Raw genomic sequence first — 72,089 nt, forward strand, 5'->3', positions numbered from 1 at the left:
TCTAAAAAATGTTCAAGACTCGAGTTGTGATCCAATAGATATAGATCTTATTAAATCTTGTCAAGGTTTTCATGGACTCCCTTTAATTAGTACCGACGAGGCAATGAGCAGCTTAACGGGTGTGACATTAGCAATTTTTTCATGGCTTTTAACTATGTTGCCAGACTGTAAAGCCTCAAAAGTAGACAAAAAAACAAGTTTCCTGATAACATTAGTCAAATTGAAGACGGGTTTATCATTTACTGCATTGGCAGTACTTTTCAATATTCATCGAACTTCTGCACATAGGATATTTGTGAAACACATACAGCAGTTAAATATTTTGCTACAAAGTTTTATAGTTTGGCCATCAAAATCAACAATACGTGCATCTCTACCAGAATCTTTTAAGCGGCATTACCCAGACACGCGTGTGATAATTGATTGTACTGAAGTTTACACTGAAGTACCACCAGAAGTTAGACAAAAAGTATTAATGTATTCTGAATATAAACATCATCATACTGTCAAGTTTATGGTGGGTTGTGCGCCAGATGGATTTATAAGTTATGTCTCCAAATGTTATGGTGGCCGTGCTGGTGATTGCTTCATTACAAACGATTGTGGTTTAATTGATTCAATTGAGCCCGGTGACGTTGTTCTTGCCGACAAAGGATTTCCCCAGATTAAAACTCAAGTCGAAAATAAAAATGCTATTTTTATCATGCCTCTTTTTGGCCACAAAAATCAATTCACTCCTGAAGAAGTTGACGAAACATACAACATTGCTTCTGTGAGGATACATATAGAACGAGTAAATCAACGAATTAAGGACTTTAGAATTCTATCAAAAGTACCTAATTCATTATTTCCTCATATTGATGAAATTGTTTTTGTTATTTGTGCTTTGGTAAATGTACAGAAGCCATTGTTTAAAGAAAAATACGTTGACAAATAAAACTTTTTCAAACAATTGTAAAAACTGAATTAAATTTCTAATTGTATTAAATAAAAATGATTTAATTGTTTCTAAAAAGCAAAGGTTTTATTTCCTTAATTAATTTCACATTTAATGTTTATAATTTCTTTGTTTTATAATAACTCTGACAAGGTAAGTACAAGCTGATAAAAGATAAATATTTTTATATTATATTATTTGCTAGTAATTTTAAATATTTTTAACGAAGATAACATTTATAAAACTATTCGTAATGAATTCGTACAAAAAATAATTTCTTTAAAAGATTTCTATAAATTTAAGATAATAATAAAAATAATTTTACGTAATTTGAAAATCTCAACAGTTTTAGAAATAACAACTACTATATAATTTTTTCAATATTGCCAAATTTATACTTATCTTTGATAATTAATCTTGCAATTTATAATTAACTATTCTTAAGATCAATTTAGTATCACATTTGGTCGATTGCAAAATTATTCTTTGGTCATTTTATTATTTATAGCTAAAAAGTAATGTACTAATGATAATCATAAATGTATTGTTACTCTGTAGAGTATTTGGAGTATAATTTTTGTATGTATTGGGTAAAATAAAACTGCTCGAGATGAGCTACTAAGTTCATCAACAATTGATTGTTACGTTGAATGGTAAGTAACATACTACCTTTTGGCGAGTACACGTACAAATCACAAAACATTATATTAGTCACATACATCTGAAGTTGGACCTGAATGTTAATCGAATGCGTTGTACTTAAATGTAATCCATTCTCATCGACTTTTAGATATGGAACATTTGACTGGCTTGAATCAGCATCCCAAACAGGAATATTGCGACAAGTATATGGACATTTAATTTCTATAAGTCGCTTTTGCCATACTTCATTCCCATAAACGAGGATTGCATCCGGAGAACAGCTTAGCCACGGTTGTTGCAGACTAATTATTACACCAACTTTAACAATCTGCCACTTTGGATCAACTACCTGTTGATACTCTTTTAGTGCTAAATCCTCATTGTTTTTTCCGTATGTCATCGCTGCATTTTTAATCATTTTTGGGTATAACATATCTGTCACAACTTTTTCAACATTAAAACGTTGACCTTTCAACCTGTATCCATTACTAGCAGTTATTCGTAGTGCTCGTTGTGCAAACCATTCACTGCTATTGGATTGTTGAATAGTTAAAATACTTAAATTTAATGCTGTCCTAGCATCACAACATATCTTTTTTTGATACAATGTGTATATTTCCTTGGTAACCATAACTTCCTGACTAAATATTACATTCAAATTTTGCAATGTAAATATATCATTTACTACTTTTTTTGCTTTCTTCTCGAGGTCTTCTTTAGCTTTAATTTGTATCATTTCTAACATTGATCCTGCTGGTGTTATTACAATATCTTCTTTCTCTTCAAGCTCCAAGATTTTTCGAAGCGGTGTATTTTTCAAAGATTCAGGCATACTTGCTACTGTAAGTTTGATAGGTTTTAACTGAGTCATTTCAGCAGACAAAACTGGGGGAGGAAAGAGTTTAGACATCCTTTCACCTTTGTCGTACCCTAGTAATTGCTTTTGAGTAGGCTTACCCCATTGCTGAGAATGACTCGTTTTCGATGACGATGTTTCGGGAGAATTAACGTAATGAATTAACGCACATATATGTTTACACTTGCCCCCAAGACCAGCTTTACAGGTGCAAACCGCGTTACTAACGTGTCGGTTTGTATCAACCTGAAAATAATGATTCTATAATTATTCTTATAAATAAATAAAAAAATTTTCTAGCTTTCTAATTTTTATGTAATAAATATTTATTTATTTTACTTTTATACGTACAGAAATTGTCACATCATAAAGATTTGATACACTTGTCTGTGGCACAACTTTACCGGTTATGACAGTTCTAATGTTATTCGTTTTTTCAACAACACCGTACACACGCTTTGCTTCGAATAATTTTTTGCCTTTTTCATCGTTCTGGCCATGTACAATATTATTAACTACAGGTTGAAATCCATATTTTATTATTTTCTCCATAGTTATAACTTTTTTTTAATGTTATTAAATGTTTGTTTTGATCCCACTATGTTCACCAATCAAACACCAGAGAGCGCTCGCTCCGACAGTCGTGCTGCCTCTATATTTCACGCACGATCCCTATAGCTCTTCAGATACGACCTCGAGTAGCCCGAGACGCGAGGTTATACACACGAGCGTGCCCACCTCGGGTAGAGCTGCAAAGAAAACAATTGCTGGCAATCAGGAGGCATCGACAAGTCGTCAAGGTATTTTCTTCTGTTTTTCTTTCGTTATTTCCGTAGACCGGGCGGCTTTGCCGTACGGAGACAAGTTCACAGAAATTGTCTCGGGTCGAACAAAACCTAAAAAGGTTTGAGCGGGTGTCGCTCGCGGAAATAGCGGGCCACAGACTCGGCGGTTTTGTCCGTACGAAGGCAGACTCTCAGAGTTCTGCCTTGAGTCGATTGTGAATGTAATTCGCAAAAATGAATGATTATTGCATATTCCGCATTTATCATGGCCACATGACTTGGCGGCCCAGGCCGTACGAAGGAAATCTCTCAGAGTATTTTCTTAGAGTCGAACTGTACGATTCCCCTGTATGGAGGAATCGGCAGATGGCCCAAGGTTACGGTCGCGTAACTCGATGGCATTAGCCGAACAAAGATAGAGTAATTTTGTCAATCACGAGGCTGTTGCGAAATGAGACTCGTTTGCGTAACAAATACGAGAGGCTGTCTTTATCGCAGGTTAATCCATTGCAGGCTTGTCACCAACGAACGACAACAATAACGGAAATATTCTCCCCGTCGCATCGGTTGATCCATCGCGAGATACCGAAGGACAAACTCCAGCGGATGCTGAGAGTCAGGCTACAGAGGACGCAGCACAGGCTTTCGACGAAGAGACCCTGCGTATCCTGGGTACCCTTGAAAAATCTGGTGCGCCAGAATTACAGCTAAACTCAACTTTGGCACAAAATTGGGAAAAATGGATAGCCGAAGGACTCAAGAAAGACGACCTAGAGGAGTTGTTGTCAAAGTATGCGCGAACAGGCAATTGTCGCTTGGAAGCGCCAGTGTTAAACGCAGAAGTAGCGTCATCGCTCTTCGAGTCGGCCACAAAACGAGACAAATACTTGAGAAATGCGCAAAATATTCGCGGTTCAGCTATGGCCGCATTGGGTGCTGGAATTTCGTTGCTGTTGACCCCCAAGGAAGACGGCATTGACGAGTATCAATTGTTGGAGTATCTTGCCGACGCGGGTCGACTGCTGGCACACGCTTCTCGTCTGGACTCGATTACACGAAGATCGTGCATTACGCCGTCTATCGACAAGAAGATCAAGGGAATTCTGGACGAAACTAAGCCCGACGCTTTTTTATTCGGCGAGGATTTGCCCGGAAAAATAAAAACGGCAAAGTCGATCGAAAAGGTGGGCTTGGAGTTGAAGGCTCAATCATCGGTGCCCAAGGCGCCTCTTCGTAACTCGAATTCGGGAAACTGGAAAGGCCCGTCGTCCAACTCGTATCGAGGGGGATCTCGGGCGGGCGCGAACCAGAGAGGATCGAGGAAGACTGTCAAATTTGTCCCGAAGTCGAATCAGTCGTATCAACAGCGAGATCAACAACGAGCTTGGAGCCAGAGTCGCAAGCAGAGCTCGTACCAACGCTCGCGGGACAGGCCTTAGAGGTAAATAAAGCAGCGGGGCGGCTGCAAAAGTTTCTCCCCCAATGGGAAAAGATCACGCGGGATCGATTCATTTTAAACTGTGTAAAAGGGTACAAAATTGAATTTGACCAGTCAGTACACCAATCTCTTCCGCCTCCTCAGCAAAAATTCAATTCTGGGATTGAGCTTGAACATATGAAACTGGCGATCGCCAAATTGTTAGATCTGGGCGCAGTCAGACCCTGCTTGCCATGCCCGGGCCAATTTATTTCGTCGTATTTCTTAGTACCAAAATCAAACGGAAAAATGAGATTCGTGTTAAACTTGAAAAAGCTCAATAACTTTATAGTCACGCAGCATTTCAAGTTAGAGGACATTAGAAGTGCGACGAAACTAATCTCGCGAGGTGATTTTATGTGTAACATAGATTTACAAGATGCGTATTTTTTGGTATCTATGCACGTGGAAAGCCGGAAATATTTGAGATTCATTTTCGGGGATATAATGTACGAATTTGCATGCCTCCCGTTCGGTCTATGCACAGCGCCGTATATTTTTACAAAAATCCTAAAACCGGTAGTGAATTATTTACGAGGGAAAGGATTCATCTCGACAATTTACTTAGACGATATCCTCTGCATCGGCTCTAATCTTAACGCGTGTCGCACAAACGTGGAAGTCACTATTAAAGAACTGCAGTCACTAGGGTTTATAGTGAATTATCAAAAAAGTAGCTTGATTCCCAAGAAAGATTGCACTTTTTTAGGATTCGTTATTAACTCTTGAAAAATGAGATTGGAGCTACCGGAAGTCAAGAGAATGAAAATGGTAGCCGTGATCGACGACTTTAGCCATCGCAAGTTTTGTACAATTCGGGAATTCGCTCACCTCATCGGGAAGTTAGTCGACTGTTGTCGCGCAATTGAGTATGGATGGTTATACACCAAGAGATTCGAACGAGAAAAGTTCTTCGCCCTGTTAGTCAGCGGGGGGGATTACGATGCACAGCTCGAATTATCCGCAGATTTGCAGATCGAATTCGATTGGTGGAAACAAAATATTACAACGTCATTTGGTCCGATAAGAAGTTTTCGATTTATTAAGGAGATTTACTCGGACGCGTCAAAAACGGGCTGGGGCGCGTATTGTTGTAATGAAGGCACACACGGTTTTTGGAGTGACACCGAAAGGGGCCGCACATTAACCAACTCGAACTAATTGCCGTCTTTATGGCCCTTAAATGTTTTGCAAGCGAATTGTACGATTGCGAAATTTTACTAAGAATCGATAATACGACAGCTATTGCATATGTGAATCGAATGGGAGGAGTTCAATATGCCGCACTTTACGGGATAGCAAAAGAGATTTGGCAATGGTGCGAGTGTAGGAAAATTTGGATTTTCGCATCTTACATAGCGTCCAAGGAAAACGTCGAGGCCGATAGAGAGTCGAGGATAAAGAATATAGACACGGAATGGGAACTGTCGAGTTGGGCATACGAGAAAGTAATTTCGGAATTTGGCAAACCAAAATTGAACCTGTTTGCATCCAGGATTAACGCGAAATGTCAAGCTTATTGTTCGTGGCACAGAGATCCTGATGCCTTAGCTATTGACGCGTTCACGATCAACTGGAAATCGGAGTATTTTTATGCATTTCCACCGTTCGCATTGGTACTCAGGTTCCTTCGAAAAGTTATCGCAGATCGCGCCTGTGGGATTGCGATAGTGCCGAATTGGCCTTCGCAACCATGGTTCCCTATATCTATGGACCTTCTCGTAGAGAAACCGATGATCTTCGCTCCCGCTAAATGGCTTTTATTGTCTCCTTGTAGGTCTCTCCAGCATCCATTACAGAAATCACCGGCTTTGATTGCCGGGAAATTGTCGGCGAATCTTACCGCCGCAAGAAATTCTCGGACTCAGTGATCGAGACGTTGTTGGCTTCTCTCGCCGAGAGTACATGGAAGCAGTACTCAGGACCTATTAAGCTATGGGCGAATTTCTGTCGAGAGACGGAAACAGACATTTACAAAGCGAGCGCGAACCGCATTCTCGAATTTCTGCAAATGAGATACGGTTCAGGAGCCTCCTATGGCACATTAAACGCGACGCGATCGGCGATCTCGTTAATATCGACGAACGACATGACTAACGATCGGATTATCAGTAGATTTTTTTAAAGGGATTTTTCGGCTTAGACCAACGAAACCTCGATACGACGAAACATGGGACGTCGGCATCGTACTTACGTACATTGCGAACTTATACCCTCTCGAATCATTAAACAATCAACAATTGTCAGAGAGATTAGTTACGCTGTTAGCTTTAGGTACGGCTCATCGAGTGCAAACTTTCTCGCTCAAGAGACTTGACAATATTTCTCACTCGGCACAGGGCTTCGAGATAAGGATCTCGGACATCATTAAAACGTCGAGACCAGGGACTTTCCAGCCACTTTTGTTATTGCCGTACTTTCGCGAACAGCCTAGACTGTGCATAGCGAGCACGTTGAAGAGATATTTGGAAATAACAAAACCACTCAGAGGTGATTGCAGTAACGTACTGATCACTTCGAGAAAACCCTTCAAATCGGCGAGTACCCAGACAATAAGTCGTTGGATCCGGTCAGTGTTGGCAAAGAGCGGCATAGGACCTGAGTTCACGGCGCACAGTACAAGGTACGCGTCTACGTCGGCTGCCTTGGCAAAGGGGTTGGATATTAGCGCGATAAGAAATACCGCGGGCTGGTCAAAGGACTTGCAGGTATTTGCAGAGTATTATAATCGGCCGATTAAATCGGGCAGAAAAGACTTTGCAGCAACCGTGTTCTCATAATATTTATAAGTTAATGCATAAGATATCATTAATTACATTTTGTTAGAATCGAAGTAAGCGAATAAAAAACCGCTGATTCTTGTTCTCGAGAGACCACTGGTCTCGATAAAAGTTACGTTTTTTGTTGCCTGAGGCTGTTTAGAAAATAATAAAATAATTTTTTCTCTGAACATCTACGATGTAATCTCGAAAACGAGACTCGTAATATAATTAAACGATCAAACGAACTTACCTGTTGTGAAGTTCGATCGTAATTATATGTAGAGTCTCGTTTGAGATGATTACATCCCACCTATTGAACGTTTTATTTCCGTTCGTTTCTATCATTCCCTCCCCCTTTATTTATTGAAATGTGTTTGTTTTATTATTTTCAATCCTTATGGAGTACTTTAAACAATATGACTTGGAGAAGGAACAACCGCAGCGCCAAGGGGCCAGGCGCTCTCTTTTTTTTTTTTTTATAAGCTCTGAATATTCGTGACACTAACGTGAAGTAGACGGTACTACGATGTAATCATCTCAAACGAGACTCTACATATAATTACGATCGAACTTCACAACAGGTAAGTTCGTTTGATCGTTTAAAAAAATATAAACAGATTATCGCGCATACCCGAGTGGATATATTGCCGGTGTCCAACCTCTCGGTGACGACGGCTATAGAGAAAAAATCGGCAACTGTATTGTCAATGCCACGACAATGCGTGACTGAGAACGAATACTGCTGCAGTAGTAAGGACCATCGATGCATCCGTGCATTTCGGAAAGCGGCTGATTGCAAGAAAGTAAAGCAGTGATGATCAGTAATTACTTCAAAATCGACAGCGGTTAAACGCCAAATAAGACTCGTTATAGAATTAGACGGTAGAATTATCGATAGTGTGTTTTACGTGATACCCCATTTAACATCTGAAATAATTCTGGGACACGATTGGATGGTGAAGAATAATGTAATAATTGATTATAGTCGAATGAAGATAATAGTTGAAGGAGTTGCTCTCTCTCCCTCGAATGTGGTGTTCGAGCGGGGTTCGACGGAGATGTTGATTTGTTCGCAAAAGAATAACGAAATGCAAATTTTCATTGTCAATATCGCCGAGTTAAGACAAATTGTCGGTTTTGAGAAAAAGAATACAACCCCAGAACCGACGGCTGAAGTGAAAAATGATTCAGGATCTATGGAATATAATCACGATGTTGAAGATAAAAATGGAGGCAAAATAACGAAAATCACCGACGATCCCGAATGTGGACGCGGTTTCCTGAATGAAAATAATCGTATATTGGATTCAAAAAGAATCGCCGTAGAAAATAGAGTGGTCAATATCATTAATGATATGAATGAAAATAAGTTCACGCAAATTTGCGAAATAAGTGTCGCGAACAAGAGTAGCGCCCCCGTCGATCCCCGAGCGGTCGCGAGTAATCTTTCACTATTAGGAGAGGAAGAGAGACGATCCTTTGCGAGTTTATTGCAGGAGTTTAGTAAGCTTTTTTCAAACAAACCCGGTTGTGCCATAGGGTATGAACACAATATTAATTTAACAACAAAAAATCCATCGATAAAACACACGTATCCAGTTCCGTTCCATCTCCGTCCAGCAACGTCTCAAGCTATTAAAGAAATGCTGAATAATGGCGTTATCGAGAGAACCGCGAGTAATTTTTGCAATCCCCTACGAATCGTCAAAAAGGACGATAGATCGGTACGCATTTGTTTAGACGCAAGATTTTTGAATAAGGTCATCGAGGATGATCATGAATCTCCACCCTTAATCAGTGAACTTCTACGAAAATTCGACAAAGCTGCTTGGTTCTCGAAATTAGATTTGACACACGGTTATTGGCAGGTTCCGCTAAACCGGGAATCGAGGCCTTACACCGCATTTCTTTATGACTCAAATATGTATCATTTTTGTCGCATCCCTTTTGGCTTGAAGACCGCTGGTAGCGGATTTATTCGCTCATTAAGTTTCGCGTTAAGAAAAGATTTTGACAAGTACACTGCCTGTTATATTGACGATGTGCTCATTGCTACAGAGACGATCGAGCAACATTTCGATATATTGCGTCAAATCTTCGAAAGACTGACGTCCTATAATTTTACCCTCAAGTTATCTAAATGCGTTTTTTTCGAAAAAAACGTTTCGTTTCTGGGATTCTCGGTATCGCGGCACGGAATCAGTCCAGCCTCTTATAAATTACAAGTTATTAGTCAATTCGCGGCACCGAAAAATAAAAGGGAATTGCAGCAGTTCCTCGGTGTCTGCAACTATTATCGACAATTCAATGTTAACCATAGCAAATCGGTGGATTCGCTCCGGGAATTATTACAAAAAGACGCCATTTGGGCATGGGAGGCTAGGTACAGCCAGGCATTTGAACAATTAAAGAAAGATTTTCAAAATTGCATTCAATTGAAGCACATTTTGCCCGGAAAACCATATAGGGTTCAAACGGATGCCAGCGACAACGGTATCAGCGGGATATTGTACCAGGTCGATGGTGACGGGGTTGTCGGAGTGGTCAGTATCGTTTCTCGATGTTTAACTACATGCGAGAAGCGTTATACTACCACGGAGAAGGAGCTTCTCGCTATCGTCTACGCTATCACGAAATTCCGAGTCTATTTAATTGGGGTTAGTTTTGAAGTAATTACTGATCATCACTGCCTTACTTTCTTGCAATCAGCCGCTTTCCGAAATGCACGGATGCATCGATGGTTCTTACTACTGTAGCAGTATTCGTTTTCAGTCACGCATTGTCGTGGTATTGACAATACAGTTGCCGATTTTTTCAGTCGGAACCCTGATGGTCATTTTCACGATGAAAAAAGTAAAAGCCTTATTGTTTCGGCCATGCTCCAATATTTTTTACCAAATGATTGTGTCGAGGATTCGTCGTTAGTTTTGATAGCCATGCTTAACTACGACGTTAGTTTGTCTCGAAAATTAAAAGAATTGAGCAAATGGCAGCTCAAAGATGAATCTATTGTGAAACAAGTGGAGGAATGGTCGGTGAATAATGCACCTTCAAATTTCATGATTCAAAATAATATTTTATTTCATCGAGAAAATGATTCGGCCCACTGGTAAGTCGTTGTTCCCCGGAATCTTTGTCAAACGATCGTCGAAGAAGTTCACTCGAAACTGGGGCATCCTGGTGTGTTCAAAACTCTTGAATACTTAAGGCGATTTTATTGGTGAAAAGGAATGCGAGCACAAGCAAAAAAATATATCCTATGCTGTGATCTGTGTCAAAGGGTGAAACATCTTACCTTTTCGATGGAAGGAGAATTTCAATATATTCCATCGAAAGGCCCTAATGATCTGGTAACTGTCGATTACTATGGCCCCCTACCAACTGCACGTGGTGGAATGCAATACATTTTTGTGGTGCTCGACTCCTTCTCGAAATATGTCACCTTGTATCCAATGAGAAAAGCTACCGTTCGAATGACGTTAAGAAAGATTATTGATAAATATATCCCGAAATTTGGAACGCCAAAGCGTATCTTATCCGACCATGGGACACAATTTACTTCGCATCTATGGCGACAGGAATTAGAAGCTGCAGGTATAAAAGTTCGTTTTAGCTCTATTCGCCACCCCCAATCAAACCCAACAGAGGGAGCAGTGCCGGCGCTAGCCCACGGCTGGTCCCGGGCGAGCCTTGAAAATCGGGCCCCTTATCAGAAATTTTTGGACCACTGAAGTCTTAAAGTGGGACTTTTCGAGATTTTTTGTTCGCAAAAGATGCTATAATATCGCTGAAATTCAACTCGTTGCAAATTCCATGCTCAATTGACATCACAGCTAAACCATTCAGTCGATCTTGGCACATAGTGGATCGCAGATAAGTTTTGATGAGCTTTAGTTTTGAGAAGGTCCTTTCACCCGACGCGGAGGTTACTGGTAATGTTAAGAAAATTCTTAAGGTCACAGTGAAATTTGGATATATCTCATCCAGACCTTTATCAATAATGTGCGATATCATAACGAGTGCACTCAAGTCGGTCATTCCAGCGGCTACGAAGTAAGCTTTTAAAGATTCCAGTTCTTCGGCAAGCTCCCGACCATCAATGTCACTGTTCTCGTCTTCACCAGTCAGATAATTTTCTAAAGCGTTGGACTTAGTCAAAATTTGGGTTCTGTCCAATCTCATAAAGTTATCCGAGTTTCGGATGATACTAAATGGTTCACAAACGTTTTGGGTCATTTCGAAACGTTCGCGTAGGCTTGATATCGCTATATCGCTTAATTTGTTGGAAAATTCAATTTCTAACCTTTTCATCGGATCGCTAGGTCGTTCGTCGTGCTGAGACTCATAATCAAAGAATCGTCTTGTTCGTGGGGTACGTGATTCGGGTAAAGTTTGTGAAATATCTAACTTCTCAGCCATTTTTTCAGCGGTGGCTATGCAAGTTTCGAAACCGGATTCTCGAAAGGTTTATAATTGACGAAGAGCACCATCAATCATGTTCATCGCAGTATGCAAATCAACTTTCGGACATTGTAAAGCTTTACTGATTTTGTTGATCACTTGCAGTACATCATACCATACTACCAATCTAATCAGAAAAGACAATGACTCAATTTCGAAACATAGGCCTCTCAGTTCCGATCTCAGCTTTGCATCTTTACCTTGCGACATTCGACAAAGTTCCTGCAACGCATCTCTGATTTCTGCTATTTGGAACCTCACAGCTTTTACAGCATTTATTTTCCCTTCCCAGCGAGTTTCAGGCAATGATTTCACACTGATATTAACGTGCTCCTTCGATATTTGCCACCTCTGGGTTGAAGCAGCGAAGACTGCGAATAGCCTTTGAAGAACACCAAAGAATAGTTCAGCTGTGACGGACGAATGTCCGGCATCTGAAACTACTAGGTTGAGGTTGTGACAACTGCAGGAAAGGAAAAACGCTCTTTTATTATCCTTCAAAATTCTGGCCTGAACACCACTATTTTTACCTTTCATATTACTGCTATTGTCGTACCCTTGACCCCGACAGTTATTCAATTCAAGATTGTTTGATTTCAAGATATCTAACAACGTTTCATACAATCCCTTACCAGTTGTATCGTCTACAACAACGAAGCCAATGAAATACTCGCAAATTTCCACGGTGTTTTTAGACACAGTGACAAATCGAACAACGGCAATCATTTGTTCTTCATGACTAATATCGGAGGTGCAGTCTAAAATTATGGAGTAATATTTCGCGACTACCACTCGCCTGCTAATTTCTTTGAAAATTGCATTACCCAGTATGTCAATGAATTCGTTCTGAGTTTCCTTTCCCAAATAGTGAACGCGCTGTAGGTCCCCACTTTGAACTCGACGTACATGTTCGCTTAAAATAGGATCGAATTTCGCCATCAGTTCAACTTGGCTCAAGAAATTACCGTTATTCGGCTCGTATAATCGATCGACAGTACCTCGAAATGCCATATTCCGCTTAGCTAAATGCTTAATTATTTCAACGAGTCTTTCAAGTACTTGTTTCCAATAGGTTTCCTCTCTTTGGATTAAATTTTGATTCTCATCATCGATGGTTTTTCTACAATCTAAACGGACTTTGAGTTCTTTCCAGTCTGTCATGCATTCAATGTGCATTTTGGATTTTTCATGCGAGCTCAAACTGTCTTGCAAGTGCCGCCAGGATCTAAATCCGGTCGATTGCAATTGGGTTGGAATGTTGCGGAGGCCAAACAATTTGCAGCAAAAACAATAAACGGAATCCTTAGTCTCCGAATAAATTAACCAGGATCTCTCCATTTTTTCGCCATTCTTCAGGGTTAGATAACAATTTTCTATGGTGAAGCGCCGGCGATCTGTATCAAAAGGAAAAATTGTATTCCGATCTATTTTTGTAGGCCCTAGCTTTACCAATGCTACGCGTGAACTGTCGCTGATGTTATTCGGCCACTTAGCAGGATCTCGCCAATCAATATTTGATACTGTAGAATCTTTTTCTATAACTTTTTCTGCCAAGTTGTTTCTATCTGTAGCTATCGTCATATCTCCGGTATTCACTGACTGAGCGTCCAATTTTCCATCAGAATCTACGGCGTCCTTGGAAGGTGGACAAGCGGGGTCTAAATCATCCGTGGTTTGGCTACATTTACCACCCTCATTATCAGACCTCAACCGCTTAACATAGCCTTGAAAAAAAGAGCACTTTTTTTGTCCGCTTCACATCGAGCTTTTTTTAATTTCCGCTTTTGGGACCCTGATAAGTCTTTGGGCTTGTTCATAATGACTATCGACTATGACTTGTGCAATCCAACAATTACAAAAATAAATTCAGAAAAATTCAATCAAATCGTAATTTATGCAATGTAAGTCAAGTTGAACGCGGTTAATTAATGTTAAGTAATATGAATATCCGTAGAAATGCCTATATTAAAGATTGTGCCCTAAACGTGATCGGCCGCTGCCTGACCGGAACGTCGGCAGCTTCTGAATAAATGTCTCGTCGATATCCGAGAGTTTGCAAATTACTAGTAATTTCAAAAGAGCATCGAGAATAAAAAATAAGAAACAACAAAAGGTAGCGAGAAAATTTTCAAGAAATGTTCATGTTGTTGAAAGAGTTCCTATGGAATATGCGAATACAGCGGTTCAGCTAGACAGAGCGTAGCAGTGAATCCACAGTCCATACAAGTTACAAGCAGCGTGGTCTGATAGTAGTCTCTGGGCACGCCGCGCCGCACGACGTAGCTTGACGTTTGAGCTATAAACTGGCGCATGCGCTGCAGCCGAACAAATTGTGGTGGGGGCCGTCGGTCCAGCCAACACCCCGCGCGGTCCGTGCTCGCCGGTAACCTAGTACAGCAGCGTGAGCCGTACAATGTTTCTACAAGGGCCCAATCGTTCAACCTCATTTTATAATTTTTTTTCATATTTTTTTTCTTACACCTATCATCTCGATGTTCACACACAGGATAATGTATGTAAGTTTGTGGCCTGTTTACCCAAACTTATCTCTGAAAAACAACAAACACGCTGAACGGGTTACGGAAAGGATAACCAAGAGTGACCATCGCGGAATCATCGCCTCGGGAGAGAGGGGAGTGATTGACAGGCGCTCGAGACATCCACTAGTGTTATAGTGGATACTCAGTAAAATATATTGTAAATTATATTGTAAATTTATTCTTTTCATTGTCAACTAAGCCTATAATCCCGATCGTCAAAACCGACATTGTTGTTGATTTAGGTGACTATAAGTGTTATAATTATTTTTGTTATTATTTATGTAATTATTTGTAATTGGTGTTAATATAATGTTATAGTATCGTTTCTACATCAACCCAAGTCGTTGAGACTCAGGAATTATTATTTCCGCAACCCTTTTAAGTTATAAGAGTCACGCTTATAACTTGAATGTATTATCGCAGTTGACCTTATTCCGAAAAAAATTCTTATTTTCTTCAGTCTTTGGGCCCCCTCGGGAACAGGGCCCCGGGCGGTTGCCCGGTTAGCCCATACCTAGCGCCGGCGCTGAGAGAGAGTAATGAGAGAGTTAGGTCGATTATTCCGGACGCTTTGTGCCGACAAGCACACCAAATGGGTAGAATTTGTTCCTGAAATTGGAGAATTACTCAATGTGAGTACTCGCCAGAGTACTGGTTTTGCTCCAATCGAACTACACTTTGGCCGGCCGATTAACGATTCGATCCAAAAATGGATAAAATTTCCTGAATGTCGTGGACAAGCTCATGAACGAATTCTTACCCTCGCTTACGATAACATGCGTAACAGTTTTGAGCGTCGACAAAAACAACACAAGAGAATTTCTACTGTCAAATTTGAAATAGGAGATTTAGTTCTGCTGAGGGTGCGACATCTTTCAAATGCTCTCGATCGGGTGATAAAAAAATTCTTCCATTTATTTGAGGGTCCATATCGAATTGTGGAACAAAAGGGAGAAAATGCCTTCGTCCTTGCCGACCTCAATAACGCTGAGAAAACGCTCGGCACATATAATCGCTGCAACTTGCGATAATATAATTCTAAGGGACTCGATTAATCGGGATGTTGATCTCGATTACGATTATGTTTCATTGCGAATATTATTCACAGGCCCAAACGTAACACGCTCCCGTTTCGATGGAGATTCTTGTGGCCATGTCGAGATTATAAAAAAAAAAAAAAACCAGAGTATCTATTTTGTAAGGAGAAAGGACATGATTGTTATCACGAATCGACGTATATTATAATCTATGTATCTTTATTGTATGCGAGCGCGGATGAGAGTGTAAATGTCTGTATGTGTGTATCGATATTATTTGTTCCTTTAAGAGTATATCTATTAGCGAAGCGAAAAATGAGAAGGAAATGATGGGGAATGAAATCCAATAGTTAAGAATCTCGATCCACCGCTCTTATATTCTTTGTGCCGTTCATCTATTAGCGAACACACAAAGAAAGGGGGGATTTTGTAACGAACAATGATCACGAGGATCAACATCGAGTATACCGCATTGATTTCTCGAAGCAAGTTCGTCGAATCGATATTTCGACACGCCAATCCCCACCCTCCATATTAACAGCGAGATCGATACGTGAGACCGGAGCTCTGTCTCTTCCGTTCCGGGGTCGTCAACTGAGCAGGGTCTAATCAACAGCGTGTACGGGGGTCATCCTTGAAGTCCCAACACGTCCTGGCCAGGCGAATTCAGAGACTCGAATATCCTCCTTGTTCAAGGGCAAGGAACGTGACGACATCGCCCAACCCGCCGATCAGCAGACCTCGGAACAAGGGAAAGAGCCAACGTGGGAAAGGCCGCCAATATCAGATAAGCGATCCTCATTATTGGCCTGTATGAACGAAACTGTCCCTGAGTTTTTGATCGTGAACGGGAAGGTTCACTTATATTCTGTATAAAAATCTTCGGTGTGTGAAGGAGTGTGTGTGACGTGAGGGAATGCATGTGTGAATGGTTTATGTGTAAAAAAGATCTATGTTACTCGCTCCAAAATAAACGTGAAAAACTTATAAGCTCAATTTATCGGCTACCATCCAAAGATTCAGCTGGTCCACCTCCAATCACAGCCGTTCTCACGCGTCGTGATACAGCTGTGAACCTAGTAATTTCCTTTCGAAAGCGAAGGGGTAAACTAACAACGCGGGACCTGCAATGGAAGGACAACGCGGTTCACGATATAGGCGGGCGAAAACTGTCATGTATGCCTGGACAAAGAATGGCAACGTCTACGTGAGAGAAAGGGATGGGGCACCACTTATACACGTCGTGAAAATTACAGATATACCTACTATATCTTCATAGCAAATAGTCCTACTCACTCCTGTTTCTGCCAACTTATTCGCTCACCTGATTGTATTAGGAAATTGGCCCTACCTTTTAAACTTACTTTTTGTCTTATATTTACATTACTTACGTTGCGCGTTAATCCTTTTACGCCTTTTGGCTTCCGTCTTTAACCTCTATATATGTATGATCACTGTGTATACTTATGCCAGTCTGTCTAGCTGTGCTAGGTTGGGCTATGTCTCATCGATTTGTTTTGTTTTTCTTGCTAAGTATTATATTCTCAATGGCTATGCGTAAGTATATTGATGTCTGTCACGTGAACGCCCAATCGTTGGTATCTCATATTGATGAGTTTCGGGGTTATTTCTCCTCAAAACAATATCATATCATTGCCGTATCGGAATCCTGGCTGAAACCTCATATAGCTGATCAGGCTGTTCACTTGCCGGATTACAATATTTTTCGTTGCGATCGCACTGACATTGGTGGAGGAGGTGTAGCGTTATATGTACATAGATCATTGAAGGCAAAAGTTCTTGTATGAGACTTTGAGGAAGCTTTCCTGCAGTACAGTCAAGCCTATGAAAGTAATATTGTCACGGGTGACTTTAATGCAGACTTGTGTTCGAATAGCTTTGATGCTAATAATCTTAAGTCATTTTTTTCAAGTGTGAGTATGGATATTGTTCCTTACCACCCGACGCATCACACTGCTACAAGCAGTACATGGCTTGACGTCTGCGCGGTTAATGACCTCTACAAAGTCTCGGGTTATTCACAATTACCTGTCGCCTTTTTATCAAGTCATGACCTGATTAGTGTCAGTTTTCTGTTTATTTCTGATAAGATTGAACCACGTGAAATCATATACAGAGACTTCAAGCTCCTTAACTCCCAAGCCTTTAAACTCCACATTGAAGCCTGCGACTGGTCGCAGGTATTTACTGCTACCTCGATTGACGCCAAAGTTGACCTACTAAATACTTTCGTACTGGAGACAATAAATAAATGAACATGCTCCAGTTCGCAGAGCCCAGCTAAGGCGTCCTCGAGCTCCTTGGCTGGGTGACAATATTAAGACGCTCATGAGAGAGCGGGACGCTCTCTACAAAGCATTTCGGAGAACTAGATCACTTGTCGTCAGAGATAAATACCGTGCCCTGCGAGTTCGTGTCAAAGTCATGATCTTAGCTGCAAAAAGCAAACACTACATGTCGAAGTTTAGAGGACTCAAAGATCAGAAGTCAATATGGCGCGAACTTTGGAGTATTGGAATAGCCAAATCGAATGAAGACAATATGCCTGAGAATATATCTCTAGGAGATCTGAACAACTTTTTCGCTGAACCTTTTGAACGTGACAGGCATGCCAGCACTGTGGATAAACTAGCTGCAATGACGTCGCGCCTTGTACCCTCCAGGGACGGTAACTTTTATTTTAATTCAGTAACTACAGAATGTCTTATGCGTACCTTGTTCAAGTCAAAATCTAATGCTAAGGGTATTGATGCTATTCCACTTGCCTTTCTGAAACTATGCATGCCTGCTATGCTCCTTCCTATATTTGATATATTTAACTTTTCGTTGACAAACAGTGTCTATCCCACACTCTAGAAAAGCTCGCTTGTTCGGCCTGTTCCAAAGATTAAACACCCTGGTAGTAAGCAGGACTTTCGGCCTATATCCATTGGCTGCTCACTTTCCAAATCGCTCGAGCGAATAGTCTTCGACCAAGTCTGTACTTCTGTCTGTACTTATTAGGGTCACTGACGATATAAGGCATGCCATCGTTGATAGGAAATGCACAGTGCTTGTCCTCTTCGATTTAAGAAAAGCTTTCGATATGGTAAACCATCCACTCCTTGTCACTAAGATTGCGGACCTTGGATTATCTAGCTCGGCCTTGAATTGGTTTCGCTCTTATCTATGCGACAGAAAACAGGCTACGGTAGGACATGACGGCAATCTCTCTTCATGGCAAGATGTCTCATGCGGTGTACCTCAGGGTCCTATTCCAGGGCCTCTCCTCTTCTCTCTTTTTATTAAGTAACAAACTTATCGCTATTGGCTCGACCAAAGTAAAATGATGGGATATTCAGCCATTATCATCTGTAGTATAGATTAGAAAAATAGAAGATAATTAGAAATCTACCTACATGCTTCCATGCCTGACAAATTTAGTCCCACTTTGACAATGAATCATTTTGTACCTAAAAATATTAGAAGCTATTATTATCAGACAGGATCTTTTGGTATTTTTTGATACAACTAATTTGCAATGAAATGCACAAAACATAAATCGTTAATGAGTCGCATTTTTAATTTTATGTAAATAAAGAATCTGTTCACAATAAACTTTGTTTTTACTTACCTACCTCTGTTTGTCCAGACTCCCACTTGTTAATAACATTTCACATTGAATTTCAGATGTCTTCTTTCAATAAATAACACCCAATTTCTGTATCATTTGATATTTGCTCTTCCGTTAAATTCTTTATTGCGTTGCGTCGGTTGAATATCTTCCGATATCGACCGCGGTATTGCTGAACGATACTGTTCTTCGTAAACAATTCACGTTACGTAAAAATAAACAGCAGCATAACCTCAATCCACGGCTTTATGCGCGAGAGATTTACAGCTTTAGTTTCATTTTGGCGCTCTGCTCAGCAGACGAAAACATCGCCCGAGGGCGATTTCACTGACTAATGAGATTGAATTATTTGACGCATGCGCATTGTATGTATAGTTTCAAGAGATTGTCCCGGTATAATGATATTGCACCTCGATGTGCTTTGAGTTTTTCGTAAAATTTCCAAACTTTGCTATCGCGATTGCGCCTGAATTATCTTCATATATTTTTATCGGTTTATCAAACTTTACATTAAACATTTCGCTTAGCAAATTTCTAACGAACAATATTTCTGTTATTGCTTTTGGCATAGCTGTATATTCTGCAAAAGTTGAACATTTTGTTACTGTACTCTGTTGATGAGTTTTCCAGAAAATCAAGTTTCCATATAATCTTATTACAAAACCCGTTGTAGATTTTCTATCTACATTATCTCCTGCGTAATCAGAGTCTACCATGCAATCTAATATTTTACAATTTATATTATTGTAATATGTTAGTTTTAAACCTTTGGTCTTATACAAATACTTTGGAATTCTTATTGCATATTTGAAATGTGTATGATCGAAACAACTTTGATATCGACTCAAATAGTTCACACTGAAAGCTATATCTGGCCTTGTGCCTGTGCTGATGTACAATAATTCGCCGATTAAATGTCTATATTTTATATTTTCATTGATTTCATTTGCTTGTTCTAATTTAAGATTTGTCTCCATTGGAGTATCGTATAACTTAGAATGTTCTAAATTGTATTTCACAACCAATGATTCAATATATTTTTCTTGACTTAAGGGGTAACGCCACTGTAACGGTCCAAAAAAAAAGGTTTTTTCACGAATTTTTTGCTTCCAAAATTGAAAGTAATTGAAAAAAAACTTTTAAGGGTGTTATCGGGCATACATTAAACTTTATTATCAAATTTTTTTACAGCAAAAAAAAAACAAAATGGCGGTTCCACAGCTATCTTCCCGGGGCATGTTTTGCTTGCAGGGCTCCGCGGCACGCAGCACCACTGGTGCACTTTTGAATCTAGAACAAAAAAAAAAAAAAAACCATCAATCTAGAGGGTTATAGCTAGAGAATGTCGATCGGATTTTAAAAATTATCAATTTTTGTGGATTTGGCGTGCGTTTGAAAAAAAAAATTGATTTTTGACGAAAAAACGGCTAGTTTTTTGTTAATAAAAAATCAATAAATAAAGTTATTGAAAATCCCGATCGACATTCTCAAGATAATGTTAATGTTCACATCTGGTCAAAATTTCAAGCGAAAAAAATGAAAATTGTTCGAGTGATGCTGCGTGCCATTTTGAAAAACCGTGTTTCGAGAAAAACGCGTTTAAAGTTTTGCGAATAGTTTTTTATTGGAAAAAATAAAAAAAAGGAGGTAAAAAAAAATTTTACCGTTAGTCTGCAATCCCAGCACCATACATTTGTCCTTCGATGGCCAAATTTTCGTCTTCTTCGTCTTTCCTGGTGGATTTTTGGAGCGCACGCGCACTTTTTTCCGCGTCGCTCAGAGATGTCTCCGCGTGCGTAATGCGTTTGGCGTCGGCTTCGATGCAGAAATTATATAACTGTACACCAATTTCCACCTCCAACATCTTGAATATTTGAAGATATAAATTTGAAAAGCTGGTAAATTCGAAAAATTAACGACGGAGCCAGGAATCGAACCTGGTATCTAGCGATGCTTTACCGGAGCCTTACTCCACTAGACCACCTAGCCGCCCTGACTCTGATGTCGTTAATTCCTCTCATCACCAGTAAGTTCAAATTTGTTTTCTTGTGCTGTAATAGTATGTGTGAATATAGAAAGTGTTCTTCCTCTTCGAGACACAAATTTGTAAGAATGTCTGTAAGTGTTTACATTTTGGAATCTTACGCTTCTTGGTGCGAAGCTCGTAAGACAGTCAATGACCGTCTAATATTGAAATGCGGATATGCATCATCAATATTAATATTAATCACGAGGCAATTTTCATTTTGTGAAACGTATATAATTTTTGAACTACTGGTAAATTCGAAAAATTAACGACGGAGCCAGGAATCGAACCTGGTATCTAGCGATGCTTTACCGGAGCCTTACTCCACTAGACCACCTAGCCGCCCTGACTCTGATGTAGTTAATTCCTCTCATCACCAGTTAGTTCAAATTTGTTTTCTTGTGCTGTTGTATGTGAATATCTTGTATGTATATCTTGAATATTTGCAAGACGTTCGTAAGGCCGCCATTGAATGTGCAAACAGCGATATCCATCGCGATATCTAGGACAATTTTTCCGCTTGAAGATGATTTGGGGGCCAAAAAAAATTTTTCTCGCACGGGACCTTTTTTTCCTTATTCTAGAGGGTTTAAACTATTTTTGAAGCCAATAAAAAAAAAATCGATTTTTCAAAAAATTTACAGTGGCCATACCCCTTAAAGTCATTTTACCCTTATCTTTGTTGTGATCAATATTTATTCCGATATAATTTTTAATCTTTCCCAAATCTTTCATTACAAATTTCTCCATTAGACTAGCTTCAACTTTGTTTATTTCTTTTTTATCTTTGCAACAGATCAAAAGATCATCTAAAAATACTAATATATTTATTGGATCTTTGCTTGTATTTTTCACATATAAACAGTAATCATAATTACTTCTTACAAAATTTAATCTTTCGATAAACTTATTGAAACAGTCATACCAAGCTCTTGGACTTTCTTTTAGACCATAGATTGCCTTTTGCAATTTACAAACTTTATTGTCCCCGATTTCGTAACCTTTTGGTTCGTTTATACATACTTCTGATTTTATATCGCCATTTAAAAAGGCTGTTCAACATCCATTTGTTCAATAAATAGATTATTTTTGCAACTGTATGACAACAAAATTTTCAATGTTTGCATTCGACCCACTGGTAAATAAACATTTTCACTGTATTCCCTTTGTTGGAATCCTCTTGCAACTAATCTTGCTCTATAAACATTATTCTTTCTTTTTATAGACCCATTTGACATCAATTACTTTTTTATCTTTTGGTCTTTCAAGAATTTTCCATGTATCATTTTCCTTTAAACTATCTATTTCAGAATCCATTGCTATTTTCCATTTTTTACTATCACTGGAGTTAAACGCCTCCTCAAAAGTATTTGGTACATTTGCATCAACATAATGAACATAAATAAAATGTGATAAAGGATTTCCGTACCTGTTTATAGGACTTTTCTTTCTGTGTGATGTTTTTTTTTACTGTTACATTTTCATCACTTTCACTTTCAATATCATTTTGATTTGAATTACTTCTAGTTTTATTACTTCTACTTTCCTCGAGAGGATGAGTAGAGAGTAAAGGATTGTTTTCATTTGAATCATTTTCGTTGATTCCGAACGCTTCCTGATCTGAGGTTTCAGACTCGCTATTTTCCGAATCGTTATCGCTTTCTTCATCAAGTTTTTTCAAACATATTATTTTAGTATTTTCCTCAACAATTTGTACATGTCTAGCATTAATTACTCTATTATTTACTAGAACTTTATATCCATTTTCAATATATCCTACTAGTACGCCTAATTGTGCTTTGTCGTCCCATTCACTTTTTCTTAAAGCTTCCGGAATTCTAACAAAAACTCGACTTCCATAAGTTTTCAAATTTTCTACATTTGGTTTTTTTCCAAAAAATATTTCACGGGGAGTTTTATTCTCCTCCATACTTGCAATTGTACGATTTTTTAAATGTGCTACTGTTTTCATAATTTCTGGCCAATACCTTCTATGTATTTTGGCTTCTCGCATTAGACATCTACCTATGTCCATTGCAGATCTATTATATCTTTCCGCTACTCCATTTAATTCATGGACGTAGGGTGGACATGGTAACAATTCAATTCCTTTGGATTTAACAAAATCATAAATTTCGCGATTTAAGTATTCTTTGCCATTATCACAGCGTAATTTCTCTATGTTTTTATTGAATTTATTTTCTACCAAATTTACGAATTCTTTTGAACAACTCGCTGTTTCTGATTTATTTTTAATACAAAGGATTCTTGTGCATTTACTATAATCATCTACAAATGTTAGAAAATATTTTTCTCTACCGTAGCCAATCGTGCTATGTGGACCATTTAGATCTGTATGAATTAGTTCTAGGATTTCACTAGTTTTTGTTCTGTTATTTTCAAATGGTACATTAGGTATTTTGCTCTCTATACAATTTGCACATTTCATATCAGTGCTTTCTATTTTATTCGGTAATCCTTCAACTAATTTTTCCTTCACTAATTTGTTTATATATTGAAAATTTACATGACCCAATGCTCTATCCGATTTCTCTTTATTAGTAATTTTTATTGAATTTACATACTTTGCATTATTTTTTCTTTTTGAAATAAAACTTTTCAAAGTGTATAAATTATCTACTTTGTTTGCAACAGCTACTAACTGTCTTGATTCATTATAAATTTTGGCACTTTCATTTTTAGCTAGTATTGTATAATTTGTTGTTATCTTATAAAAACTTAATAAATTTTGTCTTATGCCTTCAACGTAATCTACATTCTTTAAATCAATTTGTACCTGATTATAATAATTTTTTAGAAAAATTTTAATATTTCCAATTTTTGTAGCTTTCAAATTTTTTCCATCTGGCATTTTAACATCAATTGGAATTTTCAAATCCACATAATCATAAAAGAATTTATCATTTTTTATAATATGGTCTGTACAACCACTATCTAGTAACCAACTTATTTCGGTCTAATTTTCGTTGAAACTTGTTACATGATTTACCTGTCTCATTTTATAATCTCTAAGTTTTTCTCTGTTGACGTTGTAGTCCGCTGCTTTTGGTTTGCATACCTGTGTTGCCGAAGTCTCCGACGAGTAGTTGCCCTGTTGATTGCTGGAATAGTCTTCTCTGGATTGACTTTGTCCTCTGCCTCGATCTCGGTGATTTCCACCTCTGTAGTATCCTCGCTGTTGACTTCGCTGTCCTTGATTGACTTAAGTACCTCTGCCTCTGTTGTTGTGTTGATCATCGTTGAATTGAGCACCCCTACCTCGGTTGCTCTGTTGTCCCTTTCTACAATCTTTCTTGTGATGGCCTGGTATACCACAGTTGTAGCACTTATCTTTTGCTTTCGCACCGAATGTGCTGACATTGCTTTTATTGTTTGTGTCGTTCGAATTCAAATTCTTCTCCTTTATTTTGGACTTCAAGTAATCAACGGTTCTTTGCTCTTCTGGTATTACATCAAGAAAGTCGCCAATATAACTGTAGCTTGGTGGCAAAGCTTTGATCAAATATCTCATTTTTTCTGATTCGTCTATCTTTCCTCCAGCTGCTTTAAATTCATTTGTTAATTTTTCAAACTCTACAAAAAATTCTTATATTGACTGGTAATTTGTCAATCTAATATCACCGATTTTTCCTCTGCACATTATTTGCAGTGCTGTTGATTGTATCGTATACATTTTATCAAATCTTGTCATCATTTCTAATGCTATTTTGCATTCACCAACGTATTCTAATTATTTATCAGAGATTGAACTGACTATTAGCGTTCTTGCTTTTAAATCCATTTCTATCCAATCTTCTTTAATTTTAAACTTATCGGTGATATTACTAACTGCTGAATCTTTACACTTTTTGTATTCCAGTAATAAAATTATTCTTATTTTCCAACTTGAATAATTTGCTCCATCAAAAATGGGTATCATAATATCTTCCATCTTAACTTGCTTAGCCATTTTCGATTCACTTATACTTATATTTTCGTATACTAAATTTTCAGAATAACAACTTTCTTAACTTCTTCCAAAAACACTTGACGAATTTGATTTCTTGTTTTGATTTTCTAACTTAATATCTTTGACTATTAATTCGTGTTCTTGATTCACTATCTGTTTTATCCATGAAAACATATGCTTTACTTCGAAAACGAATTTGATCTGTACTCGCGCTTCATCACTTATTTCACATGCCATTTTTCATCCACTGACATCGCATTTGAATTGTTATTAATGTTCACAGTTCTTTCCATTTTTAGTTAAATTAAAACTTTATCTTTTTGGTTGCGCGTATATTCTTTTACTCTAAATCTTGTAACCGTTATATTTCTTTCATGAAAAATTTTTCACTTTGCCACGTGTCGTCAAACTTTTACAGGCCACTTTTGTAGATCACATACATTTTCCCGAAGGTAAACTGTATGATGATAGAAAAACTTTGCGAACCAACCACACTCTGCTACCATGTTGAAATAAAAGAGAGTGTGGTTCCACAAGGTAATATTAAAGTAGATTATTTTAATATACAATGTCTACTTACATAATGTCAGTGCGGCACGTCCTATTATCAAGAAGTCCAGGCGTAGAGAGAGAGAGAGTGTGTCGCAGCACACTGTACAAGTTAATCACCTAGCAGAGAGGAAGGAAGGACGCGACGCGTACGGTCCCGCGCAAGCTCGTCTCGCTGCACAAAACTATCGCTGGCCAATAGATGGCTCGTCAAGTTCCATTCTGGCCATTGATCAAGATTAGGAATTTATCTATATATTACAACAATATCATAGCTTATACATAGAATTGAAAAAAATTACTATTCGATAAAATTATAATCTATAAATGGAATACATTACAACTATATATCTTTATAACTTTCACCCATTCTTGTCATACCAATTGTATATGTTATGAATTTTTACTCGTGAAAAATATATAATCAATAATTGTGAATTTAGCGTGGTTTATTGCTCAAAATAATCCATAAAATCATTATCGTTATCCTGTTCGCTAACATTATCATCATCATCATCATCATCATCATCATCATCATCATCATCATCGCTGTTTTCGGCATCTATAATTATTACGATAGTTTCATTCGCCCATTTTTCAATAATTATGTCTATACATATATCCCCGTAATTTATATAACGTTGGCTGTTTGGCCTCACTCGAACAGCTCGTGCGTTCTTAACGAGTTCCCGAAGCTCCTCCAACGAGAACTCGCGTGTTGCTTCGGAAAAACCTATAATTATCTCTTCCTAAGCCTCTTCATCCCCACCCCAATCAACGATTGCCCACTCGTCACCATCATCATCATCACTTGAATCATACTCGTGATGGGAATGAGATGCCATTTTTTCGAAATTGATTTGTGACGAAAAATCTGTAAAAAGAGCAAACTGAAATAGAAAAGTTGAGGCTGCTGCACTCACCATTTATATACATGATAAATCTTCAACCCAAAAAAGTTTCCACATGTTCAAAATCAGTAATACAATGAAAGTATGGAGGATACTAAAATTTTATTTTAATGTGGTGCTACACACCAATCCTCGTCCGAATAATAGCCATCGTCGTCAGCTCTATCGATGTCTCCCAGCATTTGATGGATTTGATCAATCTCATCAAGAAGCAATCTAAATCTGCGTGTACATCTTCGCAATCGTCAAAATCATTAGCGAACTCCACCCGCCCCTCATCAACATCGTCGCCATTCCATACACCCTCCACCTCCGCCTCCCCCTCATCCTCCTCCTCATCCTCCTCCTCCTTATCCTGCACATCAGTCGGTGATGGTGATGATTTTAGATGATGATGCTCGCCAGCCAAATTTTGCTCAAACTCGCGATCATCATCACCAGCACTGTTGTCAATACATGGCTCGGTGTCGATAATCAACGTATCGGCATCACTATCGATCATTTCATCATCATCCTCCTCCTCATCGTAACCCACCTCTCTGCACACCCGCTTATAAGTTGGCGATCGTGGTGGTGAATTGGGTGGGGAGTCTGACCGACCCCTTTTCCATTTTTCATCATTAATTTTTTTTTTTCTTTCTCACAACTCACTTCATCAAAAACGCTTGTTTTCACACGAAGGATTTTCAAAATTACTAGAGAAGTTTCAAACCGCTGTTCGAATTTATACTAAAGGAGTCGCACCCACCCTCCACCGAGCAAAAACCAGCCGGCCAATCATTCGTAGAGCATGCACCACGTGACATACAGACAAAAACGTGACGCGGGGCAGCATGAGCTAGGAGAAAATTTTCTCGAAAGCTCACCTGCTTTGCGTTCATCGATTTTTCCCCTCACATGCCCCACGCTGATTACCGACTCATAAAACTCAAAAACTGTATGTGCTGTGACGTGGTATTTCGTACCCCGTCACTTTGTTTAATTATCGCATTCCCCTAGGTGCAGATATCGCTAAAAATAACGACAGCACGTCTGAGGCCAATACTCCAAAAATGAACGACTAATTATCTTTAAGTTGAATTCTCTTTACTAAGCTAATGGTATGCTATTTTCTAATTCTGTAATGCTCTACGAGAACCATCCGCGAGACCTTCGCGTCAAGATACCAGGACACTGCCTGACACGGGTCACGTACCAGCTCAACATCGACCACCACCGACTACAGATGAACGAACACCGCTGAAACCACTCCCGATGGATGCCTATCTAGTTGTCGAACAGGGTCGTGCGTGATGCACAAACAGTACCTCCGACTATTTAAGACTTATCAGCCACGAGCCGAACCACGAATGAATGCTTCTACCGCTCGGATGCATCGTTAGGCGGCGTACAGGGCTGTGCGTCAAAAACACAACAAAGCCTCCCGTCGACGATACTTATCAGCCTGGAGCTGAACCGACCCTAACATCTACTAAGTCGTTGACTATACAATAGAGGACGGTTTTCTCTTCACGAACCGTCCTATCGAAGGACTGCGGCGTGGAATAGGCTAATGATATGCTGACCACGTGGATCTGGTGGATCTAGTGTGGGGATCCGGGTTGAGGGCCATCACTACCAGATCGTTCCGGCATGAGGGCTTCAATGAGCGAGGGCCGGGATGCAGCGCCGACGAAATAGCTACAACGGTGAGTACCAGTATAGCAAGGAGTGAGTTACAGTCGGTCGCAAGTCCGAAGGACCGGTGACGTACTATTGCCGCACACCTCAATATCGCAACACATGAGCAGTACGACCCCCCCCCCCCCCCCCCCCTCTCACCAACGATACCGCATAGCTGAAGGAAAACATCTCGAACCACCTTCCGACGTCCCGATACCTCGATACCTGTCGTCGAGGGAGAAGAAAAACAAGCGGCGAGGGATTATCGCCGCCTACCCGTAGACCAGACCTACGCGACCTGCTGGTCCAATTAGAATACCGCAAATTTGGGGAAGAATCACGTGACAGCAGCTCTACGAAAATCTGGATCATCGCTCACCTCGTCACTCTACGTTCAGTTCCTGAATCGCAACGACGTGCTATCGTCATATATAGTGCCATTACTGCTATCACCGTACTTAGTTCTCGCTATTATACCGCATTCGCTAGTACCTGCTATATCTTCTTTTACGTAAGTGAGGTTCCTTTTCTATTTTGTGAAGCCACGAGATTACTTGCAATATATCGTACCTTTACCTTTATCTCTTTCTCTCTTTATCTTGCAGTTGGTCTGCTTGAGCCAATTGGGCTCGTATCTTTTCTCTTTATCTTGCAGTTGGTCTGCTCGAGCCACCTGGGCTCGTACCTTATTCTCTCTTATCTCTTATCTTGTCCCTTTCTCTGTCTTATTGCAAGTAACTTCGCGACTGGTTGACTATTACTTACGCATTGTAGTGACTATTGCTTTATTTTATTATCTTTCTCTTCTGGAATATTTGAATGTCTAATATCGCTGTCTAGCAGCGCGTTCCGTTAACGGATCAATTTTTATCTTAGCTATTGAGCATTGCTATTTCGTTATATTTTCTCTGATTAGTTCATATCTGTCTCTTTACTTATTACCGTTGGTTATCGTATCTTAGTGAGTGTACCGCGGGAGCGATCTCACATCGCTGCGCGGTCCCGCTCGTCGTTCATTTGACATTGGAGTATTGTGCCGTATCGCATAACATCTTTTTCATTATTTTCTTCGCTATTATCGCTGATCGTAGCTGTCCGTAGTCTATTTGGTTTGCCGTACGTTGCATATTAATTATCTTGAATATTGTTTGCCTTATCTTGAATTATCTTTTATCGTACCGAATATTATCTCTCTTTCTCTCGCACTTACCGCAAACTAGAGACTACGTATTATCTGTATTCTCTATATCTTATGATAATTTTCTACTTGACCTGTCGCTTGAATTTACCTTGTAATTCATAATTCCCTGTCTGCCTATTTCTGATCATTCTGGTAATGTGATAACTATTACAATTGTTGTATTTCGCATGTGTTCATAATCGCTTCTCATATTTTATGATTTATTTGCTTACCGCTTAATTTAAGTACCGTATATCTTTTCTGTTCTGCCTATCTATCCTAAAACCGTGTTAATCATTACCTTTAGTATCGCGAGCTTGCGCATATTTCCCGCTTATTCGGAAAACGTTCCGTTATTTGTTAACTCTCTCGCTTAACCTTTCTCTGGCTGTAAATATTGTTAATTATTGCATTTATCGTAATTGTATCTCAATCTCTTCAGCTACTTGCTTGTCATTAAACTTATCGCTTCTCGCTTAATATATTTGATATTATTCCTGCTTCACCTGTTTCTTATTTTATCTATCGGATTCGACTCCGCCCCTCTACCATTATCTTGACTATCTGAGCAAACTGTGCAAAACCGTCGTAGAACCTGACCTTATCTTTATCTATTACCTTTACCTTTACCTTTGTCTTTTTCTCTAATTATCTATTTTTGACGCATGTGCGTCTGGCGCCCAACAATCGTATCTTTCTCTCTTATTACCTCTCTCTCTATCTAATTATTCAGGTTAGTGACTGCGCCGTAGGGTAACCAATTATCGCGTTTCTATCGTTTAACCCTCAACCTCAAAAAAAATTGGTTACAGTGCACATTCTCGCGTCAAACACTGCTCGCTACCTGCTTTTAGTTGACCGATTATTCCCATCACATGCCCCACGCTGATTAACGAGTCGGAAAACCCAAAAACTGCATGTGCACATACCATCCGGTCAAGAGTTGGCAAGACAAGATTTTTCTCACGCTAAACACTGCGTACTACCAGCTTTTCGTTGGCCGATTTTTTTCTCGTTGCATACGCCACGCTAATATGGTTAGGGGTGTGCAGACTCGGACTTGTTCACTATAAAGAGTTGTAAAACCAAAAATTGTATGTGCATATACCAGCGAGTCAAGAGCGGGCAAGACAAGATTTTTTTTCACGTCAAACACTGCTCGCTACCTGCTTTTCGTCGATCGATTTTTCCCATCGCATGTCCGACAATGATTGGGGTTGGGGTGTGCAGGCTTAGACCTGTATACCATAATAATTTTTGATTCTTTGATGGCGGGGGTGGTACAAAGCTTGGACCCACCACCGTCACACTCAAATTCTTGCGATCTATCGGCCTATATACATATAAGCTCAACGCATCCGATGCAGAATCATCAGTCTTACACGATACGTGCAAGTCAAAAAAGTTATCTAAAGTTCAGCTTATATCAACGTCAAAGTCATGGCAGTCGAAGCGTATATGAGACTTGCAAAGCAGATGGAGGGGACGTGAAATTTGCTGAGAGAGCAACGTCCCGGAGAAGAGAATGGAGCTGTCATCAATCATTGGACTGATATTGGAATTGCAAATATCCATGTTCTGCGCGATATTTCCATGCAACGAGGAACAACCGTTCGTGCGAAAATGCGAATCCAACATATGATCGCACTCCTGCAATCTTGGGTGACGAAGATCAAGCAGTTGCAGCAGTGCATGGTGGTGACGGGTGGAAATATCGTTACTCCTGCGGGTGTACAATAGGACGACGTGGATAGTGCTTTTCCCAGCCAAATCAGAACGGGGGTTGTCACAAATCTCTGTCATAAAAATTTGGACGCCTTTCTGGACGATGTGCAGCGCGTCGTCACCGAAAAGTTGAAGCTGGTACTGCGCAAGGAGGGAAATGTGAAGGTTAACCTCATATTGTATTTCGCGCCTCTTCCTCTAGATCATCTTGTAGTACCCCCACTCCACGCCAGTGTTACCACATGTTTACAGTAAAACTAGAAACTTTTGGTCTCCTCCGTTGGTCTATCTGTCTGGACTAACATTCTTCATCTTTGTGCCGGTGAAACCACATGTGCTTTTTATAGGTTTTTTACAAATTGTTTAATCATGGACAAGAAAAGATACCGAGGTTATTCAGACGAGGAAGAAGACAAGGAGAATCGAATGGAGAAGCGACTAAGGCGACTGGAGGATGCGATTTTGGAAATACGAGACAATAAGCGTCACAAGAAGAGACGTCGTAAGTTTATGTTTCCTTTATGTTCCAGAATATTCGATAGGATGCATCGGCATGCCTCTGGCCTATATGGCAGAGATTGGCGTTCGATGGTCACTCGTTTAGGCACTAACCTATATCGAGGATTTATTACTCAGACCGGTGCAAATGTTTCGAGGCCACCCGTGTAGGCTCTAACCTACACGGAGGAGAGTTTCTCAAGGCGCATTACTCGAGGCACCCTTTAGGCCCTAACCTATAAAGGGGAGTTGAACTCGGCCAAAACATTCCCGACGTCATTGCTAAACGTTTTAACCAGGGGGCAGAAAACAATGAATGAAAACCTATAGGTTTTAGACGCATACCTGACAACCACGGAATAGCGTCGTCATTATTGTTTTCACTTTCGTTGATAGGACGTCACCGAAGCTCAAGGTCCTCATCGTCAGAGGCCAATCGGCGACGGCGTAGCAGAGGAAAAAGCAGAAGAAGAAGCCAATTTCGAAGAAGCTCTTCGAAAGGATCCAGTGTGTATGACGAATCGATACAGCGAGAACTCTCTTACAGCCCTTCAGAGCAATTTGTCGATCAGACCGCTGCGCAGGTTGGGAGCTTGTCAAGCTCATCCGCAGAGGGACAAGTGGTCCATCATACTGCTACGCAGGCAGTTTTGGGACAAGATCCTCCTGCGATAAACAAAATAACCCAACAGACTGTCACGGTTACACAGTCAGGGGCTCCGCAGGGGTCCAGCGCAGCTGACTTGCTGGTCCAGCAGACTGCGCAGAGTTCTGTTGTGACAGAACCAGTGATCCAGGCTAGCGCTCTACACCTGAATCCTTCTCAGAGTCACAGCGTAGCTGGCGAGGAAACACAGTCAACCTAGGCAGCGATCTGTGAGGGTTCACTCGACCCCGCGATCCTAGAGATCTTAGGGAGACGTTTCTTGGAGGATCGAGTTCTGGCAGAAGCAATTCCTAAGGACTTAGTTGTTCGTTTGGAAGAAATCCTAAAGACGGATTTGCCCACAGAGGACAGAGTCTCTCTCATAAAAAAGCACCCTCCGCCGTCCAATTGCGTCATCATCGATCCACCGAGAGTCAATCCCGAGGTTCAGGCGTCTTTACATGGGTCGGTTGTAAAGAGAGACGAGAGGATTCACGCAAGGCAGTCGAAGATCACGGCGTGTCTCGCCGCAATCGTAAAGGTTTTCTCGAAAGTTCTAGAGGGCGGCGCTGAAAAATTACTCATTCTCGAGCTATTGGGCGACGCTTCGAGACTGTTAGCTGACCTCCTCCACGACGAGTCGATCATAAGGAAAAGCCTGATCCTCGCGAACTTAAACGTATCGTGTAAGGAGACCTTGAACGCTACTGTCCCAGATGAATGGCTGTTCGGACAACAATTGGAGGAGAAATTAAAGGCGGCGAAGGCACTTGAGAGCTCGCGCAAGGAGCTGAAAGCTCCTCAAAAGCCACAGGGACAGAAGAATTCAAAAAACTCGACAGCCCCGCCGCGTCGTCCTCAGAACAACCAGAGATTTGCTACGACGTCAGGCGGGAGAAAGGAGCCGAGGAATCAAGGATATTCGTCATTCCGCCGAGACAACCACAAGAACGGGACCAACTGGAAAAACAATCAGAAGTCCGAGCGGAGCAACAACCGGAAGCGTTATTAGAACCAGTAAGTTCGACTGTCGGAAGACTTAGATTCTTTAGACAAGAATGGGAACAGCTAACGCGTAACCCGTTAATATTATCGTGAATAGAGGGCTACAAGATACCCTTTGAGTCTCAGCCATGTCAGTCTACCTTTCCGAGGGGAATCTTCGATTCCAAAAAAGAGAGGGGGGCGATGGCCGATATAGTAGCGAAGCTGCAACGGAAGGGTGCTATCCGCCAGTGCGACAGCACTCACGGCGAATTTCTTTCTGGCATTTTCCGGGTACCGAAGCTGGATGGTGGTTCTCGATTTATTCTGAATCTAAAGCAGTTGAATGAGTTCATTCAGACGGAACACTTCAAATTGGAAGATCGGAAGACCGTTATAAATCTCTTGAGCAGGGGTTGTTTAATGGAAAAGTTAAGTTGAAAGATGCCTATTACTCGATTTCGATTGCTGAATCTAACCGAAAATTTTTAAGATTTCAATTCGAGAGTCAGCTTTATGAGTTTACGTGTATGCCCTTTGGGCTCGCCATAGCGCCATATGTTTTTACTAAACTGCTAAAGCCTGTAATGACCGATCTGAGGCGACAAGGGTATTTTTCGGTCATCTACATCGACGACCTTTTGCTCGTCGGTAGGTCTTTTGAGGAATGTCAAGCGAACGTTCGAGTCACGTGCTCGCGTTTGCAGAAATTGGGATTTACAATTAATGACGAAAAATGTCAGCTAATTCCGACAAACAAATGTAAATATATCGGGTTTTGGTTTGATTCGCTAAGTATGACTATCGAGCTTCCAAGGGAGAAAAGATTAAGAGTCAAACAATTGGTTTTAAAATATAGCCGTATTCAACGTTGTAAAATTCGCGAGTTTTCAGAATTTGTCGGTAGCGTTGTCTCGTGTTGTCCAGCGGTTAGATATGGCCTGGGTCACACAAAGGCATTCGAGAGAGCACGATACCTTGCCTTGGAGCAAAATAAGGGAAATTACGACGGTTATATGACCCTGTCTCAGGATCTTCATTCGGATCTGAAATGGTGGGACAGAGTTATCCTCTCCACAAAAAATTCAATTTAAGCTCCTCAATATTGTCGGGAAATCCTTACCGACGCGTCGTTATCAGGTTGGGGCGTTGCTTGTGGAAGCGAGAGATCTCACGTATTCTGGAGTAAAGAAGAAAGGAAAAATCATATTAATATACTAGAACTCAAGACGACTCTTTTCGGGTTGAAATGTTTCGCCGATAACATGAGAAACTGCGATATCCTTTTGCGGGTGGATAACACCACAGCTGTGGCATATATTAATAGAATGGGTGGCGTCCGTTTTAAAGAATTAAACCGTCTAGCTCGTTCGTTATGGGACTGGTGCGAGACAAGGGGAATTTGGGTCTTCGCGTCCTTTATTAGTACGAAGGAGAATACGGAGGCGGATTTCGAATCACGTCGGCTTGAACCCGAAACCGAATTCGAGCTGTCAAACGCAGCGTTTCATTCGATAGTCCAGAAATTCGGGAGACCCGAGATCGATCTTTTTGCGAGTCGAATAAATTCGAAATGTAAAAAATATGTCTCTTGGCTACGCGACCCGAACTGTACAGCCGTAGATGCTTTTACTATGTCGTGGGAAACGATTTTTTTCTACGCATTTCCACCATTTATAGTCATTCCGCGAGTCCTGAGAAAAATTAGAGACGAAAACGCAACGGGTATTCTTGTAGTCCCTGACTGGCTAGGACAAGCTTGGTATCCACTCTTTCGGGCCCTCTGTGTTAGTGAGCCGCTGATTTTTAAGCCTAACTCGAAATTATTACTTTCCGCGAACAGGGAACCTCATCCGTTATGGCAGCACACTACCCTGGTGGCCGCAATATTATCAGGAAAGCCTTCGAGATAAGGAACGTCCCCGAGGAATCCTTCGAGTTGATGCTGGCCTCGCTCCGCAATTCATCGATGAAGCAATACGACGGCGCGTTGAGGAAATGGTGGTCTTTTTGCTCAGACAGGAACGTCAGCCCTTTCGATAATTCGATTGAAAACGTGTTACTATTACTAACCAACGAATATAACAAGGGAGCATCTTACGGATCCCTAAATTGTTTAAGATCGGCGTTAGCCTCAGTTTTGGGACCTCACGTGGGGCAAGACCCTAGAGTAAAAAGACTGTTTGAGGGAGTGTCTGAGTTACGTCCTCCGAAACCCAAGTACGACGAAACGTGGGACCCTAAGATTGTCCTGGATTATGCGGCCAGTCTAATGCCTAACGAAGAGATCTCGCTCAATAACCTCTCGCTAAAAGTTGTCACCCTACTCGCACTAGTCACGGGTCAACGAATGCAGACTCTTTCATTAATTAAGATACCGAATATTCAGAACCTGGGTGAAAAGATACAGATTAAAGTTCCGGATAAAGTAAAGACTTCGGGGCCCAACAGAAGACAACCTTTGCTAAATGTACCATTCTACGGGAAAGATAATAGTATATGCGCTGCAACAGCTTTGGTGGCATATCTTAAGCGGACACAGGATCTCAGGGGCGCCGAACAAGCATTATTTGTTGCAATCAAGAAACCATACGGGGCGGTTTCAGCCCAGACTTTGAGTCGGTGGGTGAAAAGTATGTTAGAACAGAGTGGCGTGGACACAAATATTTTTTCGGCGCATAGCACTCGACATGCTTCGACGTCGGCGGCGGATAAGAAAGGAGTAAATATAGACTGCATAAGGAAAGCGGCAGGTTGGACCTCAGCCTCTCAGACCTTTGCGAGATTCTATAACTTACCTGTGTATAACGATAAGGACGCTTTTGCCAAAGCAGTTTTAGATAAATAAGAAGTTTTCATTTGTTCGAGTAGCTATTTTTTGTTTTGGTTGTAGTTGTACTACACTTTTGGGTTGTTTGTTACTTGAGAATATATTCATTTTCAACAATTCACCGTGTTTTGGTGCCGTAATGATCTTTAAACATCTACAAGATGATCTAGAGGAAGAGGCGCGAAATACAATTGAATGATTAAGCGAACTTACCTGTAAGTGAAATTCTATCATAATTGTATGTAGCGCCTCTTCCGAATAGATCAGTCCCACCAATAGGTAACCCAACTCTGTGTACACAGAGGTAAACCCAAAATATTACGGCAAATACTTTGAAGAAATGATAGTCCAGACAGATAGACCAACGGAGGAGACCAAAAGTTTCTAGTTTTACTGTAAACATGTGGTAACACTGGCGTGGAGTGGGGGTACTACAAGATGATCTATTCGGAAGAGGCGCTACATACAATTATGATAGAACTTCACTTAGAGGTAAGTTCGTTTAATCATTCAATTATCGTGCAAATTCGAAAATGCCAAGCACGAAGAGATCTTCACCGAAGTTAAGAGCTTCAACACATTTAACGTGGCGATTCTTCTCCCATCGAGCGATGTAAATGGCTGGTTTATACGTGCACGGGGTGATCTGCTATTAAAGGTGGAAGATTTCGAACAATGCGATTCCGGTTGGAGCACGATTCAGATCCTTAACATCGCTGTAAATATCAACCACTATCAGCCTCTCGCCGTGGGAGCTTCAACATTCATCGAGCTGCCCCAAGACATTCGACATAAAAAGGCTGTGATCAACGTGAGGAACGAGGACGAAAGATGCCTTCTCTGGTCCGTCACAGCAGCCCTCCACCCGGTCAACATCAACACCGATAGGACTCACGACTATCGTCGCTATATTTCCGAGTTGGACTGTACGGCTATCAAATTCCCTGCTACTCTACGTGATAAGAAAAAGCTTGAGAGATTAAATAATTTGCACATCAATGTATATGGTATAGAATCTCAAACTCTTTCGCATCATGCAAAATTAAATAAAAGTGTCATCGTGCCAATTTATTTGAGTAAAAATTTGCATAGCGTAAACATTAACACGATCCATCTTCTAATGGTTGAGAGTAATCCGGAAGACGAGATGACTGGTGAGTTTGCACCGAGATTCCACTTTGCTTGGATTAAAGATCTTTCCCGATTGGTGAGCAAACAATTGTCTAATCATACTGGTCAACTGTTTTTATGTGACAACTGTTTGTGCCACTTTAGCGTGAAACACGCCTACGACAATCCTCAACAAGATTGTATTACGCTGAATAAAGTACGCATGAAATTTCCCAAGTGTGAAGATTTAGTATTTTCAAATTTTCAAAACAAAGGCAACGTTACGTTTGTCGTACACGCCGATCTCGAATGTATATTAATCCCCGAACCTGTAGATGAATTTGAAACTCGTAAGACTTGTGAAATTCAAAAGCATGTCCCGCACAGTGTGGGGTACTACGGACATTGCGCGTACGATGAGATATCATCGGAGTTCCACGGTAAACGCGGTGTCGATTGCATAGATTGGTTTATAAAACAGCTTAAAGATTTATCAATTCAAGTAGAGTCACGCATCAAAAACATAATTCCGATGAAGGCTCTCACCCAAGTGCAACGCGATCGCCACATGCGCGCAAAGAATTGTTATATTTGTGAAAAACCGTTTACCCCTGAGGAGAAAAAGTGTTACGATCACTGTCACTTCACGGGTAAATATCGTGGTCCTGCTCATAATCGGTGTAATTTGAATTTCAGAGAGTCGCACACAATTCCAATAGTTTTCCACAATTTGTCCGGTTACGATTGTCACTTTTTAATAAAATCCCTCGCGTCAACTTTCCCCGGTAAAATTACACTGTTACCCATAAATAAGGAAAAATATATATATACATAAATCAGGCACAGAAAAACAAATTTGAACTAACTGGTGATGAGAGAAATTAACGACAACAGAGTCAGGGCGGCTAGGTGGTCTGGTGGAGTAAGTCTCCGGTAAAGCATCTGTAGATACCAGGTTCGATTCCTGGCTCCGTCGTTAATTTTCCAAATTCCTCAGTTTTCAAATTTACATTCTTTCACTATGGAGAATGTGCGAAATCAAAAAGATGTTGAATTGGTCACAAACTGGGAGGGAAGAGGTGGTGCGAGAACGCTGATTGCCCGAGCAAACTTTCACGACTGCACCGTATTTGGCACTGATGTGGTTATCATTGAAATGAATCGTGTCAAAGTTCACTTTGTCAAACCTATTCACGTCGGCGCATCAATTCTAGATCTGTCAAAAATCTTTCTCTACGATTTCCACTATAATTATGTTAAAACCAACTTTTCGAATAAACAAGCTAAATTGATGTATACTGACACAGACAGCCTTATTTATCAATTCAATGTGCCTAATATCTACGATATCAGCAAACGTGATGTAGATACAATGTTTGATACTTCTGACTATCCGCCCGACAATCTGTATGGTATTCTCCTTAAAAACAAAAAACAACTAGGGCTAATGAAGGATAAAAATAATGGTAAAATTATGAGAGAGTTTGTGGGACTGCGAGCAAAGCTGCACACATTTACTACAATGGGTATGGATGGGGAAAAATATGACAGTGGAGTAAAAGTGTGTAAGCGCGCCTAGGGTGTAAGAAATTCATCGATAAATAGCATCACGTTTGATGATTATAAGCGTTGTCTGATAGCTTACGAAGAGTTGACTCTTCCACAGTGTTTGATACGCAGCAAAAAACACGAAGTAAGCACGAGCGTACAAAAAGAATTGGCTCTTAGTTGGCAGGATAACAAGCGGCAATTGATACCTGGACAGACCGACACCGTGCCTTGGGGATTTATCCCAGCCCCCTCAATATCTATAGGACAAAACTGTAGACGTAGAATTGATGTAAATATTTGATGTTTGACGCTTCGGACGATCCACCATCGGGCGGAAACGTTTTACGATCAATACGATATTCAATGAATTAGAAGTTTCAAAATGCGAATTCATATACGTAACATTTATTTATTCATTTATAATTAATATATCACGCAATTATTCATATTTATTCGTTTATTAGGAGAAAAGTTTTCAGAAAATGTAAAAAATTTTTCAGAAAACGAAAAAAAGTTTTCAGAAAATGAAAACAGTTTTCAAAAAACCGAAAATAGTTTTCGGAAAACTTCTTTCCCATTTGATTAACACGTAAAAAAAGTTTCAGAAAATGAAAAACAGGTTTTTTGAAAACGAAAAAAAGTTTTCAGAAAATGAAAAAAACTTTTCTGAAAATAAAAAAACGCTTTCCAAAAAATAAAATGTGTAATGATCGTACGGAAAAATTGCATGATATTACTATTATCGTCATTATTATTATTATTATTATTATTATTATTATTATTATTATTATTCTCATAGTACAGAGTATGGCGCATGTGCGTACAAAGAGGATAAAATGTGGAAATATTTGTATATTCAAGATCTTTTATTGTAATTTGTAAAAGACATGCAAATTATGTTACATGTCTGATTTATTTATCCAATCATTGTGCGAATTATCAAAACCTAACCACTTCACATAGAACAGATTCCCCCGTTTGCGTAATACTTTCTCTACAAGGTAGCCGTCGGGATATTTCACTTTGTTCAGCTCTTCCTCGTGGAAGTCCCCCTCGATGGGATGGTATTGATAATCGGTAAGTTTGTAGGTGGGTGGATTAGTATTTTTCACCTCACTCACGGTGAATATTTCAGTCGTCCGATTGGGCGTATAGCCTTTTTCGAAATACATTCTTGTACTTGCTGATTCGAACTCGATCGCCTACACTGAATTTTCGCGCTCGATCACTTCGTTTGATTTGCCGAGGCTTGTACACGCTACGATACAGCTGTTTTTCATCCTTTGTGCTAACATCCACCGGTTTCATCTGAATCGTGCGATGTTTGGTGTTGTTGTAGGACTTCATTAAATCATCCAAAATACTAATCCACTCGTCCGATCCTTGGAGAGTAAACCGCATTCACATTTTATTTTTCAACGTTTGATTAAAACGTTCGCATATCGACGCCTTCAAGCTGCTCAATGTCGGATACATGTTGATATTGTGATGCTTCACGAGGGCTTCAAATTTGCTTTGTCAAACTCTTTGCCTTGTTCAATGTGCAGATGTGTAGGTATACGGCTCTGGATCAGTACAGATTTTATGGCAGCAGTAACATTTTTCCCACTCTTGGACTTTATCGGCACCGCCGACGCGTACTTGGAAAATACATCGATGATTGTTGGTAGGTATTTATATCCCTTGTTGCACGAGCTGTATGCGGTCATATCGACGAGATCAGCTTGCCAGGTCTCATCCAGTCCGCGTACATCCACGAATCGGCGCGGATAGTTGCGTCGAGCCTATCTGTGAAGTTCGGCAGCTATTACGGTCTTCATTGTTCCCAACTCTTCAGCTATCAATTTTTCGAATTGTCGTCCAACCACTCTGGTTCCTCATTCGATACTAATTCACTGCTGGTCTGTCCCGGCGTCGGTGTTGCTTGCTCCCCAATATGTTTGATGCAAGTCAACGTGTTTTCTATGATTTTGTTATTTATGCGTAGCTGTTTCAACTCCTCGTTGTGATTATGCGCGAAAATCTCCAAATTTGATTGAAAAGTATCTACAATATCCACAGCCATAGATCGTAAAGCGGTATTGAGAACTGTTAGGGAAACGGCATCGTTTTCCGTCTGCGGGTCAGCGACATTACACAATCGTTTGCTATCTACATCGAACTGATTGTCGTTGGTGGTTTTGAATCCGACACCCGGAGGCCCTCGAATAAATTTTTTGCCACCACCGCACACCGAGTGTCGTCCGAATATGTCTATGCTCATTACTACACGGTCACTGAACAAATGATGATTTTATGTTCACACGCCGCAAGTAGTACAGCAAGGGGGGTTCTACACGCAGATTCCTGTTACCGACACTTACCGACCGAGCCGCTCCGCGCAGCCCAGACTCAAACCCTTTTCCGCGATGACGTCACAGTCTGCCGTACCGGCTTGAGGTCAAAACCGTGCAACCTTACCGACAGTTGTATCGATCGAGGGTCAAAATCATGCTGTTTTACCGACAATCTTACCGACCCCGTGCAACCTTACCGACAGTTGTATCGATCGAGGGTCAAAATCGTGCTGTTTTACTGACAATCTTGCCGACCGAAGGTCTGTAGTGCTCGCCTGCCAACGGTAGAGGGCGCAGCGGGGGCGAGAACTTTTTTACCGTCCCACATTCTTCTCCCACGGTAGGACTGCTGATGTGTAACATGAACCACTCCGAATTCCTTTCCCACGGTAGGACTGCTCACGTGTAACGTCAACCACCTCACATTCCTTTCCCACCTTATCAACCACGTGACATTCCAAAATTAATGGTTCCGAGAATTGTTTGTCTCAAATTCAACGTCGCACCGAAATCCTTTGACCGCATGCCGCTCGCCGTCAAGTCGAAACTTGTCGAACGCATTGTTTTGTCTAACCACCTTATCAACCACGTGACATTCCAAAATTAATGGTTCCGAGAATCGTGTTTCACTTATTCGGATGTCGGTAACGTCAACCACCTCACATTCCTTTCCCACCTTATGAACCACGTGACATTCCAAAATTAATGTGATGTATTCAACTAATACGATTAATGAGTGGAACACTTAGGTTAAATGATAAAGATATAATGGTTTATTATATTAATAGAAGTATTACACATGCGTGGTTTGTACAAAGGAATACTCGATAGGTTTGCCTAAGCCGTGGCGTACGGTAACGCAACTAGCACAAGAGTGAGTCTCTTCTATATCGGAGCACGGCGTGTTCCGACACACACATACGCACACACACACACGCACACGCATTCGCTCCGCGTGCCGCTCTCATACGTACTACGATACACTACACTTTCCGCTTTTTTTAAGATTCGTTTAGACGTGGAGACCGACGCATTGGTATATTACTTTTCTTTTGTTTAACAATTTGGTCGATGTGTCTCTTAGCTAACGCATGATCAGAGTCTCTAATAACATATGTAGACGGAGATACTTTTTTTATTACTTCTCCAGTTACTCTTTTCTCACCTCGAACGCGATGGTTATCAAACAATACGGTGTCTCCCACAATCACATCATTTTGTCTTGTACCCGGTTTCGCCATTATTTGCGCTCGCTGTTTTTTCTCTACGTGCGCTGCTACATTGGTTCTCAGAAGGTCAAAACGAGTGCGCAAGTCTCTGTTATACATGAGTTGTGCAGGGCTTTTCCCTGTAGTACAATGTGCTATGTTTCTATAATCGAATAAGAATAAGTTTACAGCCGATTCTGGCGTCTCTCCCCCCTTGATGATTTTCGTGACTTTATTTTTAAAAGTGCCAACGAAATTTTCTGCCGCGCCGTTCGTCGCTGGGTGATACGGCGGTGCAAAACTATGGTTAACTCCATTGCTCCGTAGAAAATCTAAGAATATATCTGCTCGGAATTGCGGTCCTCCGTCTGTTACCATATGTAGTGGTAACCCATATTTAGCGAATATGCTTTTTAGTACATTTATTAGTTTAATAGCTGTGGTATTATTTTTGAAGTTTATTACTTCTGGCCACTTTGAATACGCATCGATTATAACTAGATACATGTCACCATAAAAAGGTCCTAAGAAATCTAAATGCAAACGATGCCATACGCGGTCAGGCCAGGGCCATGTAGTCAACGGTGTTTGTTGCGGTTTTTTTTGTTCAATCAAACACGTTGTGCAGTTATTTACAAAATCTTCAATATTCTTATCAATTCCTGGCCACCACACGTATGATCGCGCGAGCATTTTGATTTTCACAATTCCCATGTGAGATGCGTGTAGTTCTTTTAGTACTCGCGTGCGCATCGACTCTGGGATAATCGCTCGCAATCCCCAAAACAAGCATTCTTTATCCGTGCTTAATTCTACCCGTTTATTAAAATATAGTTTTTCATCTTCGCTTAAATCTTTGACATTTGGCCAACCGTTTATTGTGAATTTAATTATATTGTTAATTGTTTTGTCTAACTTGCTTTCGTACGCGAGCGTCTTCCCATCCATTAGGTCTATGCTATTTTCTAGGAAATAAACCGGCGAAAAGCTCTCTTCCGGAATTTCTGTGTCGTCTTTTATAGGTAACCGCGATAACGCGTCGCAATTTGCGTTTGCTTTTGATTTAATGTATTCAATTTTATAACGGAAACCCGACAAATAATACGCATAGCGTTGCAATCTGGCATTCGCGGTTGCAGGTATCCCTTTTCTCGGTCCTAGTATTAGTTGTAGCGGCTGATTATCAGTTCGCAATATGATTTCTTTACCGAATACGAATTGAAAAAATCGTTTAAATCCGAACACGATCGCCATTGCTTCTTTATCAAGGATTGTTCTGTTTGATTCTTTCTTTGCGATTTTTTTCGACGCGTATGCAATCGGTCTTTCCGTACCGTCCTTATATTTATGCGATAAAATCGCTGATAAGCCGTATGCTGACGCGTCACACGCCAACACTAATTGTTCATTAGGATCATAATTAGCTAGTACTCGCGGCGATATCAATTCGTTTTTCACCCATGCGAATGCTTTGTTACAGCTTTCGTTCCATTTAAATTCACTCGCATTTGCGCAATCGTATAATGGTTTCAAGTGATTCGATCTATCCTTCAAGAACCGCGCGTAAAAATTTATTAATCCTAAGAATGAGTTTAATTCTTTGAAGTTACTTGGTTGCGGCGCGTTAACCATCGCTTCTACTTTTGATTTCGCTTTGTGTAAGCCATCTTTGTCAATGACAAAGCCAAGTACTTCAATGCTCTCTTTTAAAAATTTACATTTTTTATTTAACTTTAATCCACTTTCTATCAAACGTTCACATACTCTTTTGGTTCTTTCAATGTTTTCCTCAACTGTGCGACCCATTATATAAATGTTGTCTATATACGCTATTACGCCGTCGATCCCCCTTAAACATTCATCCATTTTTTTCTGCACGTCTGCAGGTGCCGGTGATACCCCTTCGGGAATTTTCTTATATCTAAACAAGCCTCTGTGTGTTACAATTGTAAGTAGGTCTAAACAATCTTCATGCACTGGAAATTGCATATAGCAATGAAACATATCGAGTTCCGTAAAGTAGCGACCGCCTTGCATACATGCGAAAATATCATCTATAGAGTGTAACGGGTATTTGTCAATGATTATGTTGGGATTTAATGTAATCTTAAAATCTCCACATATTCTTAAGTTGCCGTTGCTTTTAAACGTAGGGACAATAGGCGTCGCCCACTCGCTAATCTCAACCGGCTCTAAATGTCCCAATGAAACTAATCTTTCTAATTCTTGTTCAATCAATGGTTTCAATGCATGCGCGACGGTTCTGCATTTCATTGCGATCGGCCTTGCATTTTCCTTTAAATAAATCTTAGTTTTACTTTTATTATATAAACCTGGTTGCTCATCAAAAAGATTACTGTATTTTTCAAAAAAATGCTTATCTATCTCATCTATTTTTATCTTATTTATCGCGGTATTTGTATTTTCCTTTTGTATTGCTAATGGCCAGCATCCAAACGCTGCAAGCCATTGCCTGCCAATCAAAATTGGACCATTGCCTGGCAGCACATAACAATATAATGTGCATTTCTTCCCATTGAATTCAGCTTTTAAGTTTTTTATTAGGCCCGACGCGTGTAAGACTTTATTGTCGTATGTATGCAATTTGACATTTGTTTCCGTTAATACCTCGTCACGAAAATATTTTTCTTTTTCGGTTTCTGAAACCACGGTCGCGTACGTGCCCGTGTCAATTTCCATATTTATTTCTTTACCGTTGATTGTAACATTCACGTACATCGGCTCGGCGCGCGCGCTTTCATTACCCATACTCACACTCGCATACATACTCTTGTCGTCGGTCTTGAGGCAGAAGAACTCGTTGGTGTGCGACGGCTCCTCTTCCTCCTTCTCCTCCTCCTCCGGTAGTTCACCGTCATCCCCTACCAGCTTGTTTACGCCGCCCCTCGTTGTTCCGTGCTTCTTGAGGCATACCTTCTCTAAATGCCCCTTCCCTTTGCAGTAGCTGCAGCATTCATGTTTATGGTGGCATTTTGCGCGCACGTGATTGCGACCTCCACAGCACCAACACTTGATGTCCGGCCTGTTATGATTTTGGGTATCGTCTCTTTTGTCTGCTCCAAAATGCGGCTTGCCTGGTGACCTTCTGCTGTGATATGGGTTCGCCGTCTTGCTTTCTTGCTTCAATGCAAACATATCTCGTTGTGTGTTTCTCTTTTCGAGCGTGTTTGCTACACTTGACGCGTTTTTCACCGCTGCTTCTCTTGCGATTGCTTCTTTTAAGGTAGTTCTGGAGGTACACGTATCAGCCAAAAGTTTCGACCGCAGCGTACAGTAAAACCCAAGTCTTATATGATGCCGTCGGTTAAGAACTTTTGACAGAGCTAGTACACTCTGTGTGTCCTACACAATCACACCTCATGCATGGATAGGTCCCCTACACGCAATAGAGCGCGGCGCTGTAATCGTGGCAACAGCGCAATTCTCTTATATATTTGTAGCTTCCACCGTGTATCAGTGTTTTACGAAATATTGTTAACAAAAGAGTGTGAAAATGTCATTACGAGTGAGATTCAAGGGTCGGTTTTTGAAGAAGATTTTGTTGGAGTTTGTAAGCCTCATAAACAATTATTAATGGTAAAACTTTACTACCAACTTTAAAAGATTTGAAAGGCGTGATTTCCAACGAGATGATTAAAAAAATAGCAGGAGCCGGAATCCACTATGAAATTCTAAAAGAGATATATTTAAAAACCGGCGAAGTGGGACTAAAAAAATTATCATCCGAGAAAACGATGTCAAACAAACCAAAGGTTACACAAGCCACAAAAATTATCGACAAGGTTGTTGTGCACCTAAGAAATAAGCTTTGATTTTAATACAACTTGTTTATTTATTTTTAAAAAATACATTGTTGTTGTTTTCAATATTTTTCATCATTTGTTAGACACTCAATACATATTTGATTTATTGATGCATTTTATTTTATAAAGACACACAAATGTCGACCAAACATGGTTGTCAAATGTCGTGTATATACTATATATATACACGTATGAATGAATGAAATAAATTTCATTTGTTGAGAGAAAGCATTTATTTCAACTCGTTTCCGCAATTATTGAAACTCAGAAAAAAACACATTTCAAATTCCCGGAATTTACCGCGGGCCCACCAGATCGCCGCAGCGAACACTGTTGCCATTTCATCACAGCTGATTGTGTTTTCGTGGCGTGAATTCCGTGTCGAATAAAATTAATACTTTTCGAGTGTCAATATCTCCGAAACTGAGTAGTGGAAAATTACCATTTTTTTTTTAAAGAATCGCACAATAGTACTGCATACACGTGCATTTTTATTCGAAAACGGTAAGTGGCGTTTAGCGCCTATAATAAAAAATCTGAGCAAAGTCTATCCGTTCACGTGTTAGGTATAGGCATCGCGTACAAAATAACCGATTTTTAATTGCAATTATCTCACAAACTACGTAGTGGATTGATTTAAAAATTTAGGAATCGCTTCATTAAGGTTGTTTCTACACCATATTGAAATTTCATGCAATCCGTAAGTCGATGAAAAAACTCCAGAACTACCTTAATGCAGCGTCAAACGTGAGTTTACTCGTTTTAAACAGTTCAACTCGCGTTGTATCATCGCGCATTCCAACGACGAACTGATCTCGCAGTGAGGTTTGCAGGTCGCTAAATTCGCAATTTAGCGCTAATTTCTTTAGCCTTGCCGCGAATTCGGCTACTGATTCGTTGATGTTCTGCTTGGCTTGGTTGAAAGTGCATCTTTCCATCAACTCGGAAGGCTTCGGCGTAAGATGATTTGTCATCATTTCAACTAAATCCGCGTAGCTTTTACTTGCTGCTTTTTCCGGCGCGCATAAGCTTTTTATTAGTTTATATGCGTCGTCGTCGAGACGCGAGAGTAACTCTCCCGCCTTGTCTTCTTCTTTTATTTTCTTCGTACTAATTCGAATATCTAAGCGTTCAACGAATATTTCCCAGTCACTTGTATCCAAACAAAACTCTAACCTTGCCTTGTTATTCGACATGTTGCTGTCTGTATCAGAGTCGGACACCGAAGAGAAACACGCGTCGTCACCCGATGTATCGTCTTGTTGATTGTTTTGATTCGTACCTTTTTTCGGAGATTCTCGAACAATTCGGTGTCGTTGTATGGGATGCCACGTGTCTTTAACTCGTTTTTTAATTGTTCCGCGTTTAGATTATACACCCATCCAACTTTCTTTTTCTCTTCTGTATCCTTGTTATCACTCATTTAAGGGTAAAGTTACTTATGAGTATTATCTTGTTCACTGCATTCACACTTAAACGTGATGAAAACTTATTCTTAACCTCAAGGTTTTCGTTATATGTGTGCCTCGTAAGCCTGCACATGCATTCGGTTTTTTTTTCTTTGACTCTGTATTGCGCACCGTTTGTTCTTTTGTACAACCTGTTTTCGTGCACTTTCTTATCACTTGCACGCGCGTTTTCCAACATCAGACATCCTCGTCGCCAATTGTGATGTATTCAACTAATACGATTAATGAGTGGAACACTTAGGTTAAATGATAAAGATATAATGGTTTATTATAGTAATAGAAGTATTACACATGCGTGGTTTGTACAAAGGAATACTCGATAGGTTTGCCTAAGCCGTGGCGTACGGTAACGCAACTAGCACAAGAGTGAGTCTCTTCTATATCGGAGCACGGCGTGTTCCGACACACACATACGCACACACACACACGCACACGCATTCGCTCCGCGTGCCGCTCTCATACGTACTACGATACACTACAATTAATAGTTCCGAGAATTGTTTTTCACTTACTCGGATGTCGGTTTGATATCCAAGGTCGACCGATAGTCGCGGTATAGAGCCATGGATCTGCGGTGTCGGGTTACTATCGCTCTTGGAATTCCAAAAGGTGCGCGCGCATCCGTACAGCTGCCCAATAAAACGGACGCTCATCACAGCAAACGATCATTACGTCACAAGCTGTAAAGTATACGTGAGGAAAAAGCTCAAGATGGAATCCGCGAAGTGTTTGAGATTGATCGATATTATGGAATCGGCGTTCAAGATTTTATCGCAAAAATCGTCGCCGGCAGAAATTACAAAATGGATTCGACTCGGAACCCAAAATATCAGGCTTTTGAATAGAATCTTACGCAACAACGCCTCAACGATCGGGGAGAAGACAAGAATTTTGACTACAATTGGAATTCTGAAATCGTTGACAGTCAAATTTCAACAATTGCAGAAAGTGGGTGACGGATTACGAAGCCGACGAAGAAGCGATCGACTACGGTGGGAAGATTTGGAATCAGCTTTCGAGAGGAGAATTCGGACTGGATCCATCGTCAATTTGAAGCATAAAGATGTGGAGAGATTTCTAGAAGAAGCGAAGGTACTAGCTGTGACGAGACTGAAAAACGCTCTGAAGAAAGACAGGAGCTTGAGAGCCAACGTTATCCTGGCTTGTAAATTTGAACTCAGAAAAGTTGATCGCACGGTGGAAGAGATCAAATTTTTTAATACGAGAAATGAAATCATCCTCCAGACAACGGATATCAGCGAATGGTTCATCAAAAACGCGACGGAGCGTTTGTTGAAAAAGGTGGAAGATTTCCAGGAAAAGGATTCAGGCTGGTCGCTGACAGAAATAATCAATTTGACTGTGAATATCAACAAGTACGTGCCACTACGAGGCGGTGTCTTCACATACACGCCGTTACCTAAGCATATCAGTGATAAGAAGGCTGTAGTAAACATCAGAAACAACGACTCTTACTGCTTTCTATGGTCGGTCACCGCAGCTCTGTTCCCAGCCGACAACAACCATCCTAACGCGACCAGCTCGTACCCACATTTCAGCTCAGTGCTACGGTATGATGGTATAACGTTTCCTATGTCTCTAGACAAAAACACCATTTCAAAATTTGAGAAGCTTAACGGCCTTTCAATTAACATTTACGGTATAGACCAAGGTGATTGGAAAAAAAGTGAAATAGTACCGATTCACCTGAGTCAGAATGAGTCTGACAAACCTGTGATTCATCTTTTGGCGATAGAAACTGAAACCACTGATGATGACGATGATGATGATGATATGGTAAATTATGAAAAAAATAGAATCTTTCATTTTGCCTGAATTCAAAATTTATCGCGGTTGACAAGATCTCAAATTTCCAAGCATAGATGTCATACTTGGTTGTGCGATAGGTGTCTGTCTCATTTTAATTTCGAAAGATGTTTGTTGAAGCACCGAGCTGATTGCATGAATTTAAACAAAACCAAAGTTATTCTACCTACAGCTGAGGAAAAAATACTCAAATTCAAAAATTTCAAGCACAAAGAAACCGTTCCATTCTGCGTTTACGCGGATCTCGAATGTTTACTGCGACCCACACATGAAAGTTTTGGGGAAAATAGAACAATTTATCAGAAGCATCTTCCGTATAGTATAGCTTACTATCTACATTGTGCGTTTGACGATTCGCTTTCAAAATTCAAAATTAATCGTGGAGAGACTTGCGTTCAATGGTTTGTGAACGAGTTAGCGGAATTGGCACATTCGTTAGAGGGATACTACAAGACTGTTGTACCGATGGAACCACTAAATTTCAATTAAATCAACGAATTTTATTCAACGACAGTGTGTCACATTTGTGAAAAACCGTTTACACTCGCAGACGTGAAACATCGTGATCACTGCCATTTCACGGAAAAGTACCGTGGTGCTGCTCACCGAGGTTGCAATCTAAATTACCAAAATTCGCACATTATCCCAGTGATATTCCACAATCTGTCGGGTTACGATTCACATTTTCTGATCAAAGCACTGGCCACATCGTTCGAGGGCACAACTGAGCTTCTACCCGTAAACAAAGAAAAGTACATTTCATTTACAAAATACGTCGAGGGGACAGATATAAAGTTTAGGTTCGTAGATTCGTACCGCTTCATGCCCAGTAGTCTTGAGAAATTAGCAACGTATCTCGGTGATGATCAGAAATCAATCACACGAAAACTTTATCATAGCTCAGATAAATTTCAGTTGTTGACCAGAAAAGGAGTGTTCCCGTACGAATACATAGACAGTTGGGAGAAGCTCGAGGACACACGGTTACCATCCAAACAACAATTTTACTCAAAATTAAATGATCGGGATATATCAGACGACGACTATGCACATGCATGTAAAGTTTGGCAAACTTTTAACGTTCAAACTTTGGGAGAGTATTCGGACTTGTATTTACAGACGGACGTGTTTTTACTGGCCAACGTTTTTCGAAACTTTCGACAGAGCTGTTGGACGACGTACAAACTGGACCCGTTACATTACTACACAGCGCCCGGTCTGTCGTTTGATGCAATGTTAAAATGTACAGGCATCGAACTCGAGCTTCTCACCGACATAGACATGGTTATGTTTATCGAAAAGGGTATCCGTGGTGGTGTGTCACAGTGTTCGAACAGATACGCAAAGGCCAACAATAGATATATGGGAGAGGAATTCGATCCTGAGGTCGAAGAATCTTATCTCATGTACTTTGACGTTGATAATTTGTACGGTGCTGCTATGAGCTTTGCTCTGCCATACAGTTCCTTCGAATGGTTATCAGACTTCGGACAATGCGACGTTCTTACCATCTTGGACGACGCGGAGTTTGGTTACATACTGGAGGTTGATTTGGAATATCCTGAGGAACTGCATGAAATTCATAAGGATTTACCACTGTGTCCGGAGCACTACATACCTCCGATCTCGAATAGTAAGCAACCGAAATTGACACCCACGCTATTTTCCAAGAAAAACTACGTTGTTCACTACCGCGTTTTGAAACAATGCTTACAATTAGGCTTAACATTACTCAAAATTCATAGAGTTCTCAAATTCAGGCAAACCCAGTGGCTGAAAAAATATATAGATTTAAATACCGATTTGCAAAAAAAATCTGACAACGAATTTGAGAAAAATTGTTACAAGCTAATGAACAACGCAGTTTTTGGCAAAACTATGGAAAACGTTAGGAAGTATAGAGATGTCAGGCTGATCACGAAATGGGATGGAAGATACGGTGCTAGAGCTACCATAGCCAAACCCAATTTTCACAGCTGCACCATTTTCGACAAAGATATAATTATCGTAGAAATGAGTAAGACGAAAGTCAAGTTGAATAAACCATTGTACGCAGGTTTTTCCATCATGGATCTGGCTAAAACATATATCTACGATTTTCATTACAATTACATTAAGCAGAAATTCGGCAACCGAGCAAAATTAATGTGCACGGATACCGACAGTTTGATTTACAATTTTACCGTCCCCGACATATACGAACACATTAAGGAGGACTTGCACAAATTCGATACTTCTGATTATCCGCTCGACAACGTATACGGAATACCTCGAGCAAACAACAAAGTTCTCGGCTTGATGAAAGAAGAGAACAACGGGAAAATCATGCTCGAATTTGTAGGATTAAGAGCTAAATTGTACGCATTCCGCGTCTTGGGAGATAAAAAAGACAACAACAGCGTTGAGAAAAATAACCTTCAACGATTATTTGGACTGTGTTTTGAACCGTGAAAATCTATCCTCAAGTCAGCATTTGATATTGAGTCGAAAGCACGAGGTATACACCGTAGAACAGCAGAAAGTAGCACTGAGCTGGAATGACGACAAGCGGATCGTGTTACAAAATACAACCGACACGCTTCCGTGGGGCTACAAGCCTAAGCTTTGTAATTTATAACTGTACCATGTCTGTCTATTGTCTAAAGAAAAAGACGCATACTTGTTGTGTATCGGATATAAAATAAAGAGGGACATACGTTTTTACAAAAAATTCATTTATTCGTTTATCCAACTGTTGTGTGTATTGTCAAAACCTAACCATTTAACGTATATTTTTTTTCCACGCTTCTTGAGCACCTTCTCCACCAGATAGATATCCGGATGCTTAACCTTGAGGAGCTCTTGTTCGTAGAAACCACCAGCGATGGGTTGATCTCGGTAGTCTTTGAGCTTGTACGTCACAGGATGAGTATTTTCCACTCGACTTATCGTGAATATTTCAGTCGTCCAATTGGGAGTGTAACCTTTCTCGAAGACATTTTTGAATTTGCTGATTCGAACTTTGTCGCCGGATTTGAACTTTGCCGATACGGTAGGTATCGCTCGAAGCCCTCCGTACGCCTGACGTAACAACAGCCTCTCGTTTGCAACGGTGACATCCGACGGTTTCATTCTTATGGTTCGGTGTTTGACGTTGTTGTAAGCCGAAACCAAATCGGATAAGATATCGAGCCACTTGTAGCTTCCTTGCATGCTGAACCGTGTCCACATTTTACCTTTCAGCGTGCGATTGAAACGTTCACAGATCGAAGCCTTCAAATTACTGTACGTGGAGTAAAGTTTGATTCCGTAGCGTGTCATAAGCGATTCGAATTTCGAGTTGTAAAATTCCGTTCCTCTGTCGACGTGTAAATTTTTCGGTACCCGTCCTTGGACAAGCACAGATTCCATTGCCTTCGTAACATCATCTCCAGACTTGCTCTTTATCGGTACAGCCCACGCATACTTTGAAAAGATATCAATGACTGTGAGCATGTACTCGTAACCTTTGTTTTGTCCAGCGTACGACGTCATATCAACAAGATCCGCCTGCCAGGTCTCGTCGATGCCGCGCACGTCTACACGTCGACGCGGGTAATTCCGGCGTGCAGGCTTATGCAGTTCCGTCACCAGTGCTTGCTTTTCCTCGTTCATATTCCGACGCTATTAGTCTGGTGTCCAATCTGGAAATGATTTCCGCGTTTAGAATCGACAAGTCTCTGTCTGTTTTAAAGTCTGTGTAGAAGGTATCCAAGGCTTTCTTTGCGGTGATCTCCAAAGCTTTGATCATTTGATCGAGGTTGTCGATTTGTTTTTGCAGCACGCTGAATTTTCGTCTCAAGGTTCTTAAAGTTACAGCATTGTTCGGCTCTGCGGGATCTGCGACGTTGCACAGTCTCTTGTTCCGTATATCGTAATGCCCGTCCGCTGTTATTTGAAACCCGACATCCGGAGGATCGCGAGTGCTCGCGGTCGTGTTTTCATTCAGCTGACGTCCGAACACGTCGACGCTCATCTCGGTAATGAATGCAAAAATGACGGGAGCTGCTTGATAAATGATTCCTGCTTCGCGTAGCTCTTCGATAATGGAAATTATTTCGTTATTGTGACTCGGATTTCCCGCTGCCTGAGATGCCAAGAGTAAACGAAGACGCTCCACCAACTCGTTTGGATCATCCCAGAAGACGTATTCCGTTTCAACACCTTGTCGAGTGATCATAGCTTGCGGAAGTAGACCTTTACCCTTTCGGCGAGGTGATGGAGAATAATCCATTAATTCGGCAATGACATTTCTAAATTTGTAACTGTTATCGTTTCGAACAGCTCCATCGGATGAGTAATACTTCTTATGCGCGTTCGTTGCGAGGATTATGTTTTTAACATTTTCCCGATCTCCGGCGCTCACAGAAGAACCGTCGGGCTTCTTTTTGAACAAAAGTTCCAGCAAACCCTTCGTTTTCGGGTCACGCGTGTCGCCAATACGAACGTAGTCACTCTCAAAAGATATCAACGAATCACCGATCATTAGTCCGTTTGAGAGGTTGCGTACACCGTACACGTTGTCCAATTCGCCTTTTGTCTTCGCATCTCTCATCAGTGCAAAATACTCGTCCTCGACCGGTGTTTCTACGACTGTTTCATCCCCCGCCGAAGCAAAGGAATCGTCCATTTCCGAGACAGTTTCATTTTTCGTTTCATTTTTCATCTCCTTTATTTCTTCTTCAATTTCTTCCACCTCTTGTTTGACAGGTTTGGTATCTTTTGTAACATTCACCAGTTCTTGCAACGGAGTCACTACTGGTTGGAAACCGTCACTCAATTCCTGAGTCGTGGATTCCCTGCCCGACTTGAGCAATCTGTGTTTTCGACGGATCGCAGCACTTGCTTGAGCGATCTGATGTAGGACATCTTTTTGCTTGGAAATTTCAGAGCTCTGCATGTTGACGCAACTGAGTCTGCAACGCTACTGCGTCTCTCGCTCGGAAACGGTAGATTTTATTCCTTTTCCAGGCTAACAAAAGAATCGAATCCCCTCCTGTATCGTCCTTCGTTGAGCTCTCTGTCTTTGTCGATCACCAGAAACCCGTACTTCTCACCGTTTCAGCATGCAGAGCACACACTTTTAAACTCTGTGTAAGACATATCGGTGTTCACATGGTCGTTGTATACGTGTCTCAGGTTCATATCGTCTTGTTTGAATAACACGAGTAAGTTTACGTTGTCGCGCACGAGATGTTTGGGAATACGCGCGTACGTCTGACAGAGATAGAAACAGTCAACGTCGTGATGTCTACCCATGCAAAAGTAGGCTCTAATATTGTCCTGCTTCTCGCACGCTACATCGTCAAATATGACTATTGAGTTGGGCCGTGCTTCTTCCGGTGGAATCACTTGCTCACGCTCGGTAAACGCAAAATACTCCGTATTCTCAACATGGTCCAGCAATTGCTTCAACAATTGGTATTTAGGTTGGTTGAGAGATTTCGAGTAGATGTAGATATTTTCAAATCTGAGTCCGTTGGGATGGGTTATAAGTGTGAGCAACGCATTAGTTTTACCACAATTCGACGGTCCACAGAATATCGCACGTACACTGTTCGGGAGTAATTCACCGTGCCGTTTGTGCTTTTCGACATTTTGCTCCGAAAGTTTGTCAAAATTCATCACGGGAAGCTTGGTAGGTTGTTTCTCAAACCGCATCTCGGACATGACTGATCGGATTTGCTATAAATACCCCGTTTTGATGCACTTTTCTTCAGTCAACGCACGAACATGATCGCGTACAGAGGTAAACGAAGCAGCAGCAGGCGGCAACATCGTGGCAAGGGTCTGGTGAATAGAATCATCAACAAACTTCCGATCGAGTTGCATGTTCCCGGTTACCAATACTGCGGTTCCGGTACGAAGTTGACGAAAAGAATCGCGAGAGACGATTCCGGTATCAATCCTCTCGATGCAGCGTGTAAGGAATACGATATAGCGTATTCGAAAAATCGTGAGAACCTTGAGGTTAGAAACGAGGCTGATAGAGTGTTGGCTGAGAAAGCTTGGAAACGGGTTCTCGCAAAGGACGCAAATTTGGGTGAGAAGGCAGCCGCTTGGGCAGTAGCTAATACAATGAAAGTAAAATCAAAACTCGGAATGGAAATGTGAAAGTCAAAAAATGTGACCTTGAGAAAAATTGTAAATGCTGCAAAACGTTCTATGGTTCCAAGCAACGATGCAAAAGTAGCTATCGAATCTGCGCTAAAGGGAGCTGAGAACGCCGTTAAAAAAGCGGGTGGTAAATGTAAAGTGCGAACACCTCGCGTCCTACCGGTACCTTCAAAAGTCGGTGGTTTTCTACCGTTCCTGATTCCTATTTTTGCCGGTCTCAGCGCTACGGGTGCGTTAGCCAGTGGTGCGGCAGGTATAGCAAAAGCTGTGAACGATGCGAGCGCGGCTAAACGAGAATTGGAGGAAAGCAAACGACACAACAAAACTATGGAAGCTATCGCGTTGGGCAAAGGGCTTCATATGAAACCGTACAAAACAGGTCTTGGTCTCCATCTTTCAAAAAACTAGATGCGACGCTACCACGTCGAGCGTTGACTGATTGGGACTTGTTAAAATACGCAAAAATCTTGAGGGTTCCGCATTTCCGCGGTGTTTTCATGCAAGACGAAATGCCCGAAAACGGTCCACGAAAAAACGAGTCAGCTATAATCAACCTTGACGACAAAGACGGTCCGGGAACACACTGGGTTGCGTACAAGAAACGCGACAATAATATCGATTACTTTGACAGTTTCGGCAACCTTCAACCACCCTCGGACCTCATAAAATACCTCGGCGTTGGTAGCGTCAAATACAATCATGAGAGGTACCAGGATTATGATACATTTGAATGCGGACACTTGTGTCTGAAATATCTAAGTGGTGAGCTATATAAACATGGTGCGTGATTCGTCAGAGTCAGTCTACCACTCGCAGTCATGGATGATTCGTTAACGTTACCGATTTCGGGAACCTCTTCGATACTCGAGGCACAATATTTCCCACCGATCGAACTTGCTCGTGATAAAAGTTATGCTCTTGGCTTGGTAGAATTGTTCACCTTCAATTCGATTCCCAACTTTGATGTCGGTCACAATAAAATTTACGTAGCTGACAAAGTGATCACCATACCTACCGGCAGCTACGAGATCGAGGACATAGAGAAGTATCTTCAAAACGTGCTAAGAAATACAGATATCAGGCTCACCATCAAACCCAACAATAATACATTACGCAGCGAAATCACATGCAACCACACGATTAACTTTGAGCCGAATGATTCCATTGCTCAACTTTTGGGATTTACACCACGTGTATTGGAGGTTGATAAAACTCACGAATCGGACGTGCCTGTAACTATACTCAAGGTCAACGCGTTGCGAGTCGAGTGTAGCATTACAACGGGCGCCTACGTCAATGGACACAAAGTACACACTATTTACGAGTTTTTCCCGACCGTCCCACCAGGATATAAGATCGTGGAAGTACCGTCGCACGTCATTTACCTTCCGATCACCGTCAAGACCATAGATCACGTTCAGCTCCGATTAGTGGATTAAGACGGAGACCTGGTTAATTTTCGTGAAGAAGTTATTACTGTGAGACTAGACATCAAATCGCAATAAACGATGGGAATTGTATATAACAGACTGTCAAAGAGTAGGTATATCAGTAAGTCGACATGCCCCGATCAAGTCAGTCGTCGATCGATTCCCGAACCGCTTACACCTCATAACGTGGAGTTCCTTATAGCTCTGGGTCTGAAACTGACACCTTTTGGAAGAGGAATTTCCGACAAATAAAAATCCGATTTCGCTTTTTCATCATCTGCTACGTACCATGGAGGAGGAAATCTTGAGCATTCAAACACCAGTCGTCTTTGACGAATCCGTTGCGCATTACGAGATTCACGCTCACAAACCTTACGCCTCGTCGACTTTCAACAACAGCGATGAAATTCGAATCACCGTTCAGCATCAGGATTTATGCATAGTACCCAGCAAAAGTTTGGTACATATCCACGGACGACTCCTCAAACCTGATGGTACAGCTACTGTGAACACACAGCTCGTAAACAACGCCATCTGTCATCTGTTTGAAGAAATTCGCTACGAAATTAGCGCGGTTGAGGTTGATAGAAGCAAGAACGTTGGCTTGACAAGTCTCATGAAGGGTTACGCTTCCCTGCACCCTGGTCAGACTTGGCTGATGGAGAACGCTGGATGGCTCGATGTAGAAGAGAAGAAAAAATTAACCGATGCCGATGGTAACTTTGACGTACTGATACCGCTCAGCATGATATTGGGTTTCGCCGAAGACTACCGCAAGATCGTTGTCAACGCTAAACATGAGTTAATTTTGACGAGATCAAAAACTGACGTCAACGCAATCATGCAGACTCAGGAGGAGGAAATCAAAATCACGATCAATGCAGTGGAATGGCTAATACCGCATTTGAAACTCGCGGATCAGAAAAAAGTTGACCTACTAAATTTCATTCAGAGAGATCCGCCTGTTTAGATGAGCTTCCGCAGTTGGGAATTGAACGAATATCCCTTACTTCTCACAACATCGAAACACGTTTGGACTGTGAAAACTTCCACTAAGCTTGAAAAACCTCGGTACGTCATTTTGAGTTTCCAAACAAGTAGAAAGAACAAGACCGGCAAGAACGCAAGTCATTTCGATCATTTCAATATCACGGACGTCAAGCTATTTATAAACTCTCAATCTTATCCGTACGGTAACCTGAACCTCAACATGAGTCGTAATCTCTACGCGCTCCTGTACGAGATGTACGCAAACTTCCAAGCTACCTACTACGACAAGAACCCCGAGCCGTTGCTGACAAAGAGTGAATTCCTTCGAGACGTCCCCTTATTCGTTATCGACTGTTCAAAACAAAACGAATCTTTGAAGTACGGACCTGTCGACATCCGTCTTGAATTTGAAGCCAAAGCCAACTTTCCCGCCGAAACATCGGCGTACTGCTTGATCGTTCACGATCGTATTGTCGAATACAACCCGCTCAGTGGTGGGGTGAAAAAGTTGGTATAAAAGCTGACCCGTTCCCACCATCTCGCACAGTTCAAAGATGGAGCTCATCGTTGACATACAAGGCTTTCGTAGACCTTTTAACAACACCTTCACATTAAAAGAATTGGCTATAATTTCAATCTACTCGGAAGCATCTCCATCAGTGTTTTTCTTCAAGCCACCTTACAAATGGAATTTACTGGACGTCATATACAAAAGCCAAAATTCTTGGCTAGAACGCGATTTTCACGGCTTACGTTGGAGCTGTGGAACCATACCTTCTGAGGAAGTTGAGCGGACCATTCAAGACAGGCTGTGCAAAGCTCAAACCGTGTACGTAAAAGGAGAAGAAAAACGAGATTGGTTGCTCAAAATCGTTCCGAAAGTTCAAATCATCGATATGTTGGACTTTGACTGTCCGTCGCTTGAAACCCTGCAAAAAACTTCAGCTGTGTCTCTGAGATGCGACCTTCACACAATACCCAACGCAATCTGTGCAGCACGAAACGTTTGCATACTTCAGAATTGGCTACAAAATCATCGTACTGTCCGGATGGCGAGGCTGTACGATTTGTGTTACTGCGCAGAAGCGTCTACAAGAACGGTCTAGCATTCCTGGCGAATATATCACCCTGGTCATGACACTGTTGAATAGAATTATTGTACTATTTTTTGCGAAGTAATTGTCAACCGTACTCTAAAAATTGTACTTAATAAAACTGTTTTTTTTAAAGAATATTTATGGAATAATTTTATACCTTCACCTTAGCTCTTAAGAGAGAATTTTTTTCAATACGAAGCTTATCTCAGATTTGACCTTGCTCTCCATCCTTGACCGAGCTGTACTCAAACCGAGTTATGTTTTGCATTCCTAGAGCGATAGTAACCCAACACCGCAGATCCTTGGCTCTGTACCGCGGCTATCGGCCGACCTTGCACTCTGGGCTGAACCCGTCCAAATACTCATCGTAGAGTTCACATTACATGACGCAGCTCGAAACCCACCATCGTTGCTTAGTGGTGTTCGAAGTAGCATTTTCTTAGGTTTTGAGACTTAATTCTAGATACAATTACAAGGTACGTAGGATTAAAGGTATACACGATGGATAAATGAAAAAATATTCATAATTCAAATCTTTTTTATTGAACGTAAGACTTACACAGAACATTGGATATTCGAATATTATACGTATACAAATTCAAGTTGACCGTACGGTCCGCTAAGATAGCGTAGATGCAGCCGTATCTCCTTACTGGCTGTCGTCACCTTCTGGAACAAATCTTCATTTTCGTGGAGGGCTTTGTTCAGTCGGTTGGGCAGAAAAATCGTAAGAGCGTCATCCAAGTCCAGAACGATTTAGTCTCCAAATTTCGTTTTTACCCGACGTACGCCACTGACCCGGTATTTGAAGTAGACTTCGAGGTCCGAGAGCTTTTTCAACGGCAGAAATGTCTCCAGACGAGCGACTTCGTTCAATTTTGAAAAGTCCATTGTCGTTACGGTCCAGTTGTAGGTGCTCGAAATCTCTTGTATGTTGATTGAGGTCGGATCTGATTTTCAGCAGATGTTTTACTTCTCCAATATTCTTGAGGAGCAGTTCTAGTCGTTTCTTCAACTCACGTTGTTCAAGAGCACTTCTCAATTGCAAGAACAGCTTCAGACTGGCGATGAAGTTTTCACTTTTCGCTTATATAACGTTCCCCCACCACATAATTTGATGGAGGGTAAGGAATGTCACGGGGCTGATATCAAAGTTTGTGTATGCGCGCGCACCTTTTGGCATTCCAAGAGCGATAGTAACCCGACACCGCAGATCTATGGCTCTGTACCGCGACTTATTCTCGGAACCATTAATTTTGGAATGTCACGTGGTTGATAAGGTGGTTAGACAAAACAATGCGTTCGACAAGTTTCGACTTGACGGCGAGCGGCATGCGGTCAAAGGATTTCGGTGCGACGGTGAATTTGAGACAAACTATTCTCGGAACCATTAATTTTGGAATGTCACGTGGTTGATAAGGTGGGAAAGGAATGTGAGGTGGTTGACGTTACACGTCAGCAGTCCTACCGTGGGAAAGGAATTCGGAGTGGTTCATGTTACACATTAGCAGTCCTATCGTGGGAGAAGAATGCGCGACGGTAAAAAAGTTCTCGCCCCCGCTGCGCCCTCTACCGTTGGCAGGCGAGCACTACAGACCTTCGGTCGATAAGATTGTCGATAAAACAGCACGATTTTGACCCTCGATCGATACAACTGTGGGTAAGGTTGCACGGGGTCGGTAAGATTGTCGGTAAAACAGCATGATTTTGACCCTCGATCGATACAACTGTCGGTAAGGTTGCACGGTTTTGACCTCAAGCCGGTACGGCAGACTGTGACGTCATCGCGGAAAAGGGTTTGAGTCTGGGCTGCGCGGAGCGGCTCGGTCGGTAAGTGTCGGTAACAGGAATCTGCGTGTAGAACCCCCCTTGCTGTTCTACTGCCGCTGATAAACGATTCCGGCCTCGCGCAACTCTTCAGTAATGGAGACTATTTCGTTGGAATGGTTGGTATTGCCTGCAGCCTGTGACGCTATAAGCAGCCGGAGGCGATCTACAATTTCATTTGGATAATCCCAGTAGACGTTATCAACATCTTGCCCCTGCTTTGGCGCAATCTTATAGTAGTCAGGTAAGCCTTTACCTGATTTTTTCGGCGAGCCAACGTGTTATTCAATGACATTTCTATACTTGGCGCTTTTTAAATCATCTTGAAGGCTTCCATCGGGTTCGTAACGTTTTCGATGCGGATTTGTTGTCGTTACAATTTTTATGTAACTATTCTTATCCACATCATTTACAATCAATGCATCGGGTGATTTTTTAAACAGTAATTCGAGTAATCCAGGTGTTCCGTCATAACTTTTATCCCCCACATTGACCAGATTATCAGTGAAATTGATCGGTGTATCACTAATCATCTTACCGCTCGTTAACTTTCGAACACCGTATGTAGTATCCGAATTTATCTTTTTACTTGAGCTATACATTGTCAAATATTGTGCTGTGGAATCCGCTGTTTCTTCACCGGTGTACTTTTAGTAGAAATTTCACCAAACTTCAGTGTTTTATCATTTGCATCCATGAAATTCCTCTCATCCATATCCTTAACCTCCTCATCATCATCATCATCATCCCCGGCACTCTCGTCATCTTTTTCTCCTTTTTTTTTCATTGTCTCATCCGATAGTTCCGTTTTAATTTCACGTTTAATATGCTGCTGCTGCAGCTTTTGAGCATCTACCAATTCTTGCAACGGCGTTATTAACGGCTTGAATACCTCTCCCATAACCTGTTTGGTCGTGTCCTTGTCCAACTTGAGCATCTTATGCTTCCGCCGTATGACATTGGATGGTTTCGATATTTCACTCACTGTATCGCTATGCTCACGAATCTTCGCACTCTCCATGTTACCGGCTCGATTGTTGCAACGAAACTGTGCAAGTTTATGTAAGTTTATGCTTATAAAGCAGTGAAACCCCTTCCTATATCGCCCCCCATTGATTTCGCTATCCTTGTCAATTACGGTTGAACTGTAATTGTCATTATTCCATCATGCCGAGCACAAGTCTTTAAATTGCTGATACGTCATGTCTGTGTTCACATGATCGTTGTGGATATGTTTCAGATTCATATCATCCTGCCGAAATAACACCAATAAGTTTGCATTGTCACGCACTAGGTGTTTTGGAATGCGCGCGTACGCTTGACTTAGATAAAAGCTATCGATATCGCAATGCCTGCCCATGCTGAAGTATGCTCTGATATTATCCTGCTTTTCACAAGCCACATCGTCGAAAAACATAATAGAGTTGGGGCGAGCATCTTACGGTTTCACAACCTCATCGTTTTCGTGAAACGGGAAATAATCCACTTCCTGCACAGGTTCTAGTAACTTTTGCAAAAATTGATACTTTGGTTGGATGAGAGATTTCGAATAGACGTAGACATTTTCGAATCGCAATCCATTGCTGTGGGTGATGAGCGAGAGGAGAGCGTTAGTTTGACCGCAATTGGATAGCCCGCAAAAACTTGCTCTCACGGTATTTGGCAGCAATTTTCCATGTCGTTTTCCTATCCTCCTCTCACCACGTCGAACCACTTTATCAAAATTCGCGATAGGTAGTTTATCGGGCTGATCTTGAAAACTTATGATGCTTTGTTAGCATGACAACGAGAACTGAGATGTCGGTATACAAATTCCTCCTTTTAATAAAGTCACGTTAGTTGTTGCCCGACTATGAGTACGTGCACACGGAAGAAACGCGGTGGTGGTTTGTTCAATGAAATCATCAATCGTCTTCCAGTTAAATTGCATATGCCAGGGTATCAGTACTGCGGTCCTAGAACGAAATTGGCCAAGAGGTTGGCTCGTGGAGATTTGGGGATCAATCCGCTGGATGCCGCGTGTAAAGACCACGACATTGCATACGCAAAGAATCGCGATATCGCAGCAAGAAATCTTGCCGACAGAGCGCTCGCTGAGAAGGTTGAGTAGCGAAGCTGTCAAAACTTGGAGCGGCTGCGAAGAAGAAATCTAGAACTGGCGGGAAGAGTATACAGCGGAAGAGAACTGTGAATCTTAAATCCATCATCACAGCAGCAAAGGTCGCCATGCCGCCGGGTTATAAAGCTGTCGAGTCGGCGTTGGCGGGTGCTCGTGCGGCTGCGCGTGGGACTGGGAGGAATGTTCGTATGCCTCGCGTTATACCTGTGCTTGATAGAATTGGCGGCATCCTGCCGTTTCTCATTCCAATTCTGGCCGGTCTAAGCACTACTGGGGCCTTGCGGGTGGTGTTGCGGGTATAGCTACAGCGGTCAACGAAGCTAGTGTCAACAAACATCGGTTGAACGAGGCCAAACGGCACAATACAACAATGGAGGCGATTGCTCTGGGCAAGGAATTATACCTGCGACCCTACCGCAGCGAAATGGGCCTGTACTCACGTCCGGAAAAAAATTAATGAAGCTACCATACCGAGCTCTCAGCAACATTAATTCACGCAACTATGCTAAAAATATGAAAATTTCACATTTTTGTTGTGTTTTTATGCGGAATGATCTGCCGAAATTAGGACCAAAAATGCGAGAATCCGCAATTATTAATCTTGACAATAAAAACGGTCCAGTGACACACTCGGTTGCATACACGAAAAATGGTGACCATGTTGCGTATTTTGATAGTTTTGGTGATTAGAAACTGTCTGAGAAGCTGATGAGGTATCCTGGTGTTGGTAGCGTTGAATACAATCATAAGAGGTATCAGGAATATGATACTGTAATTTGCGGGCACTTATGCCTCAAATTTCTCAGCAAACAGTTATAAAAAGACAAGGGCCGCAGGAGCAAGCATCAGTCATGTCGGAATCGTTGACGTTAACACTGTCAGGCACATCCTCCGTGCTGGAGGCTCAATATTTTCCCCCAATCGAGTTATCACTGGAGAAAAACTGTGTTTGCGGACTCGTCGAGTTCCTCACATTCAATTTCATACCCAATATTTATGAGACGTGTAATAAATTTTACCTGAAACGGGTGGACAACAGCAGAGAGAGCATTACGATACCCACGGAAAGCTATGAAATTGAGGATATTGAAAATTTTCTGCGTAAGGAGCTACCCTCTGACATCACCCTCAGTCTGAAAGCTGATAGCAACGAGCTGAACAGTAAAGTCACGTGCAATCATGTTGTAGACTTTAAGCCCAAAGATTCCATCGGCCGATTATTGGGATTTAAGGCGGTTGAGCCATCACGAAACGTTACTCATAAATCTGAATTCTATTATAGAATCTTGGTGATCGGTCAATTAAGAAAACGTATTTTTAGTTAACGTTTCGACCCGGATATGGGCCCTCCTCAGAACGATTTATTTTTTTAACTGTCAAGAACAACAAAAAGATTTTTTATAAAATAAATAATAGTACTAGAAGTAATCAGACTTAAATATTGTAGATGTAATACTCTTAGAACTATTATATATTATTGATTAGTAAGAACCTTTTGATTAATTGAAATAAGAATGTCGTTAAGTGTTATTTACCCTTAGAATTAAGTAAGTGGACTAAGATGTAGTCGAATTCACAATTACAATTGGTGGAGACAGTGTTCTTTTGAGTGACGGTAGTCAATGTCAATCTTCAAGTTATTTTATACGTGGGAGTCAATAGTTGGAAGTCATTAATTAAAAAGGTTAAAGAACTATGTTTCTTCACAGTCAGTATGTCATTGTGTGAAAAGGTTTTTAATGAAGGTCTTTTTAGCAATAAAATTAATTCGCAAGTGTCAAAGAAGTGGAGGTAGGCTCTTTATAATTAAGTTCCGCATGTCTAACGAAAAGTTGTTGGTTGAACCAATTGAGTCAACAGGTGAATAACGACTGATGGGAGAAAACAAATATAATCCAGAGTAAAGGTGAACCTATTATAAACAATTATATAGAAAAACAATAAATATTTTGTGAGAAAAGTCATGTAGAAAGGACTGTGTAATGGGGACAAAAAAATGTTTTGTATGTAGTTAAGGTTAAACAATATTTGTTGTGTGGGCGGAGATTAGAGGTTTGTAAATATTACTTAAATGTTCAACATCTTGTCTAAGATTAACAGAATTGGTGTGACCTACAATGTTGCACATTTCTAGTAACAGTCTTCTATAATAATTGTGTTCTTTACAAAGGATGTTTGTGTCGTCGCAATTAAAAGTGTGTTGTTTATCGATACTATGTTTCGTTAGAGCTGTGTGACGTTCTTCAATCTCATGTGCGTTGCGTTGGTGTTCCCTTATTCTGGTGTTGAGATGTCGACCAGTTTGACCTATGTAGACTTGATTGCAATCATTGCATGGTATTTTATAAACAACATTAGATCGTTTGCCCATGGGGGCAAACATCACAAAAAAACCTGGCCACAAAGATACCTGAATTTTAATTCTCACCATCCTTTCTCCTTTAAAATAGGCACCATCATTAACCTAGTTGACCGAGCTATCAAACTTGCTAGTACAGAGTTCCAGGAAAAAAACCTGTCGCTCATATACAATATACTAAGATGGAATGATTACCCTCATGGCCTATTACACCAACATATTAATAAGAGACGCACCTACATCAACAACATACCTGACAATAATATTGACTCTGCTCCCGCTGAAGATAACAATAGACCCGCTACTACATATATCCCAATCCCATATGTATCTGGTCTCTTTGAGTCACTTAACCGCCTATTCGCCAAATATAATGTCAAGTTTGTTGGAAAAAATTCAAAAGATTTACAACTAGTTTTTGATACAGGAAAAGGCAAGATCCCCATGGGCAAACGATCTAATGTTGTTTATAAAATACCATGCAATGATTGCAATCAAGTCTACATAGGTCAAACTGGTCGACATCTCAACACCAGAATTAGGGAATACCAACGCAACGCACATGAGATTGAAGAACGTCACACAGCTCTAACGAAACATAGTATCGGTAAACAACACACTTTTAATTACGACAACACAAACATCCTTTGTAAAGAACACAATTATTATAGAAGACTGTTACTAGAAATGTGCAACATTGTAGGTCACACCAATTCTGTTAATCTTAAACAAGATGTTGAACATTTAAGTAATATTTACAAACCTCTAATCTCCGCCCACACAACAAATGTTGTTTAACCTTAACTACATACAAAATATTTTTTTTGTCCCCATTACACAGTCCTTTCTACATAACTTTTCTCACAAAATATTCATTGTTTTTCTGTATAATTGTTTATAATAGGTTCACCTTCACTCTGGATTATATTTGTATTCTCCCATCAGTCGTTATTCACCTGTTTACTCAATTGGTTCAACCAACAACTTTTCGTTAGACATGTGGAACTTAATTATAAAGAGCCTACCTCCACTTCTTTGACACTTGCGAATTAATTTTATTGCTAAAAAGACCTTCTTTAAAAACCTTTTAACACAATGACATACTGACTGTGAAGAAACATAGTTCTTTAATCTTTTTAATTGATGACTTCCAACTATTGACTCCCACATATAAAATAACTTGAAGATTGACATTGACTACCGTCACTCAAAAGAACACTGTCTCCACCAATTGTAATTGTGAATTCGACTACATCTTAGTCCTCTTACTTGATTCAAAAGGTGAATAACACTTAAAGACATTCTTATTTCAATTAATCAAAAGGTTCTTACTAATCAATAATATATAATAGTTCTGAAAGTATTACATCTACAATATTTCAGTCTGATTACTTCTAGTACTATTATTTATTTTGTAAAAAATCTCTTTGTTGTTCTTGACAGTTAAAAAAATAAATCGTTCTGAGTAGGGCCCATATCCGGGTCGAAACGTTAACTAAAAATACGTTTTCTTAATTGACTGATCACCAAGATTCTATAATAGATTACATACGAGGTCGAGAATTCTTATTCATAAATCTGAATTACCCGTAGCCATACTGAAGGTCAATACTTTACGCGTTGAGTGTAGCATAACCACAGGGGCGTACATAAACGAGCATCGAGCTCACACGATTCACGAATTTTTCCCAACCGTGCCATCGGAATATAAGATTGTCGAAGTGCCTACCAGCGTCATTTACCTGCCAATCGCCGTACAGTCGATACATCATTTACAGCTGAGAATAGTCGATCAAGACGACGAGCTGATTAATTTTCGCGGCGAAACGATTACTGTACGTTTACACTTGAAATCACTCAAATAATGGGAATCGTGTTTGAGACCAAAAAGTTGGGCAAAAGTTATAAAAGTCAAACGTCATGGCCAAAAATCGTCAGTCGCCCGACACCTCTGACAACGTTTACACCGCCTACGAGATTGACACCTCTGAACGTTCGGTTTCTCCAAAGCCTAGGTCTTCGGTTACGTGGAAATTTTGGAAAATAAGAATCTGTTTTCGCTGCATCCTGTGTGTGTTACCATGAAAGAAATAATAAGAATACAGAAACCTGTGGTATTCGAAGAATCGATTGCGCACTCTGAGATTCATGCTCATCAGTCGTTTGCAGCATCCACCTCCCAGAACAACGATGAAATCCATATTGTTGTTCAACATCAAGACTTGTGTCTGCTGCCCAGTGAAAGCTCTCTACACGTTTATGGAAAAATCACAAAGGATGATGGTGTGGCTGCGGTGACGGTTACGAAATTGATCAATATGGCCGTTTGTCATTTGTTTGAGGAAGTTCGCTATGAGTTGAACGGTGTAGAGATTGATCGGAATAAAAATGTTGGCATCACCAGCACTATGAAGGGTTACGTATCCTTGACTCCAGGCCAGCAATATAGTCTGGAGAATATCGGGTGGTTGAGTGGGGATAAGGAACTAACCGATGCCGCTGGAAATTCTGATGTTGTTTTACCGTTAAATTATGTGCTAGGCTTCGCCGAAGATTATCGTCGAGTCATCGTAAATACTAAACACGATTTAATTCTCACACTTTCCGACACTGATTTTAATGCCGTGATTCAGGCCTTGGCGACGGAAAACTTCAAAATCACCGTAAATAAAATCGAGTGGTTGTTGCCCTACAATAAACCGGCAGATAAACCGAAAATCCAGCTACTCAACTACATCGCCAAGGATCCGGCCATATCCATGAGTTTTCGTTCGTGGGTAACGTACGTATATCCGATGCTCCCATCAACGACGCGGCATATATGGTCAGTCAAGACATTGACGCAGCTTGAAAAGCCGAGATATGTCGTCCTAGGATTTCAAACTGCGAGGAGAAACGAGTCGCTGAGAAATGCCAGCGTATTTGATCATTGTCGGATCAGAGATGTCTCTTCCTCAACTCACAGTGCTATCCCTACGGATATATGAATCTTGATATATACAATTGTTTCGGAAAAGTATCGAATAGTTGAATGTGTGTCTCGCGACACTCAAAATCGTCCTCGCACAGGTACGCACACTCGCGTGCAATGTTTACTTGCCGTCTCTGCGCCAAATCTCGCCGCTTGCCCGTGTCGCGACTCAAAACCTATCAGCTGTATCTCATGTATTGTCTACTGTCTCGAAATCATGTATGTGTGTAAATCTATGTGTTCTCTCGCTCTGTAAAATCATCACTCTCTGTAACGTTCTCTTGCGATACTGTTTGTATCGCCTCATCGAAACCAATAAAAGTCTCGTTTATCGGTATTCATTATCTCTCTCCATCTCAACATCACGCTCGTTTCATTCACACTCGTTCTCATCACTAATTCGCGGATCCCACGTCGATGATCCATATCTTTTTGCCTTCTTTCTAAACATTTTTTGGTCCTTCTAGCCGGATCAGTCGCGAATCGAATCGGATCATTCCCAAATCGAGTCAAATCTTTCGAATCGTTACGACTTACGGGAAAACGAATTAGCTAGTGAGTGAAACGGAACTATCGCGTGCGCATCAAGTTGTGAAAGTTCACGTTATCAAAGTGAACAATCTCGTTATCGGTGAAAACCATCAACAAAAATCAGTCGCGTCCGTTAAATTCAAACGTGCGGTTACCTCTGTAGTGACCGTGACTAACATCTGAGCGTCAACAACACCGGTCTCTCAAAGTGTGAATCGCGTCGCGCTACTATCAGTGTGTTTGTGTCTCGTTCGTGAAAACTCAGTTCGTCGCGTGAGTTTAAATCCTCTCATATATCAACATGTCGATCGAAGAACATATCGAACGTCAAAACGACTACATTTGGCGCATCTCTCGTGCCGTCGACAACCTGCGCAAGCTCGGCGAGGCAAAAATCACTCACGGGCAGATGAAGTCGCGGCTTAATGCTTTAAATTCAAGTTGGAATAAGTTCCAAGATAAGCACGAAAAGATCAGCGAGATGAAGTTCGCAGCAAAAGGTGATCAACTCGACGCGTTCAAAAAGCTTTCGTACTTTACGAAAGATCATTACGGACTGTGTGAAGAGCACTTATTGAGTGGCGAAGGAGTGATGCTTGATCTTCTCGAATCGCTAAAGCCTGCGCCTGCAGCAACCGCGCAAGCCGCGGCAGCTCCACAAGACGCGCCAGCAGAAGGATCATCAAAACGGTTACCGCGTATCGAACTGCCCACTTTCGCGGGCAGCTACTCAGAATGGAAGCCGTTTCACGACCTCTTCTCGTAAATGGTTCGCGTAAATTCGCAACTTTCGGAAGTGGAAAAGCTGCACTACCTCAAAACCAGTGTGACCGATGAACCGTTACAACTCATCAAAAACATCTCTCTCACCGCAGAAAACTTCCCTCAAGCTTGGGAAACTCTCGTCTCACGATACGAAAACAAGCGGCTTCTGACTGATTCTCATCTCGCGACACTTTTCGCGATTCCTTGTGTCACAAAAAAATCATCATCGGAACTAAAGAGCTTGCACAGCAACACTTGCGAAGCTCTTGGCGCGCTCGAACTTCTCGATAGTCCCGAGAAATTAGGGGATCACATCATCGTGCACATGACGATTCGCAAGCTCGACCCAGCATCTCTCGAAGAGTAGGAGAAAAGTGTTAGCGAGAAACTCAAGCCCCCCACGTTTGCGGAGCTCAAGGCGTTTCTCATCGGTCGCATCCACACCCGCGAAGCCGTGAAGCAAGCTCATGCTCATAATCAAATCGCGACGTCGAAACCGCACTCATCGCAAGGAAGGTCAAATCTTCTGACGACAAGGTCACATACAGCGCAATCAAAGGAACAGTCGTGTGCTTGTTGCAAAGGCAACCACTACATTGCGTTCTGCCGACCTTTCGCGACAAATCTCTGGATCAAAGAAGGGAAGTGGTTTCTGCGAAAAAGCTTTGCTTCAATTGTCTCGGTCTACATCAGCAGAAGGACTGTCGATCCAACAAAACGTGTCGCGTGTGCAACGGTCGACATCATTCCTTGCTGCATCGAAACTCTTCTTCAATCTCGACAGCTGCTAACAGCGGCACATCTCAAGGACAGGCTGCAGTAGCGCAACCTGCAGTGCAGAACGCACCGATCTCGAATAGCGCCTCTCAGGTGAACAACCACTCAGCTCAGCCTACAATGATCAAGCGCTCTCCAGTTCTTCTCGCCACAGTGGAATTGATCGCTTCGAATCCGGAGACTGGAGAAAGAATCATCGCTCGCGCTCTACTCGATCAAGGATCCGAAAGTTCATTCGTCACGGAGTCGCTAGCGCAACAATTGCGACTACGTCGGCATCAAGCAACGATACCGATCATTGGCGTCGGAGCTCATCAATCGGCAGTGACTCGCGGCATCGCGACATTGCAACTCCAATCTCGTGCTCACACCTCGTTCTCATGTCAGGTGGAGGCACTCGTGCTTCCACGACTCACATCGTATCTACCCTCATTTCGACTTCTCGTCGAAGACTGGCCTCATCTACGAGGACTCAACCTCGCGGATCCAAGCTTTGCACATCCCACTCAAATCGACGTAATTCTCGGAGCTGACATCTACAGCAACATCATTGGTCAAGGAGTTCGAAGAGGAGCACCAGGAACACCAATCGCGCAAGAAACTCAGTTCGGTTGGGTCCTCTCCGGCTGCGTTTCAGCGGAAGCAGCAAGCCCCTCGTATGGCGCAGTCCAAGGCTTTCAATGCTCCCTCGATCACGAACTGCTCGATCTCGTGCAGAAGTTTTGGAAGCAGGAAGAAGTGTCGAAACCTTTGGCACTAACTTCCGAAGAAGAGCGTTGTGAGCAACACTTTCGCGAAACGGTTTCTCGAACTGCGTCCGGTCGTTACGTAGTTCGGCTGCCGCTCAAAGACAATTCGGTAGAGCTCGGCAACTCGCGGAATCCCGCGCATCAAATGCTCCTTCGTTTGGAGAAACGGTTCGGTAGCGACGCGAAACTCAAGGAGGCTTACTCGAGCTTCCTTCGTGAATATCGTGAACTCGGGCACATGCGTCGCGCTATCAATACACCTGAAGACAATTCCCGCGTGTTTTATCTTCCCCATCACGGTGTAGTTCGCGACAGCAGTTCAACAACAAAGTTGCGTGTCGTGTTCAACTGGTCTCAAAGAACCAACCTCGGACTCGTTCTCAATGACAATCTTCTCGTCGGTCCAAAAGTGCAAACCGACCTCGCGGACGTTCTCTTACGCTGGCGACAATATCCAGTCGCGTTCTCATCAGACATCGTCAAGATGTACCGACAAATTTTGGTCCACAATGATGACCAAGATTTTCAGCGAATCCTCTGGAGGTAAGAACCAGAGCTACCGATTGCAGAATATCAACTGACTACGGTAACGTATGGTCTTGCAAGCGTTCCGTATCTCGCGATCCGTGTTCTTCATCAACTCGTTCGGGACGAAGGTAAGCAGTATCCCTTTGCGAGTCACGTCATTCTCGAGAACACGTACGTCGACGACATCCTCTCAGGAGCAGAGGACGTTGATCAAGGTCGCGAGAAAATCAACGAACTCAATCAATTGCTCAAGGCGGGCGGCTTTGAACTTCAAAAGTGGACTTCAAGCCACCCAGAAACTCTCGTTGACATTTCTCGAAACCATCAAGAGATCGTGATGCATCTAAATCTCGATCAAAGTCCATTCTTTCGGG

The 72,089-nt window shown here is 41.3% G+C and overlaps 5 protein-coding genes and 1 long non-coding RNA gene across 7 annotated transcripts in view; 3 read left to right on the top strand and 3 right to left on the bottom strand.

Moving 5' to 3' along the window:
- Positions 1-11,194: 11,194 nt before the first annotated feature.
- LOC124297721 (uncharacterized) lies at positions 11,195-11,878 on the bottom strand. Its single transcript, XM_046749028.1, has one exon. The coding sequence runs from the start codon at positions 11,876-11,878 to the stop codon at positions 11,195-11,197; it is 684 nt and encodes a 227-aa protein (XP_046604984.1).
- A 48-nt stretch (positions 11,879-11,926) lies between these two features.
- Positions 11,927-13,501, bottom strand: LOC124297722 (zinc finger MYM-type protein 1-like). Its single transcript, XM_046749030.1, has one exon. The coding sequence runs from the start codon at positions 13,499-13,501 to the stop codon at positions 11,927-11,929; it is 1,575 nt and encodes a 524-aa protein (XP_046604986.1).
- Positions 13,502-17,437: 3,936 nt separating this feature from the next.
- On the top strand, positions 17,438-17,773 carry LOC124297723 (uncharacterized). Its single transcript, XM_046749031.1, has one exon. The coding sequence runs from the start codon at positions 17,438-17,440 to the stop codon at positions 17,771-17,773; it is 336 nt and encodes a 111-aa protein (XP_046604987.1).
- A 2,413-nt stretch (positions 17,774-20,186) lies between these two features.
- LOC124297063 (uncharacterized) lies at positions 20,187-21,503 on the bottom strand. Of its 2 annotated transcripts, none has more exons than XR_006906516.1 (3): positions 21,470-21,503; positions 20,796-20,995; positions 20,187-20,421 (listed from the first exon to the last, which is right to left on the bottom strand). It is a non-coding gene; the product is annotated as an uncharacterized LOC124297063 (long non-coding RNA). The 2 variants fall into 2 exon arrangements; XR_006906517.1 differs by having other exon boundaries at positions 21,448-21,482.
- A 10,662-nt stretch (positions 21,504-32,165) lies between these two features.
- On the top strand, positions 32,166-35,463 carry LOC124297724 (uncharacterized). Its single transcript, XM_046749032.1, has 4 exons — positions 32,166-32,208; positions 32,265-32,449; positions 32,519-33,315; positions 35,126-35,463. Exons 1-3 carry the CDS (start codon positions 32,166-32,168, stop codon positions 33,308-33,310), a joined length of 1,020 nt encoding a protein of 339 aa, XP_046604988.1. The 3' UTR covers positions 33,311-33,315; positions 35,126-35,463.
- Positions 35,464-69,662: 34,199 nt separating this feature from the next.
- LOC124297725 (uncharacterized) overlaps positions 69,663-72,089 on the top strand; it is a 4,106-nt gene continuing 1,679 nt past the window's right edge. Inside the window, exons 1-3 of the mRNA XM_046749033.1 lie at positions 69,663-70,024; positions 70,174-71,730; positions 71,794-72,089. The exon at positions 71,794-72,089 is cut by the window's right edge and continues 1,679 nt beyond it. Of these exons, the coding sequence (XP_046604989.1) occupies positions 69,663-70,024; positions 70,174-71,730; positions 71,794-72,089 (2,215 nt within the window). The remainder of the gene's footprint in view (positions 70,025-70,173; positions 71,731-71,793) is intronic.

The sequence above is a fragment of the Neodiprion virginianus genome, chromosome 2 (genome assembly GCF_021901495.1).
Source record: "Neodiprion virginianus isolate iyNeoVirg1 chromosome 2, iyNeoVirg1.1, whole genome shotgun sequence".
Lineage (NCBI taxonomy): Eukaryota > Metazoa > Arthropoda > Insecta > Hymenoptera > Diprionidae > Neodiprion > Neodiprion virginianus.

Coding starts and splice junctions, on each gene's coding strand:
- LOC124297721 (XM_046749028.1), bottom strand. CDS start 11,878: ATGGCTGAGAAGTTAGATATTTCACAAACTTTACCCGAATCACGTACC.
- LOC124297722 (XM_046749030.1), bottom strand. CDS start 13,501: ATGACGATAGCTACAGATAGAAACAACTTGGCAGAAAAAGTTATAGAA.
- LOC124297723 (XM_046749031.1), top strand. CDS start 17,438: ATGGATATTGTTCCTTACCACCCGACGCATCACACTGCTACAAGCAGT.
- LOC124297724 (XM_046749032.1), top strand. CDS start 32,166: ATGACGAATCGATACAGCGAGAACTCTCTTACAGCCCTTCAGA. Junction 32,209..32,264: donor CTCTCTTACAGCCCTTCAGA/GCAATTTGTCGA, acceptor GCTCATCCGCAG/AGGGACAAGTGGTCCATCAT. Junction 32,450..32,518: donor TGACAGAACCAGTGATCCAG/GCTAGCGCTCTA, acceptor CAGTCAACCTAG/GCAGCGATCTGTGAGGGTTC.